Source organism: Magnolia sinica, chromosome 10 (genome assembly GCF_029962835.1).
Source record: "Magnolia sinica isolate HGM2019 chromosome 10, MsV1, whole genome shotgun sequence".
Classification (NCBI taxonomy): Eukaryota; Viridiplantae; Streptophyta; class Magnoliopsida; order Magnoliales; family Magnoliaceae; genus Magnolia; species Magnolia sinica.
In genome coordinates, this window is record NC_080582.1 from 63956606 (window position 1) to 64028694 (window position 72089).

General features: G+C 40.8%; 2 protein-coding genes and 1 non-coding gene across 3 annotated transcripts; all 3 read right to left on the minus strand.

Annotated features, from left to right (window-relative positions):
• Positions 1 to 4482: 4482 nt before the first annotated feature.
• LOC131217561 (wall-associated receptor kinase-like 1) lies at positions 4483 to 22626 on the minus strand. The gene is made up of 2 exons (XM_058212498.1): positions 22528 to 22626; positions 4483 to 5628 (listed from the first exon to the last, which is right to left on the minus strand). Exons 1-2 carry the CDS (start codon positions 22624 to 22626, stop codon positions 4489 to 4491), a joined length of 1239 nt encoding a protein of 412 aa, XP_058068481.1. The 3' UTR covers positions 4483 to 4488.
• Positions 22627 to 34944: 12318 nt separating this feature from the next.
• LOC131217868 (small nucleolar RNA R71) lies at positions 34945 to 35051 on the minus strand. Its single transcript, XR_009157455.1, has one exon. It is a non-coding gene; the product is annotated as a small nucleolar RNA R71 (small nucleolar RNA).
• A 16421-nt stretch (positions 35052 to 51472) lies between these two features.
• Positions 51473 to 53110, minus strand: LOC131217563 (wall-associated receptor kinase 1-like). Its single transcript, XM_058212500.1, has 2 exons — positions 52288 to 53110; positions 51473 to 51837 (listed from the first exon to the last, which is right to left on the minus strand). The coding sequence occupies exons 1-2, from the start codon at positions 53108 to 53110 to the stop codon at positions 51473 to 51475; spliced, it is 1188 nt and encodes a 395-aa protein (XP_058068483.1).
• Between the last annotated feature and the right edge of the window lie 18979 nt (positions 53111 to 72089).

Sequence of the window (72089 nt, forward strand, 5' to 3'; positions counted from 1 at the left end):
ACCATTGCAATCTTCTTGGAGCCATAGAAGTTTTCCCTTTGTCCGGTGTGAAACTCAAGTGGGCCCACTAAAAGAAACAGTGAGGATTGAATGAACATCATTGAAATCTTCTTGGGCGCACAGGACTTTTGGACCAGACTGGATTTTGTGTTTTCCCTTCATCCAGGCGCGAAAGACCTTATGAACTGGTCGGGTCGCATATAAACATCATGGTAACCAAAGAAGGTTTAAACGGTGGGGTTTCCATCTCCACTGTTCTTATGGTGTGCCCACTTGCGTTTTGGATCTAATAATGTCCTGAAATGAGCTGCAAAACGGATCGACAGTAGACCCCACAGAGCTTGTTGGCTTATAGGGAAGCGGATTGCGTCCTGCCCCTCCTCGATGGAATGGATCAAAGCAGGGGCTCTGTAGGGCCCATCGTTCATCCATTTTCCAGATCATTTTAAGATATGAGCCAAAAAATAACGCAGATCCAGGGCTCAAGTGGAGCACACCAAATGAAATAGCTGTGATAATGGCACTTACTGTTTAAATCTTCTTAGGTCCCACAGTGATGTTTATTTACCATCCAACTTATTTATAAGGTCGTATTAAGGTCACATAGACCTCAAAGAGGAGACAAGTGACAGCTTGATTAAAAAATTATGTGGCCCCGAAGAAGTTTTTAAAAGTAAGTGCTTAATACCATGTGTGTGGTCCACTTGAGCCTTAGATCTGTGTCGTTTTGGGGCTCATATGCTAAAATGATCTCAAAAAATAGATGAACAACGTGGATAAAACCCACACACCATGGTGGCCTCACAGTGCTCATATCTTATTCCATCTAGGTGGTATGGGACACAATCAACTTCTAGATCATAGCGATTCCTGTAACCCTGGGTAATGGGGGGTGCCATTTCAATGGATCCGGGGGATCCACCCATGTGGCTGGGATCTGGAACTGTAGGGCTCGCTTTGATGTGCATACCTTAGGGCCTATTTGGGAGCATGGATTTGAAACTTCCGCGGTTTGAAATCCTTCTATTGTGTTTGGCACCTGGATTTGAAATCCCATTTGGTCCAAAAGTAGCTATGCATGACATATTTACAGGGTTTGAACTTAATTATTAAATCAACTTTAATATTTTTAATTTCTGAATGTATATAATGTTTGACACAATGGTTGTAATAAGGCCGCTAAAATATATACTTGTCCAAAAATGATGAAATTCCAAGTCTCAAATGGGCCACAAGCACAGAATCATATCCGAGTGGCTAACCAATGATTTTTGCCCATTGATTTACATGAACAATGTTTCGACAACACTTATCATCATATTAAAGTAATTATGGTGATACAATTGATAATTTAATTGTTTTAGGATATCATCAATAGGCCATGTGCCCAATAAATTAATAGTTAGTGACATACATGTTACACATGTAAGTCTTGAAAGGATTTTAGATGTAATCCAAGCTTTCACCATGTATTTCAAATCCCACGTTTACACCATGGATTTGGGGCATTTGCCACCATGAATTTAGGTGGATTTAAGGGAATTTCAAATCCCTCAACATGTTTGGCACCATAAAGTAAGGGGGTATCAAATCGGTTTCAAATCCCAACAAAGAGAGGGTTTGAAATCCACGTGAAATCTGAGATTATATCAAAAATTCTTCCAAGAGTCACATGTGTAACATGTGTGTCATTACGCTACTAATATATTGTGCACATGGCCCACTAATGATATTCCAAAACAATCATATTATCAACCGCATCAGTAAAATTACTTTAATAGGATAATTTGCCCCAGCCAAACATTATCTACGTAAATCAATGGTTAAAAAACATTAGTTAGTCGATCGAATGTGATCTTGTTCTTGTGGCCCATCCGAGACTTCGAATTTTATTATTTTCGGCGACGGTATATATTTCAACGAGCTTATTACAACCATTGTGTTAAACATTATATATGTACATTAATTAGAAATATTAAAATTGATTTAATAATTAATTTAGACCCGTGTAAATATACTATGCATAAGTACTTGGGATTACCTGGATTCTGAATCCAAGGTGCCAAATACAATTAGAGGACTCCAAATCCAGGGTATTTTAAATTTAGAGGATTTCTAATCGGGTATTTCAAATTTATGGTGCCAAATAAAGCCTTATATATCAGGCCGTCAGCCTGTTTTAAAAACTCATTTAGGGCATGGAAAAAATTAAACAGATTGAAATCCCAGGTGGACCATAATTAAGGAAACAATAGTACTGTACTATTAAAAGCTTTTCGTGGGCCACAAAAGTTTTTATTTATTTTTTTTATATTTTACGAAGCTGATATTTGTGTGGTCTCTTCAGGTCTTTCTGACCTTATCAACAGGCTGGATGGAAATAACAATTCCGGTGGCCCCTGAAGTTTTTAATGGTGACGATTCAATAACAACTGTTTACAGTGGTATGGTCCACCTAGGATTTAGATCTGCTTCATTTTTGGGATTAAGCCTAAAATGAGCTGTCAAAATGGATGGACGGTGCGGATGTAAGTAAAATACGTCACAATGGGCCCCACAATTAGGGATCCACCAACGTCGGCGGATCAAACTGCGCCCGAGTAATGGCAAGATGCATGTATTTTATTTTTTGGGCCACGGCATGCTCACCCACCAGATCCATTCGATGAATAGCTATGATCTTTTAAACGTGTCGAGGGTGCCAGACGGGCATGTCTGCAAATGGCCTGTTCAATTTGAGCGCGAAACCCGTTTCATACCCGATGAGGCGTCTTCAACACGCTCCTACCTCGTCTAATCCAATCTCAGGTATGTTCTCGTTATCTTCGCATTCTTCTCTGTACCCAAATTCAATACTTTTTCATTTGCATTTCCTATCCTCACTATGCTTTTGATAAATCATTTTTTCTTTTAAATATTTGGTAATGATTTAGTACCAACCGTCTTCAATAAACCCTAATTTTGATTTGAATTCTGATACTAAAAATCCTGATTTTATCACTTTGTGGCTTGTTTTAAAGATGGTACCCAAGTAACTACATAGATTGGACCTTCGTCTCTTGAACCTTTCACGGGTATTGGAGATTTTCATATTTTAAGGGTGCGTTTGGAGAGCCCCTGAATTGCTATATACCTAATTACTATGTCGCCCAAGTATTTGAAATGTTTCATTGTTTGGATGGCGCAATACCATCGACTTGAAATACTATTTAACGCTTTCAGATCACTATTTGCTGGTTTCTATTCCAAGTAGAAACTAAAGTTGCATTTTAAAACGTGGGAGAGATTCTCATGTGGTTGACTGGTAAATCTCAATGTTTTCAAGAGCTTAGCTTGACGTGTTTCATCAGTTTTGGGGCTTTTGGCCTATTCAGATCTGTTTTTAACAACTGTATAAAGGCCAACACGACGTCCTGTGTTTGAGTCATGGAAGGGGCAACCTGTGGAAAGGAAAACCCAAACAACTACAGTGAAAGACACTATGATATGGAAAGGGCTACCTGGAGAACAAGAGTGCAGCCATCATGTCGTGTTAAGGTGGAAAAGGGCTATCTGAATAACCAAAGTTCAGCCACCATGCCCTCACCTCCATGCCCTCTCCAGGTGAAGGGCTACTTGGAGAAAAGGCCAAACTGAGTGCTGCAGCAGAGTGGGCTGCCGCTGATGTCTGCTGCAGAGCATGGTAAAATGTTAGGGTCCCAATGGTTTGAAGAGCCTAGCTTGACGGGTTCCATTAATCCTAGGGCATTTGGCGTATTGGTTAGATTCCTAACATTGACTTATTAGGGTCCGCAAATGAAAGTTATTTGAGTTGTAGGCAACCAAACAAAGGGTAACTTCTCTTTATGTCTGGAAGCAAATATTGGGGTGCGTTTGGACATTCAGAGGAATGGTGCCCGAACTTAAACCACATGAAGCAACTCTTTTAATCTTTGTTGTGCCTAGAAGGTCGCTTTCCATACACTTCCTTTCTATTCCTCAACCACCTTGTTTAGGATACGGTGGGTTCGGATTTGGAATAGAGACTTGTCTCGATTTTGTTCCATCCACCTCCTTATTCAGGTTCTGCTGTCTATTTCAACACCACTAAATGGTCAACAAGATCATCCAATTAGCGCAAATTTTGGTTTATGGCAAATTCACCATTGGGCTTGTTAAATGCATAGTTTCGATCTTGTCCACATGCCATTTGTACGGTAACTAATATGGGCATATCTTTTTTTTCTTTTTTTCTTAATTGTATCCTATAAAGATATTTGTATGAAAATACACACAAAAAAGATGAGGTGAATGAAAACATAAACAAATACAAATATATGTCCACAATGTGTAGCTTTGTCCAATGGGAAATAATAACTATAGTTGTTCTTTTGTTCAAATAGAAAATACAAGATGATGGTCACAATGAAAAAGTAAGGAAAGAGTCTCAGATCTTCAAGACTTCTCTTCTCCAAGATGATTTCCTTCTTTTGGTTTGCTCGATGCTCTTCACCATTCTTGCACCTCACACTCATGTCCTGTTTGCATATGCTCACTAGACAAAGCAATAAGCTCTTGCACCACCTCCTTCATCATGGGCCTCTCTTCACCTTTCACTCTTACACATCGTCTTGCGATGTCCGCTACAGCTTGTAATTCCTCCATTTTCCCCTCTCTTACTACTTTGTCATCCAAAATCTCTATGAAGTTGTCATTCCTAATATAAGATAAAAAGACCATTGGCAAATTATTATACTCCATTGACGAATCAGAGCAAATAGGCTTCCGCCCGGTTAAAAGCTCAAGTAAAACCACCCCAAAGCTGTAAACGTCGCTTTTTTCTGTTAATTTTCCTGTATTGAAGTATTCAGGGTCCAAATATCCGAACGTTCCAATCACCATAGTTGAGACCTTTGTCTTGTCAAGTGGAACTAATCTTGAAATTCCAAAATCGGCTACCTTTGGAGTATAGTTCTTGTCCAAAAGTATGTTGGAGGACTTAATGTCTCTATGGAATATGGGTGTGGAAGTAGAAGAATGAAGGTAAGACAGAGCACATGCAGTTTCGACTGCGATTCGAAAGCGTGATTGCCAAGAAACACACTCGGAAGGATCGTCATTTTCGTGGATTTTCTGGTATAGAGTTCCGTTTGAGATGAACTCGTAAACCAACATGGGAACTTGTGTCTCCAAACAACAGCCCAAGAGCTTCACTACATTCCTATGATTGATTTCAGTTAGAATGACAACCTCATTAATAAACTGATCGATGTGGCTTTTATCTACAACTAGAGACTTCTTAATGGCTACTATTGAGCCATCGTTGAGGATTCCTTTGTAGACAGAGCCATTCCCACCACTACCTAATATATTGCTGATTTGGTAGTTGTTTGTGGCCTTTTTGAGCTCTTGAGCCGAATATATTTTTGGGGATCTGGTTGATCCATGGAGAAAAAAGAATTGTTGTTGTAACAAGATGCCTCCATTCTTTCTGAAGTATTTTGCTCGAACATTTGCCAGATTTTTCTTCCTTTGAACCCAGAAACAACCAAAAAAACAAAGTGCTATAGATCCAGTGCATAAGAGGGTCCCTAAAAGAAAACAAAAAGGACTGTTAAATGGGGATATCTGACAGCTCTTGTAACTTTGCTGAAAAAACATGAAAAAAAGGCATTAAAAAGGAGGGTGCAAGTTTGGAAATTGTAAAAAATATTCAACTCTTTTAGTTGCAGTTGCCTATGGGTTTGTTGACTTTGTTTTTTACTATTTATTGATTATTTTCGAGTTCGAGAATGTGTGAGGAGCATTTTGGTCTGGGGATTGATATTTCCACTCATTTTTTGTTTCTTCACTTTTTAATAGTTGTCTTTTAATGAGCTTGCTAGTTGAAACTGTCAAGGTGACCATGGACACTAGAAAATTGGAAAATTGTGTTGTTTATTTAAGGCCTATAATGGGGATTATATACATATAAATATATCAGTTGTATGAGCTATATATATATATAGGAAAACACTTACCTGCGAACCAGTTCGTACCTATTACATACGTACTTTTTTGAGAACCCATCATACATGATGTGGATCCAAAATCTGAACCGTTCATGTGAAACAGCACCTCGTGAAACCCCCCAGGACCAAGTTTTAATTTGATCTAGAACTTTGATGGGCTATGAAAAATTAAAACAATTTCCTCCCTTGATTTGCGTTTCTCTTTGCTATGGCCCACCAAAATTTTATATCAGGGTGAAAATTTCTCACATGAGGTTTCATGGGATTCCGCATCACATGGACCGTTCAGATTAGACACCCATGACACGTGTGCAAAGGTGCGCACGTGCGTAGGTGCGCAGGGGAGCATGACTCTATATAGAGAGAGAGAGAGAGAGAGAGAGAGAGAGAATTAGAGATCCTAAATATATTACATATTTACACTATATTTACATAATCCAGGATCCTTATCTCTACTTTCTCCCTCAAACTAATTTATTACTTTTTCTCAAGGTTTGAAATGGGTGTGTTATGTAACGTATCATTCACCACCAATACCGCTATGTAACGTCCCATATTGGGCTGTTTCGGACGAATATGGGGACGATACACCCGTATCATCGATGCCTGATACTGAAAAATATCGGGTAGTACTTACTAGTTTTGAATGATACTTTAAACCTTAGTTTCTATAGTAAATAATTATGGCAATGATACTTTAAACCTTAGTTTCTATAGTAAATAATTATGGCAATGATACTTTAAACCTTAGTTTCTATAGTAAATAATTATGGCAATGATACTTTAACCTTAGTTTCTATAGTAAATAATTATGGCAAGCCCTATTCACATCTTTGGCAAATAGATCTGGAATTTGTTCTTCAAAGGCAAGGTGTTCCGTAGCGGTAACGGTGGGCGTAACGGTGCCCACCATTACGGATACACTGAATTGGTGTAACAAGTGATATGGGGGGGCATAACGGGCAATACGCCCCTGTATCACTAAAAAATAATTTGTTGCTCCAAAAAACCTGGAAAATTATTAAGAAAATCTAAAAAATTATAAATATTCCAAATATGCATTCATTTATAATTTTGAACATGTTTATGCTAGTGTAATGGTCCAATCTGCCTTTTATATTTAGTTTTCTAACTATATATATATATATATATATATATATATATATATATATATATATATATATATATATATATATATATATTTACTATAATGAATGTAATACCAAAACATCTTATATTTTCAAGTTCTACTTTTATTTATAGTGCTAGTGCATTGCATACTTTATGACTCGCATACATTTCATTTCAATATATAGAGTTTCGGAACTTTTATATCCTATTATGTAATTCATATACTTAACAATTCGATATTATTTTCCCCCATAGATTTGAAAAGAAAAAATAAATAAATTGGGGTAAATAGTGTTGTCGATTCGGGGACCATTTGATACCCTAAATTAGCCTCAAATTAATGCAATCTATTGACACTTATCCTACTAATGGATTGGTGGACATTTATTAGACAGTGAAAAATGAAAAATAACAAGTGTATGCAAACTAATTAATGCAGGGGCATTTTCACATTGGGCTCGAGTTGGGTTGCCTGTGGGATGCGGGGACACTCAGGGTGGGCGACCCTTGTGAGGTGGGCCCCACCTGTGTGAGGCAGGTGGCTCGTGTGAGGCGGTACCCATGTGATTTGGGGCTCACGAGGGGGGTTCGACCGAGGTCCTAACCCATAGATGTGGGGCCTGGGCTATGAGATAAAAGGATTAATTCGCCATACTCTAACAGTTCGAGCTTTTAGAGCAAATGGTTAATTGTCTTGCATCAAATTGGTATCAAAGCGGGAAGTCTCATGTTCGAGACTCTTCACCAGGGGTTATTAATGCAGGGGCATTTTCACACCAGGCTCGAGTGGGGTTGCCTGTATGATGCGGGGACACACTCGAGGTGGGCGGCCCGTGTGAGGCGGGTGGATCATGTGAGGCAGTACCCATGTGATTTGGGGCCCACAAGAGGGATTCAATCGAGGTCCTAATCCATGAGATGTAGGGCCTGGGCTATGAGATAAAGGGATTAATTCACCATACTCCAATAGTTCGAGCTTTTAGAGCAAATGGTTAATTGTCCTGCATCACTAATGGTGAAAATTGTTCAAACAATTTAATTTTGGGATTGTGACTAATGGTCTCAAAATTTAATTGGTTAATTTTGAGTTGATACATACCTCATGTACAAATTTTGAGGGCCATGTACGTGGGGTTCATTCGATTATGTATTATATATCCATGTCATCCATTAGTTTTGGCAACTCATTTAAGGGCATGGTAAAAAAATGAGGTAAATCCAGATCTCAGGTGGACAACTAGTGGGCCAGGAGGGCCACCTCGATATATTTGTATATCCATGCCATCAATCCGTTTTGCCAACTCATTTTAAGGCATGGTCCAAAAATTCAGGTAGATCTAAATCTTCGGTGGACCACTAATGAGTATCTCTTTAATGTGGGGCCCACCTCAATGCATTTGTTGTATATCCATGTGGTCCATCCTTTTTGCCAACTTATTTTAGGGCATTGTCCAAAAATTGAGGCTGATCCAATTCTTAAGTGGACTACAAAATAGGGATTTAATTCTCACCATTAAAAATTTCTTAGGACAATTTTTTTTTTGGGGATTTGACGCAGGGATGAACGTGATGAGGATAACTACTCCGAATCCACGGAGCTTCTCTGGACTCCTCACAGAGACTTCTCAAATCCACAAGGAAAGAAAGCAGAAAATAGAAATAAATTCTAATAAATTCGAAATTGATTAATTAATTCATAAAAACGAGTTCACAACCCTTTAAATAGGGGTACCAAGCAATGAGAAAGAAATCAGAATCAAACTACAACTAAAACTCCTAGAATCCACGACTTACTATAAATAGTAAACTTACTATTTATAGACGGTCGTGATGTCTACTAGTGCGCAAGGTTTTCGGCCAAAAATAGTAAGTGTCCTATTCGGCTTCACCAAACCGTTCTCCTAATTATTCTAAGCTCTTTTCACGTTGGACGCAACTCCTAAAGCCCGACGGATGAAGAGTTATAATCAAACTAAAACTTACTATTTATAGTAAAAATGAAATTAAAACAGGGAAACAACCGTCGATCCAGGGGTATTTCGCAAATCCGGGTTGTGCAACACGGCGTAGCTGGGTTGGTTGGCTAAAGTAGCTCGTTCTACCCCAAAATCATATATTTTACGCCTGATAACTCATTCCGGATTGTGAGATACGCCCGATCTAAGGTCCGACGGTCCGGATCACTTCTGTTGTCGACCGGGTCTTTTCTGATCCATCTTGGCCATGAAATTGTCCGCGACCCACTCTACATCAGTCCTCTCTACTTCAAAAGAACTCGTCTTCGAGTTCTCATCCTACTCTGGTTCATGATACTCGGTTAGGTCCGCGACGTTGAAAGTCCGTGAGATCGCCATGTCATCTGGAAGATCAACAACATAAGCGTTGTCATTGATCTTTCGAATGATTGGGACAGGTCCAATCTTCTTATTTTTCAACTTGTTGTACGTCCCGGTAGGAAATCTCTCTTTGCGCAGATGGACCATAACATGGTCGCCTACCTCGAACACTTTTTGTCGCTAGTGCTTGTCTACTTCTTCCTTGTACTTCTCGTTCGAGGCATGTAACTTGGTCTGCACTTCCGCATGGATGCCCATGATCTTGTCTGCCATATGTTTTGCTGCAATGCTCGTGCCTGGGTGCTTGGGCAGAGGGACCAAGTCAAGTGTGTGGCAAGACACTTATCCGTAGATAATCTGAAATGGTGATTTCCTTGTCGAGCGGTTCACCATATTGTTGAATGCAAATTCTGCTTGAGACAAGGCTAAATCCCACTGCTTCTGTTTTTCTCTTAAAATACAATGAAGGAGGTTTCCCAACGTGCGATTCACAACTTCGGTCTGCCCATTAGTCTGTGGGTGGTAAGCACTGCTGAATTGAAGTCGTGTATCGAATCGAGTCCACAAAGTTCGCCAAAAGTGGCTAATGAACTTCGTGTCACGATCAGAAGTAATAGTCTTGGGGACCCCGTGTAGCCGTACGACCTCCCTGAAGAATAGATTCGCCACGTGTGTTGCATCGAGGGTCTTCTTGCATAGAATAAAGTGCGCCATCTTGGAGAAACGATCTACCACCACGAACACCGAATCCATGCCGCGTTGTGTTCGTGGGAGACCAAGCACGAAGTCCATTGATAAATCCTCTCAAGGACCGTCAGGCACAGGTAATAGGGTGTAGAGGCCCGTATTTTGAGATTGCCCCTTGGAGGTCTGACAAACATGACAACGTTGTACGGCTTTTCCCACATCACGTACTAATTACGGCCAGTAATACCGCTCTTCCACAAGAGCTCGTGTCTTGTCTCGCCCAAGGTGTCCACCGAGGCCACCTCCATGTAGCTCTTGAATAATCTGATCCCTTAGAGAACTTTAGGGGAGGCACAATCGATTCCCTTTGAAGAGAAAATTGTCCTGTATATGAAGGTCACTGGGGAAACCTTCTTGGCACTTCATCTAAGAATCTTTGAAGTACTCATCCTCGGCATACAGCTCCTTGAGACAGTCGAAGCCGACCACCTCGTTGCTCATTGTAACAAGTAGTGATGCACGACGGCTAAGTGCATCAACTACCTTGTTCTGTTGCCCTGACTTGTGCTTCAGAACGAAAGTGGATTCTTGTAAAAACGCAACCCATCTAGCATGCACACGATTCACGTTGGTCTGACTATTAATAAACTTTAATGCTTGATGGTCAATGTATAGAACAAACTCTCTTTGAATCAGATAATGCTGCTAATGTCGCAGCGCCTGAACAACTGCGTACAACTCAAGCTCATAAGTCGACCACTTCTTTCAGGCTTCGCTGAGCTTCTCGTTGTAGAAGGCTACCGGCCTACATTCCTGTGATAATACTCCTCCAATTCCGACGTATGAAGCGTCACACTCAACCTCAAACAATTTGTCGAAATTAGAAAGCACCAAGACCGGTGTTGTAGACAAAGATGCTTAATCTCATGAAAGCTCTTGTCAGCTTTATCGGTCCACTGGAACGGTCCTTTTTTCATACAATATGTTATAGGCGCGACTATGGTGCTAAAATCTCGCACAAATCGACGATAGAAAGTCATTAACCCATGAAAACTCCTCACCTCATTAATGTTTGTCGGGATTAGCTATTCCCTAATAGCTCGCACCTTTTCATCGTCCACACGAATGCCTGTGGACGCTACAACAAATCTTAGAAACAACAGGCTGTCAGTTAAAAAGCTACACTTCTTGAAGTTGAGGTACAACTTGTTAATTTGTAGGACCTGCAGCACCTGCCTGAGATGTTTCCTGTGCTCCGCCTCATCCTGGCTATATATCAATATGTCATCAAAATATACTACCACAAATCGGCTAGTGAACGGTTTTAGAACTTGATTCATCAAACGCACAAAAGTACTTGGTGTGTTCGATAGGCCGAAGGGCATGACTAGCCACTCATACAACCCTTCCTTGGTCTAGAATGCCGTTTTCCACTCATTACTAGGTCGGATACGAATCTGCTAGTACCCGCTCCTCAGATCTAGTTTAGAAAACACCTTGGCCCCTTCTAGCATATCGAGCATGTCGTCCAACTGTGGTATTGTGAACCTATATTTGATGGTAATTTTGTTGATTGCCCGGTTGTCAACACACATGCGCCAGCTTTCATCTTTTTTTGGCGTTAATAATGCTGGTACGGCACATGGGTTCATGATCTCTCTCAAGAGACCCTTACTGATCAATTCCTCCACTTGCTCCTGAAGTTTCTCACTCCTTCGGACTCATCCAATAATGAGGGCGGTTGGGCAGGCTAGCCCTAGGGACGAGGTGTATGTGATTTTAGATGTCCCTCATGGGGGGCAATCCATCAGGTAAATTCTCAGGCCAGACTTCTTTGAATTCGTTTAGCAACAGTCTTAAACTTGGAGGGATGTTTGAGAGTTTCTCTTTCTCGCCCTTCACCACTACGGCGTATACCTCGCCGATTTCCTTGGATTCTTCCATGAAATCCCAAATGGTCAAGAGGGAACTCCCTTCCATTTTAGAGGCTTCATGGTGGTTCTCTGTTGCCATAGGGGCAAGGATTATTTTTCGACTATCCTTGACGAATATGTAAACATTATCTCATCCCCGATAGGTCGCATCACGATCCGACTGCCAGGGTTGACCGAGTAGCATATGACAAGCTTCCATGTCGACCACATCATGAAGTATTTGATTCTTATAATTTTTGTCAATTGAAAACGAGATAGTGTATTGTTCAGTTACCTTGGTCTCATTCACCTTTTTTATCCAGCCAATTGAGTACGGGGAAGGATGTTTCATCGTTGGTAGCCGCAACTTGTCCACCATCACTCTTGAGACGATGTTCCAGCTACTACCACTGTTTATGATCACATCATAGACCTTTCCGTTGACAGTGCACCAAGTACGAAATATATTGTGTCACTGTGAATGTAATTCCTTTTATGGGGCATACAGTAGTCGCCTAACAACTAAAAATTCGCCACGATTCTCGCTCGTCACTTCATTGCCACCTGCTATTTCTTCAGTGCTTTGCTCATTTCATCAAAGTCACGGTCTTCTTCTGTGGCCTCATCTTCAGTGCCCCCTTCGTTTATGGTCAAGTGTGTGCGGGACGTTGAGGACAAGTGTTTGATAAGTGGCTTAGTTGGCCACAACGGTAACAATTGTTCGACCTTGGTCGAGCATAAGGATTTGGAATCCTACTCGGGCCCGCTGTTGTGGGTGCTGCACATTGAGTCTGGATGAGCCGCTCCCCGTATCACGGTTTGCGATTGTAGGATGTTGAGGACGTTCTCCTACTGGATCTTTTCCTCGTGCCAGCACTGGATCCTGCATGGGGCCTGTCATGGGAGGTCGAGTTGAAGGATATGGACGAGCAGGAGCTCTTGCAAGTTGTGTTTCTGCCCTACCTGCCAATTGAACTGCTTCATCCACGGTCCCAATTGGGTACATCTGAACTCGGTCCTGAATTGTCGGTCGCAACCTACCTATAAATCGTGCTACCTTCTGTGACTCAGATTCTGACAGATCGTTTCGTGTAGCCAACCGCTGGAATTCTTTAATGTAATCTGTGACGGTTTGATTTCCTTGTCGGCGATTTTGATATTGCTAGAATAATATCTGCTCATAATCATTGGGGAGAAATCGTGATCGAAGAAGACATCTCATCCGTGGCCATGATGAGATAGGCACCTTGTTCTGACGGGCTTGTGAGAGTTGTAATTGTTCCCACCATGCAGAAGCACCAGATTTTAATTTAAATGCTACCAATTTTATCCTTTTATGATCTAACACGTCCATATAATCAAAATATCTCTCTACTTCGGCAACCAATCGAGAAAATCTTCTATACGTAATAAACCATTAAAATTAGGAAGTTCAACCTTACTTCGATAGTCTCTTTCAGCACGATCTAGATGATCGCCTCCATGGATTGGTCGTCGGGCAAAGCCCTCATTAAGGTCCTCGTCCCTAGAACTTGAATCATCTGGTGTAGCCCTACGGTTTGCCACTGGTAGTGCTCTACGAAAATCGAAGTTGCGTCGTACAGCAACCACGGGTGGTGGAGCACCGCCTAGGGCTCGGGGCGGAAGTAGCGCATCCGCAAGACGGCCGAGGGTTACCTACAGCCCTTGCATGGTCAACTGATTCTCCCAGTGGAAAGCTTTCATTCTTTCCGAAAGATAACGAATCCTTGGATCACCGTCCACAAGATTTTGATTCACACCTTCATTGTTTGCCAACGACCCGAGGGGAATTCTCGCTCTAATACCAATTGACGCGGGGATGAAAGTGATGAGGATAACTACTCCGAATCCACGGAGCTTCTCTGGACTCCTCACAGAGACTTCTCGAATCCACGAGGAAAGAAAACAGAAAATAGAAATAAATTCTAATAAGTTTGAAATTGATTAATTAATTCATAAAAACGAGTTCACAACCCTTTAAATAGGGGTACCAAGCAATGGGAAAGAAATCAGAATCAAACTACAACTAAAACTCCTAGAATCCTCGACTTACTATAAATAGTAAACTTACTATTTATAGACGGTCGTGATGTCTACTAGTGCGCAAGGTTTTTGGCCAAAAATAGTAAATGTCCTATTCGCTTCACCAAACCGTTCTCCTAATTATTTTAAGCTCTTTTCATGTTGGACGCAACTCCTAAAGCCCAACGGATGAAGAGTTATAATCAAACTAAAACTTACTATTTATAGTAAAAACGAAATTTAAACAGGGAAACGACCATCGATCTAGGGTTACTTCGCAAATCTGGGTTGGTTGGCTAAAGTAGCTCGTTCTACGCCAAAATCATATATTTTACGCCTGATAACTCATTCCGGATTGTGAGATACGCCCGATCTAAGGTCCGACGTTCCGGATCACTTCTGTCGTCGACCGGGCCTTTTCTGATCCATCTTGGCCATGAAACTGTCCGCGACCCACTCTACATCAGGATCAAACTGTTATTTGTGTTCTCCCTTCATCAAGGTCTATGTGACCTTATCAATAGGTTCAATGGAAAATAAACATTATAGTGGGCCCTAGGAAGATTTTAACGGTGGGCATTCAATCCCAATTGCGTGGTCCAATTGAGATTTGGATCCCTTCATTTCAAGGATCATTCCCTAAAATGAACCTGAAAAACTAATGGACGGCATGGATATACTACACATAAATCAAGGTGGGCCCCACGCAACAAAACAGTACAAGTGCATTGCAGAGCATTAAGAAAAAGCCACGCAGTCCATTCGTCTTTTCTAAGAGAGGGAAAATGAAAAGAAAAGAAGAGAGAGAGAGAGAGGGAGAGAGAGAGAGAGAGAAGAAATGAGGGAGAGAAGAGAGGGAACTGAAAAGAGGGAGGGAGAGAGAGGGACAGGAAGAAAGAAGAAGAAGAAGAGGAGGAGAAAAAAGGTGCGTTTGTTTTTTTTTTTTTTTTCAAATTTCCCATTTTCTTTAGGATTATTGTACGTAACAGTTGTTATGGTACCGTAACGGACGCTATGGCCTATGACGACCGCTACAAACCCAAAAAATAGAGGTGTCCCGTTTCGGGGCCATATCGCGTAACGATATCAACCGTTACCGTTACGTAATCGATTTTGAATACCTTGTTCAAAGGCCACATGAAGAAGAATAATTTCTTGAGACGAGTTCTCAAACAAAATGACAATTCATGTCTATATGTTTGGTGTTGCTCATGAAAAATGGGGTTGGATGCAATACAAATAGAACTTGTGTTATCTGCATATAAGGGCAGTGTGGATTCGAGAAATATTCATATCATATAGAAGATCCTCTAGTCTTGTAATTTCACCACGTGCCAACTACATGGCCTGGTATTCCGCCTTTGTAGAGGATTTGGAGACTTTCTTTTTACATTTCCAAGGGATGTGGGTGTTTAAAATTTATTTATTTATTTTTTAAAATAAAAAATAAAAATTTAAAAAAAAACATCATCAAATTGTCGAACGATGAGTATCAGGGTAGCTTACCCAATCAGCATTAGCATAGGCCTGTAAGAAGAGAAGAACAAGCTTATATCACGTTTGCCCCATAGACAAAAGAATACGATAAAATGTAGAAAGGTGAATGCAACAGGGATCAACGATAAGTTGGCTGACGATCTGTATTGCATATGATATATTAGGATGAGTCATGATGAGATATATGATAATGGTAACGAGTTGTCTATAGAGAGTGGGATCAGGATTTCTTCGCGTCTTTTTTATACTTAACATATGCCTCCAATGGGTTATCCACTCATTTATCATCCTCAAGTTGGTCAATTTGATCAAGTCAAGAGTGTACTTATTTTGATGGACCATATAACCGTCATCGTCATCACCTACGCCTTATCCCAACTACTTGGGTTTGGTTACATGATTCCTATTTTGCCTTTCCACTTTATTAAGGGCCATAGCTTGAGTTAGACTATAGGTCATTGAGTCTTTTTCTACTACCTCCACCCACGTCATTTTAGGCCCTCCCCTTACCCTTCTAGAGACTTCAACTTGTACCAACTCACTCCTATCTGGCGTAGTTCTTGGCCTTTGTTGCACATGATCAAAACCCATTTGTTCTTTTTCACTGATTTAGTCAACTGGGATCACATTGCTCCTATATGTTGATGATATTCTTGTCACATGGGATCACCAACTTATTTCTAGCCATTAAAACAGTTCCTCGGCCAATCCTTCTAGATGAAGGACGTCAATTATATTAGATGCCTTCCAATCCAAAGAAGCATTTTACAGGCCTTAGGTCCTTCATCTTAAAGGATTAATTGAGGAGCGGTTTTAATTTTTGGATATTAGGTTGGTCATCTTGCGTGACAAGAATATCATCAACGTATAGGACCAACAAAGTATTCCCAATTAAGCTATTATGAATGAATGAAGAATAGTTGTGGGAGCTTTGTGTTTAACCAATTACCAAAATGACCTATTGAAAGCGTTCAAACCTTGCTATTGAGCTTGCTTTAACCAATATAACAATTTCTTGAGGCGACAAATCATGGATTTGTCATGGTGATAGGTAGGTGGAGGTGCTTGTAGATAGTTTCTTTCAAATAGCCTTTGAAGCAAAGCATTCTTTAAGTCCTTAAAAATCGTCTATTGATGAATTGTTAAGTGCGTTGACCATTTGTACTATAGTCATTTTAGCTAATGGTACAAATGATTTTTCATAGTTGGTGCCATATTCCCGTTTGAAACCTTAGGAAACAAGATGAGCCTTATATAGCTCAATTCCTCTATTGTAGCGAAGCTTAATAGATAATACCATTTACTGCTAATGATAGTAGTATTTGTGGGACAAGGTACTAGACCCATGTATCATTTCCAATTAGGCATTTATCTTTGCATCCATGGTCTACTCCCTACAAGGTATAATGGGGGCTTGTTGGTAAGTAGAGGGAATTGTTAAGGAATCAAGAGTGCCAAATAACAAATATGATTGAGCAAAGCAAGCGAAATGACCAGGGGAATAGCCAAATCGACTGGGAGGATGAGAAACTTGACTGGAATGTCATAACTCATAATTGAGGGAAGAAAAAAAAATGACATATTTAAAAAACCAACATTTCAAGATTCTCGAATGTGTTTGGTCTCCAGATCATATCACTGAAACCCCTTTCGAGTGGTACTATAGCCCATAAAAGCACATTGTGCTGCTTGAGCCGAAAATATTGTCCTTTCATATGCTGGTAGATGGACGAAACACACACAAGTGAAGACATCTAAAAGAGAATAATTAGTTTTATAAAATAGTGAATTGTATGGCGAATTATTCTTTAATATGAATTGTATGGCGCAAATAGTGCGTAAATAGAAAAAAAAATGATCGTTTTTTTCTATTTACGCACTATTTTTGGCCCTTTTTTTAAAAATTCGAAAAATCATTTTTTATTAAATGTTTTGCTGTTTTAATGGTAGAATATGATGTGTTAATCATAGTAAAGTATGTTAATGTGCATTTTACAGATTGTTGTTGTTATTTTATAATTTTTTTCTATTTACGCACTATTTTCGGCCTTTTTTCTTTTAAATTCGAAAAATCATTTTTTATTCAGTGTTTTGCTGTTTTAATGGTAGAATATGATGTGTAGAAAATATTAATGTGCATTTTACAGATTGTCGTTGTCATTTTATATTTTTTTATAATTTTTTTCTATTTACGTACTATTTTTGGCCATTTTTTTAAAAATTCGAAAAATCATTTTTTATTAAATGTTTTGCTGTTTTAATAGTAGAATATGATGTGTTAATCATAGTAGAACATGTTAACGTCCATTTTACAGATTGTTATTGTCATTTTATATATTTTTATATTTTCGAATTAGTGACTTTATATTTATTGTTTCTTATATTAGACAGGTTTTGGAGCTTCTTAGGGTTTAGAATATAAAATCATTGTTATTGAGTAGATTTTGAAACTGTATATAAATTTAGAATAACAAGTAGACTCACAATCTCACATAGACATAGGTCATATCTAATCTATATCTAGTATCTACCTGAGCAGAAGGAAATGTCTAGGTCTGGCCAACAAGTGAGGATATTGGATGGCAACATTGTTAGAGGGTTGGTAGTACTAGGCGCCAAATGACGTGCAACTATTGTGATAGACTAGTAACTGGTGGAATTACTCATTTCAAATAACATTTCGCACATCGAAAGGGTCAAGTTGCGGGATGTACTAGAGTACCGAAAAAGATAATGCTTTTAATGCAAGCTAGTCTGGATGAGTCGAAGGGTAAACATGCTGTTGGACAAAAGAAGAAAGATGAGATTTTGGATGCAGCTCGACAGGAGGTGTTTGGTCCTAAATATACGAGCGTTCGTGATGAAGATATTATTGATTCTGACGAAGATTCAGATCGGGAATTAACGATAGCTAGGAGAGAGCTTGTGTCTAGCTCGTGAAGAGGAAGAACGTCGCTGCATGTTTGGCGCGAGTGGGTCAATACGTGATACCAGTGGGTGGGAGTGCAGCTGCTTCTGCAGGTGGGGGTGGGGGGGTAGGTTTGGTGGGTTACGACGTGTGTTTGGGAGCCGACGACAGACATCTTTACGTGATGTCCCTATACATTTGGATGAGGAAGTAAATGAGCTTAGGAGACCCTCTATTGATCTAATCCTGTTTAGGAAAGAATCAACTAAACAAAAGAAGATAAAACAAATGTGGAGTAGAACTTCCGTTGAAAAGCTAGGTAGGGCAGCAACAAAGTTATTTATACATGCCAACATACCTCCTAACGCGGCCAATTCTCCATATTGGCAAGTGGTAATTGATGCAACAACAGAAGCAGGTGAAGGAATAAAAGCTCCTACGGCTAATGAGATTAAGGGGAAATGGACAGATGCAGAGTATGCGGATGTGAAAGTATACGTGGCTACCTTTAAACCTGTATGGCAACCTAGAGGATGCACGATCATGTGTGATGGTTGAACTGGCCCAACCAGACGCAGCATGATCAACTTCATGGTGTACTGTCATTTAGGAACTATATACCAGAAGTCAATTGATGCCTCAGAGGTAACAAAAGATTCTAATTATATTACTAGACTAATGGATAAAGTTGTGGAAGAGATTGGAGAGGAGAATGTAGTGCAGATTGTGACAGATAATGAAGCATCATATAAGCTTGAAGGACATAAGTTGATGAAGAAGAGACCACATCTTTTTTGGTCACCATGTGCTGCCCATTGTATTGATCTTATATTGGAAGATATTGGGAAGAAGAATGTTAAGGAAATGGTCGAAAGGGCAAGAGAAGTGACGACGTTTATTTACAACCATAATCAAGTAGTCGCAATAATGAGGAAGTTCACAAAAGGACGAGAGTTGTTGAGGCCTGCCGCGACTAGATCGCAACAAACTTTATAGCATTAGAGAGTTTATTCTAGCATAGGGGAGAGTTAAGTGATATGTTTGCTTCCCGAGATTGGCTCAACACAAAACATGCACAGAAGACATCAGTGAAACCGGTTGAAGTTGCAAACACCATGTGAGACTAAATATTGGAAGAGGGTGAAGTCGATTCTAAAGGTGATGGAGCCACTAATGAGGGTACTCCGTCTTGTTGAAATCGACGAAGCACCTACCATGGGCTTCCTATACGATGCCATAGATAAGGCAAAGTTGGCAATTCAATGTGATTGTAGAAGTTGGGAGTCTTATTGGAAGATGATCGACAAGTGATGGACAAGACAACTCCATCATGATCTTCATGCAGCAGGTTACTACCTAAATCCTAGGTACAGATATGCCCAATCATTTGTTGAGGATGATGAAGTTCGTGTCGAGCTAAAGAATGTGATAAAGAGATTAGAGCCTGACTTAGATATGTAAATAAAGGCGTTGAATGAATTAAATACATTTGGAAATCGCCCGGGTAGCTTTGGAGATGCTCTTGCACAACATGCAGTATCTAGGTTGCAACTGGCCGAATGGTGGATTTATTTCGAAGAGAGTACGAAGGCTCTCCAAAAAATTGCAGTAAAAGTTTTGAGCCAAACAACATCTTCCTTTAGCTACGAAAGGAATTGGAGTTGTTTTGCGCTTATTCATTCAAAGAATAGGAATAGATTGCAAACTAGGACATTGGATAGACTTGTCTTCATGCACTACAATATAAAACTAAGAATGCGATGACATCTTAGGAGCATTACAGCCGCTGATGACACAGACTACTATCCAATAAACTTGGACAATTTTTATGACGAGGATGACCCGCTTCTACCTTTGTTGGAAGCAAGGGAAAAGCAAATTGAAAAGGATAGTGAAGAATTGGAAATTGATGACCCAGTAATACACACAGCGCAACAAGAGAGTCGTGCAGATGTGTTGGACCCAGTAAGAGGGGCGGCTTTTATGCCAAGTACAGCTCAAGATCAACAAAGGAGTACGAGCAGTGGTAGCGTGACCGTGTCAGATGATGGTGATGATGACCCCCTGCCCCTGGTGTTGACATTTCTGGTGTTGCTCAGCACACCATACAGCCGTCTACAGATCGCGATGCTGATGAACATCGACAAGGTAGTACATGAGGTCGGACTTATGAGTGTACCGAGTCACGATATAGCTAGCAGGAGGAGGGTAGGTCTAATAGTGCACCGGGTCCGGGAGGTCCGCAATATCAGCAGGCTTATGGTCAAGATTATTAGGATGAATATTCTTATGGCCAACAGGATTATGATTATAGTTATACTGAGCCTGTTCCATCACATTCATGTTCGAGTAGTCCTCCTGATACATATCCATATGATTATAGATATCCAGATCCAAATCCAAGTTACTCATCACAGAAGACGCACTCTCAATCTCAATATTCTCAATAGCCTAAGTACGGGCACCAGTATGACTATTCGACGGGCACTGGTGGATATCCTTACTCGGGGTCGGAGTCGTTGCCAAGTCAGGATCAGTCATCCTTTGGTTTCGTTGATCTAGTATTTCCTTCTGGCACTGGATATTATGGATATGCAGAACCTCCACCTATTGGACAGCCTCACCCTGATGATGATGATGACGATGACGATGATGTGGAGGTCGAGCAACCACAAAAAAGCAGATTTTTTTTTTTTGGTGGTGACTTGTGATTGTAAGTATATATTTGTATTAAGGTAAGTATTTGCAGTAGACAGCTCACGAGCCACAACAGTATTATTGCAAGCAGCCATCCGAGCACACACTTGACACTGTCGAATTTGTATTTAAAATAGTTCCCCTGATAACCAATCAAGTAATCCTTAATCAAGTTGCAGGGGAGTATATCAGACACTACTAATTATTATTTTATTTTTTTACAATATTCTTGACTTGAGGATGACAGGTCACAGGACAGGAATCACAGTCACAGCCACAGGTATTTTAAATTGTTAATAACTTAATATAGAATAATTTATAAAAAATAATTGCAAACACTTACACATGTAAGATATTTTCATATTACATTCATTCTAATATATCTATCATTGATAGTAGATAGTTAGAAAATTAAATATATGAGTTTTGCAGTCAAATCCAGGTTGTCTAGTTCATAAATTCATCAGACAGTCCGATACAACTTCTCACCAAAGAGTGGACCGTTATACCACCATAAACATGTTCCAATTTATAAATGAATGCATATTTGGAATGCTTAGAATATTCCGGATTTAATCCATTTTTAAAAATATTTTTTTGGCAAAAAAAATAAAAATTGCACCGTTACGGGCCGTTACGCCCCCCCGTATCACCGCTACACCCCGTATTCGTATCGGTATCGGAGGGAATTGTTACGCCAACCGATACCAATACGGGATACCTTGGGCATGTCCCATTCACTATCCCGGTTCATCGGTCTCGAATCACACAACCATTATGTTAAAAACAAATAATGCAATCATCATCAACTAATCGACCTACATATATAGGATTAGTAGTCAATTCAAGGACAATGAGAACATTAATTAGTAGTCAATTCAAGGACAAGGAGAGAACATTAAGTGAAAGGGTTGATCAAGGTGTGCCATTGTGGTAATGGTGGGCATAACGGTGCCTATCGTTACCAATACTATTACAGGCCGTATCGGCCGATATGGCCCCATAACGGTCAATAAGGTCCTTTTTTTAATGAAAAAAAATTGAAAAAATACATATTAAATTCAGAAAATTCTAAATATTCCAAACACGCATTTATTTATAATTTTGAACATGTTTATGGTAGTGTAACGGTCCACTCTTTGGTGACAAAGCTGTATCGGGCTGTCCGATGAATTTATGAACTTGACAACCTGTAATTAATTGCAAAACTCATAGATTTAATTTTCTAACTATCTAATACCAATGATAGATACATTAGAATGAATGTAATATCAAAATATCTCACATATGCTATTATTTTCCATAATTTACTTTATATCACATACCTGAGGACTTACATAAATTACAATGTTCATTCTATTTAAAGTCTTCAACATGTCAGAGAATTCTGCTATCCTGTGAATCTGTGATTCTTTTCCTGTCATCCTTTAGATTAAAAAAATAAATAGTAGTGTCTGATTTACTCCCCTGTAAGCAACTTGATTAAGGATTAGTTGATTGGTTGTTAAAGGAGTTATTTAAAAAAAAAGTTCGGCAGTGTCAGGTGTGTGCTTGCTTGGTGAATGTGTGGGTAATGGGTATAGAAATACTTACCTTAATTGTAATTAATGTTTTAAAAAATATACTTACCTTAATAAAACTCCCGATTCACCACCAAAATGAAAATCTGCTTTATTGTGGTTGCTCAATCTCCACGTCCTCATTATCATCAGGTTGCGGCTGTGGAATAGGTGCTGCATATCCATAATATCTAATGCCAGAGGGAAAGACCGGGTCAACGAAACCAGAGGATGACTGATTGTGACTAAGTAACAACTTCGACCCCGAGTAAGGATATCCACTCGTGCCCATCGAATAGCCATACTGGTGCCTGTACTCAGGCTGATGAGATTGAGAATGTGTCTGTGATGAATAACTCGGATTTGAATCTAGATATCTGTAATCATACGGTGGATCAAGAAGACTACTACTCCAACAAGAATGTGACGTTACAGGCTCCGTATAATTCCATTGGCCGTAAGAATACCTATAATGCCCAGGATCATAGCTGTAGGCTTGCCAATGTTTCAGACCTCCCAATGCACCACTGGTGCCATCCTCCTCCTACTGGCTGCATTCAGTACACTCATAAGTCCGACTTCATGTACCCCGTTGATGCTCATCGGCCTCACGATCTGTAGATGGCTATATAGTGGGTTGAGCAACACCAGAAGTGGGACCAAAATTAGGTGTGTCATCACCACCATCATCATGATCATCTGTGTCAGTCTCGCTGCTACTATTGCTCATACTATTCTGCTGAGCCGGACTTTGCGTGAAATCTGCCCCTTTCTGGGCCCAACACAGTTGCATGACTCTCTTGCTGCATCGTGCGTATTATTGGGTCAATAACTTCCAATTCTTCACTATCCTCCTCTATATGTTTTTGCTTTCTAGCCAAAGTAGAAGTGAGTCGTCTTCATTATAAATATCGTCCAAGTTTATTGGACAATAATCCATATTACCGCTGGCGCTAATGCTCTTATAATGTCGCCGCATTCTTAGCCTCATGTTGTAGTGCATGAAGACCAGTTTATCTAACGTCCTAGTTTGCAATATATCCCTATTCTTCGAATGAATAAGTACAAAACAACTCCAATTTCTTTCGCAACTAAAGGAAGATGTTGTTTGACTTAAAATCCTCACTGCAATTTTTTGGAGAACCTTCACACTCTCCGAAATTCATTCACCATTCGGGCAGTTGCAACCTAGATACTGCAAGTTGTGCGAGAGAATCTCCAAAGCTACCCTGGTGATTTCCAAAAGTATCTAATTTATTCAACGCCCTTATTTGCATATGAGCATATCTAAGTTGGGCCTAATCTCTTTATCACATTTTTTAGTCCGACGTGAACCTCATCATCCGCAGCAAATGATTAGGTGTATCTGTATCTATGAGTTGTGTTGTCTATCTCTTGTCGATCATCTTCTAGTAAGACTAGCTTGAACAGTCATGTTGAATTGCTAACTTCACCTTATCCATGACATCATAAAGGAAGCCCACGGTAGGTGCTTCGTCGGTTTCAATAAGATGGAGTACCCTCATTAGTGGCTCCATCACCTTTAGGATCTTTTGAGCCCTTTTTCCAGTATTTGTTGTCCCTTACGGTGTTCACAATATCAACCGGCATCCCTATTGTCTTCTTCCTATATTTTATGTTGAGCCAATCTCGGGAAGCGAACATCTCACTCAACTCTGCCCTATGCTGGTACAAAATCTCTAGGGATATAAAGTTAGTTGCAAATCTAATTGTCGTAGGCTTAAGCAACTCTTGTCCCTTTGTGAACTTCCTCATTATTGCGACTACTTGATTATGGTTGTAAATAAATGTCATTACTTCTCTTGCCCTTTCGACCATTTTCTTAACACTCTTCTTCTTCCCAATATCTGTCAATTAGGACAACATATATTTAGCAGGGACAGCTTACATTTAGCCATAATCAGGTCAGCAGCATATATGTAGCAGGGACAGCAAGGACAGCATAATCAGGATAACATATATTTAGCAGGGATCGTAGGGACAATATACATTTAGCCATAATCAGGACAGCAACATATATTTAGCAGGGACAACAAGGACAGCATAATTAGGACAGCATTAGCATATATTTAGCTATAATTAGGTCCTCCAATTATAGCATGATTGTGTCAATCTTGTATAGTTACTGATTGTATATATCTTGTATAGTTATTGTTTCCTTGTTTGTTAGCCTAGATTGATGTTAATGGCTGCAATCCAAAATGCTTACATGGTATTAGAGCCTTCTATTACCTATTCTGAGATTTCTGGGTTGGGTTGAGACTAATCTGTTGGTCTTCTTGGCTATCGATACCTTCAAAGGAAGGTGTAGATAATTCTAGTGGGTTATAAATTGCAGTTTGGCAATTTCTGTCAAGGGTAGGAAGTTTCTTTCTTGTTGGAAATTTTCATTTTGGGGTGATTAGTAGCTGTCGGCGTGTCCAGTTCTTGCTGAAAATTCTCATTTTGGTCTCCTTTTATTTTGGATTTGCTGGTTGTAGGCTTGTTTTTGGACTAGGGGTGAGGTAGATTTAGTATTATCAGTCTTTATTACTGTGTTCCGGGCACCATGTCTATTAGCAACTCGGATTCTTTTGGTGTGCGCTTCACGGGCAAGAATTATTCTGCCTGGGAATTTCAATTTCGCCTATTTGTCCTGGGGAAAGAGTTATGGGGTCACATAGATGGAAGTGATCCAGCTCCTACTGAACTATCTAAATTGGCTCAGTGGAAAGTGAAAGATGCTAGAGTCATGACATGGATTTTAGGATATGTTGATCCTTTGATTGTCCTAAATCTGAGGCCATACAAGACTGCACGAGATATGTGGGAGTATTTAAAGAAGGTTTACAATCAGGACCACACAGCTAGACGCTTTCAGTTAGAATATAAGATCACCAATTACACTCAGGGCGATCTCTCCATACAAGATTATTTTTCTGGGTTTCAGAACTTGTGGGGTGAATTTGCTGACATTATTTATGCTAAGATACCATCTGCATCTCTCGTTGCTGTTCAGGAGGTTCATGAACAGAGCAAGAGAGATCAGTTTCTAATGAAGTTACAGTTGGAATTTGAGGCAACTCACTCCAATTTGATGAATCGTGATCTTCCTCCCTCTTTGGATGTGTGCTTTGGGGAATTACTTCGTAAAGAGCAGCATCTTGCAACACAAGTTACTTTTCGGCAGAACCGCATGACCTCTAATGACGTCGCTTATGCAGCTCACGGGAAAGGCAAGGGTCGGGATATGCGGAAGGTCCAATGCTTCAATTGCAAGGAATATGGGCATATTGCTTCTTACTGTGCCAAGAAATCTTGCAATTATTGCAAGAAGCCGGGACATATTATCAAAGATTATCCGACTCGTCCCTAGAATCGCCAAACTAATGCCTATCAAGCTGCGGTGGGTACTTCTGCTTCCGCTAATTCCTCTACAGCTGGTGATCCCTTTGTTCTTACTCTTGAAACTATTCAGCAAATGATTATTTCAGCCTTAGGGCTTCAATGTAACAGTACACTACCATCTTTACCTTGGCTTGTTGATTCTGTTGCGTCTAATCATATTACTAGTTCCTCCAATACTCTTACCAATGTTCGGCATTATCATGGCTCATCGTACATTCAGATTGTTGATGGTACTCAGTTACCTATTCATGCTGTTGGGGATATTAATTCATTAGTTAAAGAAGTTTTTGTATCTCCTGAACTTTCTACTAGTCTCATTTTTGTCGGACAATTGGTTGATAATAGCTGTTATGTTGGGTTTTCTCGTGATGGTTGTGTTATGCAGGATCAGGTATCGGGGAAGATACTCGCGAAGGGGCCTAAAGTTGGATGATTGTATCCTCTACATTTTTCCATTCCTTCTTGCATTTCTTTGGCTTGTACTACTGTAAACAATAAGGGTGAAGTATGACACAAACTCTTGGGTCATCCTAACTCTATTGTTCTATCTCATTTAGTAAAATCTGGTTTGTTGGGTAATAAAGATCAATTTTCCTCTCATCTCTCCTTTGATTGCTCAACATGTAAATTAGGTAAGAGTAAATCTCTTTCCTTTCCTGCTCATGGTAGTCGTGCTAAAAGCTATTTTGATTTGATCCATAGTGATGTGTGGGGTATTACTCCTGTTATATCTCATGCAAATTATAAATATTTTGTCACGTTCATTGATGATTATAGTAGGTATACCTAGATTTATTTTCTTCATTCTAAATTTGAGGTTTTTTCTGTGTTTCAACAATTTGTGGGTTATATTGAAACTCAATTCTCTTCGGGCATTAAAGTGTTAAGGCCCAATTCGGGTGGTGAATATGTGTCTCATGAATTTCATGCATTTCTCAAGCTGAAAGGAATTGTTTCTGAGCGTTCTTGTCCTTATACACCTCAGCAGAATGGTGTTGCTGAATGTAAGAATCGCCACCTGTTGGAGGTTGTTCGAACATTATTGCTTGAATCTTCAGTTCCTTCTAAATTTTGGGTGGAAGCCTTAGCCATGACAGTTTATTTAATTAATAGATTGCCTTCAAGTGTCTTGCATTTTGAAACTCCCTATTATCGTCTTCATCATCAGCATCCCAACTATCTTAATATGCATACTTTTGGTTGTGTTTTTTTATTCATTTGCCATCACATGAACGACACAAACTTTCTGCCCAATATGTTAAGTGCTCTTTTATGGGTTATAGTAATTCACACAAAGGTTATGTGTGCTATGATCCATGCTCTAACAGATTTCGTATTTCTCGTCATGTTGTTTTCTTTGAAAATCAGTCTTTCTTTTCTACTCATGTTACATCCTTGCCTGAGATCAATGTTCTTCTTCATTTTGATGACTTGACTTCTATTCCTGAGCGATTCAAACCTGGATTTGTGTATGAACGCCGACGACCGACTTTGCCCCTTCCTGAGCCTGACCCGACATCTGAGCCTGTTCAGCTTGTTCCTTCTGCGGCTGATCCGGGTTCTGACATTGTTCCTCGCCGGTCTACTAGAGTCTCTCGTCCTCCTGATTGGTATGGCTTTTCTCATACATCTCTTCATGCCACTTTGTCCTCTATTTCAATTCCATCATGTTATTCCGAGGCTGTTAAGCATGAATGTTGGCGTGAGGTGATGGCCGAAGAACTTCGGGCGCTTCAGGACAATCACACATGGGATGTTATTCCTTGTCCGGCGAATGTTAAAGCCATTGGTTGTAAATGGGTTTACTCGATTAAGCTGCGTTCTGATGGTACTCTGGGTCGCTATAAGGCCCATTGGTTACACTTGGTAACAGACAGGAATATGGGGTGGACTATGAGGAGACCTTTGCCCCAGTCGCCAAGATGACTACGGTACAGATGGTTATTTCTATTGCAGCATCCCAAGGCTGGCCACTTCATCAAATGGACGTTAAAAACGCATTTCTTCGTGGTGATCTTAAAGAGGAAATTTACATGGCCTTGTCGCTTGGCTTGACCTCCTCTTCTTCTGATGTATGTAAATTGAAGCGATCTCTGTATGGGTTGAAACAGGCTCCCCAGGCATGGTTTGATAAGTTGTAGTCTACCTTACTTCAGTTTTCCTTTGAGCAGAGTCAATATGACTCCTCTTTGTTTCTTCGTAGGACCTCTACTGGTATTGTTCTTCTTCTTGTTTACATTGATGATATTGTTATCACCGGGACGGATTCAGACTTGATCACTTGTCTACAGTAGTATCTTCGGGCCTCGTTTCATATGAAGGATCTTGGTCCTCTTACATACTTCTTGGGGTTGGAAGTTCACACGGATCCTTCTAGTATCATTCTGAATCAACATAAGTACACACAGGATTTGATTGCTTTAGCTGGTCTTTAGGATACTTCTTCTGTGGATACTCCTCTAGAAGTAAACACGAAGTATCGTCGTGAGGAGGGTGATCTCCTGTCTGATCCTTCTCTATTTTGACAACTGGTAGGCAATTTGAACTATTTGACTATTACTCGGCCTGATATTTCCTTCGCCGTCCAGCAGGTTAGCCAGTTCATGCAGACTCCACACCATCTACATTTGGCTGCTGTTCGTCGTATCATCCGATACCTTCAAGGATCCCCTAGCCGTGGGTTGTTCTTTCCAACCGGCTCTCCTCTTCACCTCGTTGCATATAGTGATGCGGATTGGGCCGAATGTCCTGATACTCGACGATCTGTCACAGGTTGGTGCATGTTTCTTGGCGATTCCTTGATCTCTTAGAAGAGTAAGAAACAACCTCGTGTTTCTAAATCTTCTACTGAATTCGAATACCGTCCCATGTCTGCTGCTTGTTCTGAGATTGCCTGGCTTCGTGGGCTTCTGGTTGAGCTTGGTTTTTCCCAGTCTGATCCTACACCTCTCCATGCTGAAAATACTAGTGCCATTCAGATTGCTGCTAATGCCGTTTTCCATGAACGAACGAAACACATTGAGGTGGACTGTCACTCTATTCGGGAAGCATTAGACACTCGTATCATTTCTCTTCCTCATGTTTCCACTAACCTTCAGATAGCTGTCGTGTTTACCCAGTCCATGACATGACTGCGCCATCAGTTCCTTGTGGGCAAATTGATGCTTCTTGATCGACCATCATCAATTTGAGGGGGGATGTCAATCAGAACATCATATATTTAGCAGGGACAACATACATTTAGCCATAATCAGGCCAGCAACATATATTTAGCAGGGATAGGATACATTTAGCCATAATCAGGACAACAGCAGGGACAACATAATCAGGACAGCATTAGCATATATTTAGCTATAATTAGGTCCTCTAATTATAGCATGATTGTGTCAATCTTGTACAGTTACTAATTGTATATATCTTATACAGTTATTGTTTCCTTGTTTGTTAGCCTAGATTGATGTTAATGGCTGTAATCCAAAATACTTACTCTATCTTCCAATATAAGATCAATGCAATGGGCAACACATGGTGACCAAAATATTTGTGGTCTCTTTAACATCAACTTTTGTCTTGTAGCCTTATGTGTTATTTCATTATATGTCACAATCTGCACCATATTCTCCTCTCCAATCTCATCCACCACTTTATCCATTAGGGAAAAAAAATAAATAACATTTTTTGTTTCAGCCAAGGCATCAATTAACTTATGGTACACCGTTCCCAAGTAGCAGTACACCATGAAGTTGATCATGCTGTGTCTTGTTGGGCCAATCCAACTATTGCACACGATCATGCATCCTCTTGCTTGCCATATGGGTTTAAAGGTAGCCACATATACTTTCACATCCGCATACTTTGCATCTGTCCATTTCCCCCCAATCTCCCTAGTCGTGGGGCCTTCAATTACTTCACCTGCTTCTGCTGCTACATCAATTATTACCTGCCAATACGGTGAATTAGACGCATTAAGGGGTATGTTGGCATAAATAAATAACTTTGTTGCTGCCCTACCCAGCTTCTCAATAGAAGTTTTACTCCACATTTTTTTATCTTCTTTTGTTTAGTTAATTCTTTCCTAAATAGGATAGGATCAGATCAACAGAGGGTCTCCTAGGCTTATTTACTTCTTCCACATCTACATCCACATCTACAGGTGCATCACGTAAACATACGTTGTAATCCACCCAACCTACCCCCACTTGCAGATTCAGTCTCACTCTTCGCTGCAGTCCCACTTCCCCCCTTCCGCGTATCATGTATAGACCCCATCAAGCCAAACATGCGTCGGCATTCTTCCTCTTTACAAGCAAGGCACAAGCTCTCTCTCCTAACTATAGTTACTTCCCAATCTGAATCTTCGTCAAAATCAATAATATCTTTATTACGAAAGCCCATATATTCGGGACCAAACACCTCCTGTTGGGCTACTTCCAAGATCTCATCTTTCTTCTTTTGCACAACAGTTTGTTTCCCCTTCAACTTGTGAGAGTTTACTCGATTCTCTAAGTCTAAATACGGTTTTTATAGGAGAATGAATTAATTAAATCTCGAAACTTATAAGTTATAGATGTAAATACATTAATGAAATAAAGTTCTAACTTTTATACCTAATCAATAAAGAAAAATTAAGTATTAAATTATGAAGCTCGAAAACCTGTCCAAATACACACACACACACACACACACACACACACACAGAGATAAAGTCAAACTGGTGTAATACTAAGGTTCTAGTTCTTATGGGGATGAGACGGAGATGAGAGGCAGATTCCCCTCCAGATGGAGGATCAAGGATAAGGCTCCATCTCGTGGCTCCAGCCCTTTTCCCAACTCCTCTGTTCCTTCGAAGCAGCCGGACATCTCGACAGGGAAATCTCAACAACAAAAATACATTTTCGCCCTCTGTCTACAATTTGGGTTTTTCTGTTTTTGTCGGCAATCTTCCGTTTGATTGCTCCAGAGAGGATCTAACAGACATTTTCGGTAAGTATGGAAGGCTTCTTGATGTTTTCATCCCAACCTTCCCGAGGATTAACAAGCCTAGAGGCTACACATTTGTTCGCTTTAGATACGAACAGGATGCGAGGGCAGCCATGGAGATCCTCAATGATCGTCGTATTGATGGAAGGAAGGTGTCAGTCCATTCCCGCTGACGGAGCTCCGGGTCCGAACGGTTTTTCTAGAGTGTTTTTCTCCTCATGTTGGGATGTGGTTTGCCATGATCTGCACAAGGCCGTGATTATTTCTTTTTCTTCCAAGGAGGAAATCTCTCTAGGAAAGTCACAACCACACTAATCAGCCTCATTCCCAAGTCGGGTTCACCTAAGAAACTGTCCGATTTCCGCCCCATTAATCAGGGTCAAATATTGCATATCAGACCCCAGTAATTACCAAATTTTACGTATATGATAATGCTTAATGGAGTATTTTAATTGTATTTTTGTTACAGGATGAAGTCAGGAGCGTTAATTGAAAATTGATGTTAAAGGCATGGATTTCATGATCCAAAGTCTCCAGAGCACGGGATCGACTCCAGAGAATCAATAATGAAGATTTTACACGCCTGAGATCTGAGGAAAGCAAGCCAAAGGGGCCCGAAAAGGGTCCAGAATGCAAGATCACATGGTTCCCGCTATCCGATCAGTTCGAAACTTCATACATGGGATGAGGGCCGTAAATTAACCGTACATATTAAATTTCAGCCATTGAAGAGCTCGGGAAGTGGTCCAACGGATAGATCAGCCTATTAATCTCCAATTTGGGGCCCACCTGATATTTGGAACTGCCTCAACCTTGGTATTGACGGCTAAATTACCATGATAAAGAGGATGGATGGTGTAGATTTCTCGTAAACATCACGGTGGGCCCTGTGTATGAGGAGCGTGCACACTGCACGTTTCCACCGGCTGAGCACCGAGCAAGCCGGCGTCGGTAGCGCTGACCCGACGTCCTTTTCAAAAACGGAACTTTCCGTTTCAGCGCCGCGCGTAACGGAAGGAAGTCCGTTTTTACGGACCGCTGTGGGCCCCACCGGTAACACGTACGGCCGATCCGAGCCGTTCATCATGTAGAAGGGTTCATCAGCTACAAAACCATGTTTGCAGTTTGTGCTCATGCGTGCACACGTGCGTGATACAGAGGCCACAAACAGGCCGTCTTGTGACGTTCAAAACTGATTTTGTTCTGATTTCTTCTCTGGGCTGCGTCCACGCAAATTCAAAACCATCCATATTTGAACGAAATCTCGTCCTCTATCCAATGGACGGGGTGGATTTCCCCGAAAAAGCTTATGTGGGGCCCACCGAGCATCACAGCGCCGGACGTGCGAAGGCTTACGCACGTCCGCGAAGAACTGACTTCCGGGCGGTTGTGGCCCACCATCTTCGATCAGATGGAAGATCTGATCCGTCCATCGTGTAGAAGGCTTAAAGCTTCAAAACCATGTTGACATTCCTCGCCCATGCGTACACACGTGTGCGTACAGAGGCCAAAAGTAGATTGCCGGGACGTTCAAAACCGAGTTTTTTGAGATTTCTTCCGTGGGCCGCGCTAATGGACCTTCAAAACCACCTATTCTTGATCGAAATTTCGTCCCGAATCCAATGGACGGGGTAGATTTTCCAGAAAATGCCTCGTGGGGCCCACCGATCACGGCTGCAAAAATTGCACTTCGAGTCCTTCTACGACTCGCCCACCGATCCATCCAGCAGCTATAGAAGGAGAGTTTTGGACGTGGGAAAGGCATTTAGAACCAGGGGATCAGATCTGAAGCAAGGGAGAGAAGAAAGAGAAGAAAGAGAAGAAAGAAGAGAGAGAGAGATTGTTTGGTTTGACATTTCTTTTATGAATTTTATTTAATATTTTTTATGGATTTTATGGGTCACTAATCTCTCAGCTAGGGCTGAGATCTCAGCCCTAATTTGATTAGCTCTTGTATTGGTTGATTTACTTTGAATTTCAATTAATTTGTTTCTTTCTTTAAGTGGGCTTTATGGGTTTAAATTCTATACTTCTCCATCTATGAACTTGATTAAAGTATATATATGGATGTTGTTTGGATACTTATTATAGGTGCTTGTGTCTGATCAAGAACAAGTTTCCTATAGAGGAAGAAACAGGGTGCTTTAATGAATGTACATTCCATGTACCCGACCAAGGACATGGGATATGTCATTCATGGCATTGCTTAAAGGAATTAGACAGTCTGTATGCCCGATTAAGGACACAGATTGTGCTTTCTCTATACAAGTGGTATCAATCTAGATCAAGGTGAATCAACAGACAAAATAAGGGTTAGGATAATTAGGGGTGGATTCGAAAGTCCTAGTGCTCTCTCTCTGATTGAATTTTCTTCCCTGTTCTTAATTAATTGTTTTTTTTTTTTCATAAAATTGTGCTTAGTAATTCATTCCATTATTTGTTGGATTAGTTAAGGAGAATCGTAGATTTGAATTGTGACGACCAGTCCTCGTGGGAACGATCTCGTAATACGTACCGTATCTGCATCTGATTCGTATACTTGCGAGTTTAAATATCATTTAAATCGTGTTGGTTTAAATAAAACATCAAGTTTTTGGCGCCGTTGCCGGGGACTGTTTCGGTCCAATTGGATTTAAGATTCTCTCTTATCATAATTCATAGTCTTAGGTTTTTTACTAACTTTCAGTTAAATTTTTTTTAGAAACTAACCTATTGCCTGTTTTGTAGGGACCTGACATAAACTACTAATTTGGTAATCTCTTTCCAAATTTTCTATTTTTTTTTTCAATTTCTATTTTTAGAATTAAGGTTTTATTTTTTTATTTTATTTTATTTTATTTTATTTTATTTTTTAGAAAGTTTCTATTTCTAAGCTATTTTATTTTTTCCTATTTTCTAATTCTAGATTCTGATTCTTCTTTCAAGTAACTTTCTATTTTCTAGTTTAAGTTTTATTATTGTTAGAAGAGTCTTTAGGTTTTATTTTTTTTTAGTAAGTTTCTCTCTTATTTTCTAATTTCCTATTTTTTAGAATTTTTCCCTTGCTTAGGATTTTTTTTTTAGCATTATTTTAGTAAATTTAATTTATTTTTGTTTTGTTTACAGGAATTGAGGAAGGAAGCTGCTAAATAACATTGTCTTCAAAAGGAGGAGCTCCCTATTCTTCATACATCAATCATCTCCTTTTCCGGGTTCTTTCTTCCCATTCTTATTTACATAGTTTTAACTTGTTTTAGAATCTCTTAGTTTCTAGGTCTAGTTTTATTTCTCTTAGGTTGCTTCTTAGTTTAGTTTCTTTCTTACATTGCAATAACATAGTTTATGCTAGGACGTAGATCTCTGAATATAGAACTAGCACCGTTTGATCCTGAGATTGAAAGAACAATTCGTGAAAGATTGAGAAATAATCCTGTTGAAATGGCGAATGAGATTGAAGTTAAAGCTCTCAAAGATTATTCAGCTCCTGTCCAATTTAATGCGCCTTCATGCATAGTGTTGCCAACCACTACGGCAGCACACTTTGAACTTAAACCTGGAGTCATACAATTGTTGCCATCCTTTTATGGATTGGACAAGGAGGACCCATATCATCATGTGAAAGAATTCTTAAACATTTGCTCCACCTTTAAGTTCCAAAACTTCTCAGACGATTCGATCCGCCTACGCCTGTTTCCTTTTTCTTTGAAGGATAAGGCGAAAGCATGGTTGAATTCTCTAGAAGTTGGATCTATCACTACATGGGACCAACTGTCTAAGAAGTTCTTAAATAAGTTCTTCCCCGTTCACAAAACCAATGCCCTCCGTAGAGAAATTACTAACTTCACACAAAAAGAGGCCGAGCACTTTCATGAATGTTGGGAAAGATGGAAGGACTTGCTTCTTAAATGTCCTCACTATGGTTTTGAGAAGTGGCAACAAGTTCAATACTTCTATGACGGTCTGACACCACAGAACCGTCGCATGGTTGATGCCACCAGTGGAGGGTCATTCATGACTAAAAGTGATGTCGAAGCATGGAACTTCTTTGAAACCTTGTGCGAAAATTCCCAGCAATGGGATTATTCAAATAGAGGTGACAGAAGTCCCCAACCACAAAAGAGAGGTGGTATATATGAGATAGGAGTCATGCCAGAGCTGAGCGCCAAGCTTGATAACCTGACAAAGAAAGTTGATGCTCTGGTATTAAATAATGGACCACCACAAACAGCTCAAGTCGAGGCATATGCCACATGTTCTAGTCCTGCCCATCCTATGCAGTCTTGTCCATCTGGTGCAGCATTCCCAGAACTTCTCTCTGAACAAGTTCATGCTATGAACACTTTTCAAAAATCTGGGAATGATCCTTACTCAAACACCTATAATCCAGGGTGGGCTAGACATCCAAATTTCTCTTGGGCAAAAGGACCACAACAAGGAGGACCATCTGGAAATCCTCCTATGCAACCTTACTCCCAAGTTGGCAGTCAACAACCTCAACAGTTTCCACAATATCAACAACTGCCTACACAATCAAGGAAACCATCTCTTGAGGATACACTCCATCTTTTCATGCAGAGTTCTCTCCAATTCCAAAAAGACACCCAACAAACCTTACTGGCCAACCAGCAAAGCTTACATGCAAATGCACAATCCATTGCCAAGCTGGAAGTACAAATGGGTCAACTAGCTGCCACATTGAGTGAGAGAGAGAAGGGCAAGTTCCCTAGCCAACCTGAGGCTAATCCAAAGGGGCAGTATGAGATTGGCTCTAATTCCAACCAAGGGCAATATCATGAACAGGCCAAATCGATCACTACCCTTAAGTCCAGCAGATTGATAACAGAATAGAGATGCCTGGGGATGAATCAAATTCTAAAACAGAAGATCAAGATGAAGCAGAGAGCCATACCAATGCATCCAAAGTCCAAAAGCTCTCTGACTCTCCAAGAGTCACTAATGTGCCACCTTATGTGCCCAAAGCACCCTTTCCTCAACGTCTGACACCAATAAAGAAAAGAAATAACTTTGATGAAATCTTGGATGCGTTTCAAAAAGTGCAAGTCAACATCCCGTTGCTTGACGCTATCAAGCAAGTCCCTGCTTACGCTAAGTTTCTTAAAGATTTATGCACTCAAAAGCGTAAGCAGAATGTTCATAAGAAAGTCTTCCTTGCAGAGCAGCTCAGCTCCATGATTCAACATAACACCCCTCCTAAATTTAGGGATCCAGGAGCTCCCACCATTTCTTGCGGCATAAGAGATCATAAGATCGGGAAGGCATTACTTGATTTAGGGGCGAGTGTCAATTTGTTACCATATTCGGTTTATGAGCAGCTAGGACTTGGTGAGTTGAAACCGACTAAGGTAACATTACAACTAGCCGATAGATCTGTCAAGGTGCCCCGGGGTGTTATTGAAGATGTGTTAATCCAGGTTGATAAATTTTATTTTCCAGTGGATTTCATAGTTATAGATACTCAGCCTGTCCAGAATCTTCATAGTCAGATCCTAGTCATTTTGGGTCGTCCATTTTTGGCCACATCTAATGCTATTATCAATTGCAGGAATGGAGTTATGAAATTGTCCTTTGGTAACATGAATATTAAACTCAATGTTTTTAATGCAGGACAACAACCCTCAGATTTGGATGACATATTTGAAGTGGACATGATCGAGAGCCTTGTGCAGGACTCCTTCCGTACATCTTTTGAAGATCCTCTTGAGACCTGCTTAGCACAATCGGGCATGGATTTTGACATTGATAGTCCCATCCATGAAGTCAATGCATTGCTCGACTCTACTCCTATATTGGAGACTGAAAAATGGAGAGTGAAAGTGGAACCTCTTCATCCCTCTGAGACTCTTCCTGACAGCACAGTTTATAACTCTGAGAAGACAAAGGCGAGCAGGCTGCTTAATGTTCTTAGAGCATATAAGGCAGCAATTGAACAGAAGGTAGAAAAAATCCAGGGAGTATGCCCCACTGTATGGATGGATCATGCTGTGGTAATATCGCATAACATGCAAAGGAAGCGTGATCCTAACATAGAAGAAGTCGTTCGAGCAGAAGTCCTTAAATTATTTGACGACAGTGTCAGTTGCCTTATTTCAGATAGCACGGTTCATGGGAACTCACATCACTTGTCTGGGATCGGTTAATGAAAGTGTTAAGGTAATTTCTTTGGCGGACCCTGGTTATAAAGATTATTTCATTTATGGTCCGTTCTTGTCTGGCTGAAGACGTTAAACTTAGCGCTCATGGGAGGCAACCCAGCCTTGTGCTTTATTGTATTGTTTTTTATTTCATTCATTTTCATTTTTCTTAGTTAGTTACTTCAATGTTTGTGGGTAACATTACTGCAAACCCTCACGAGACTACAACTCGTCCACTAAGGGTAACCTAGGGGTTTAAAGGCTTGTTGCATGCGCTAAATGCAATCGAGAGCACCTGCGAAAGTGGTATAGGTAGGATCTTTTCTTTTTCTTTTTGTTATTTTTGCTTCTGTTAATTTCTCTCTTGCCCTAACTTGCTCTTACATTGATAATTTTGGGAAGCCTCTTGATTCTCCGTCCAGGTACTATCTTTCCCTCATTCCTCTTTTATTATTCGTTGTTCCATGTGCATCGCATGATTATTTCTTTTACATTGAGGACAATGTAGATTTTAGGTTGGGGGTGGGAGATTAGGTTACCTAATCTGTATTTTCTTGGTCTTGAGCAAAATTTGTGAAAATTTTAAAATTTTTTCTGGAATTTCTATTGAATTCAAAGTGATTTTGAAGGATAGTTGTGATTTTACCATTATAAGATACATGATGTTGGTAACTAATGACTCTTGGATTCAGCCATCTGCTTGATTTCACAGTCCATTTTGATTTGTTAATCCATGATTAGACGTTGTAAACATTGATTGAGTCATGATTTCACATATCACATCTCGCTTGCACATTAAGTTTTGGTTCGATAACTGAATGATTAACTTGGTAAAAAGAAGAATTAAAAGGCTAAGTCACATAATCTTCACCATAGGTTTGCTCCTTATAGGTATAGATTTGATTCTCCATAGTTGACTTATAAAAAATGAGGCGACGAGTTTTCGCCATAGGTTTGCTCCCTATAGGTAAGAATTTGATTCCCCTCATTTGCGTTACTGCTCATAAAGAAAATCAAAGGCTGGTAAAATTAAAAATTAATCTGTGAGATAAGTGTTGGTTTCAAGCTTGGTTGTCACGAATTACCAATGATATCATGAGATTGACAATTGGATCTCTTAATGTTTGTAAGTCGAGATTACACTTTACATTCATGGAGCTCGATGTTCAGAAATGTTCTAATTAATGGATTAATATGTTGAACTCGATTATGAAGTTTACTGTTATATTTATTTCAGGAGAAAATTCTAATTACCATTCATGAATCTTAGAATTTTCACATCTCAGTTGTCTGTTCACAAGTTACTTGAGTTACAGGAATCATCTTTTATTTCTAAAATTATTTTTCGCATACTTTGCTCGGGACTAGCAAAATGCTGGTTGGGGGTTGTGATCAGGGTCAAATATTGCATATCAGACCCCAGTAATTACCAGATTTTACGTATATGATAATGCTTAATGGAGTATTTTAATTGTATTTTTGTTACAGGATGAAGTCAGGAGCGTTAATTGAAAATTGATGTTAAAGGCATGGATTTCATGATCCAAAGTCTCCAGAGCACGGGATGGACTCCAGAGAATCAATAATGAAGATTTTACACGCCTGAGATCTGAGGAAAGCAAGCCAAAGGGGCCCGAAAAGGGTCCAGAATGCAAGATCACATGGTTCCCGCTATCCGATCAGTTCGAAACTTCATACATGGGATGAGGGCCGTAAATTAACCGTACATATTAAATTTCAGCCATTGAAGAGCTCGGGAAGTGGTCCAACGGATAGATCAGCCTATTAATCTCCAATTTGGGGCCCACCTGATATTTGGAACTGCCTCAACCTTGGTATTGACGGCTAAATTACCATGATAAAGAGGATGGATGGTGTAGATTTCTCGTAAACATCACGGTGGGCCCTGTGTATGAGGAGCGTGCACACTGCATGTTTCCACCGGCTGAGCACCGAGCAAGCCGGCGTCGGTCAGCAGCGCTGACCCGATTCCTTTAAAAAAACGGAACTTTCCGTTTCCAGCGCCGCAACGGGCGGAAAGACCGCTTTTTACGGACCGCTGTGGGCCCCACCGGTAACACGTACGGCCGATCCGAGCCGTTCATCATGTAGAAGGGTTCATCAGCTACAAAACCATGTTTGCAGTTTGTGCTCATGCGTGCACACGTGCGTGATACAGAGGTCACAAACAGGCCGCCTTGTGACGTTCAAAACTGATTTTGTTCTGATTTCTTCTCTGGGCTGCGTCCACGCAAATTCAAAACCATCCATATTTGAACGAAATCTCGTCCTCTTATCCAATGGACGGGGTGGATTTCCCCGAAAAAGCTTATGTGGGGCCCACCGAGCATCACAGCGCCGGACGTGCGAAGGCTTACGCACGTCCGTGAAGAACTGACTTCCGGGCGGTTGTGGCCCACCATCTTCGATCAGATGGAAGATCTGATCCGTCCATCGTGTAGAAGGCTTCGAAAGCTTCAAAACCATGTTGACATTCCTCGCCCATGCGTACACACGTGTGCGGTACAGAGGCCAAAAGTAGACTGCCCCGGGACGTTCAAAACTGAGTTTTTTTGAGATTTCTTCTGTGGGCCGCGCTAATGGACGTTCCAAACTATCCATCTTTGAACGAAATTTCGTCCTGAATCCAATGGACGGGGTAGATTTTCCAGAAAATGCCTCTGTGGGGCCCACCGATCACGGCTGCGAAAAATTGCACTTCGAGTCCTTCTACGACTCTGCCACCGACCCCAGCCATCCAGCAGCTATAGAAGGAGAGTTTTGGACGTGGGAAAGGCATTTAGAACCAGGGGATTCCAGATCTGGAGCAAGGGAGAGAAGAAAGAGAAGAAAGAGAAGAAAGAAGAGAGAGAGAGATTGTTTGGTTTGACGTTTCTTTTATGAATTTTATTTAATATTTTTTATGGATTTTATGGGTCACTAATCTCTCGGGCTGAGATGAAGCCCTAATTTGATTAGCTCTTGTATTGGTTGATTTACTTTGAATTTCAATTAATTTGTTTCTTTCTTTAAGTGGGCTTTATGGGTTTAAATTCTATACTTCTCCATCTATGAACTTGATTAAAGTATATATATGGATGTTGTTTGGATGCTTATTATAGGTACTTGTGTCTGATCAAGAACAAGTTTCCTATAGAGGAAGAAACAGGGTGCTTTAATGAATGTACATTCCATGTACCCGACCAAGGACATGGGATATGTCATTCATGGCATTGCTTAAAGGAATTAGACAGTCTGTATGCCCGATTAAGGACACAGATTGTGCTTTCTCTATACAAGTGGTATCAATCTAGATCAAGGTGAATCAACAGACAAAATAAGGGTTAGGATAATTAGGGGTGGATTCGAAAGTCCTAGTGCTCTCTCTCTGATTGAATTTTCTTCCCTGTTCTTAATTAATTGTTTTTTTTTTTTCATAAAATTGTGCTTAGTAATTCATTCCATTATTTGTTGGATTAGTTAAGGAGAATCGTAGATTTGAATTGTGACGACCAGTCCTCGTGGGAACGATCTCGTAATACGTACCGTATCTGCATCTGATTCGTATACTTGCGAGTTTAAATATCATTTAAATCGTGTTGGTTTAAATAAAACATCACCCATTAGCCTCTGTAACTGCTTCTACAAGATCATTTCCAAGATTATTGCTTCTAGACTGAGTCACGTCCTTCCTTTGCTGATCTCGCACAAGCAAGGGGCTTTCATCTAGGATTGTTCTATCGCAGAAAACATAGCACAGTCCAGGAATTGTTTCGAGAGCTTAACAGGAAGGTTGGTGGAGGTAATATTGTCCTTAAGCTGGATATGGAGAAGGCCTATGATAGGGTCGATTGGGATTTCCTAAAAAAGGTTTTGTTTTGATTCGGGTTCGCCCCTTCTTGGGTGAACCTGGTGGAGAAATGTTGGGTGAATTGGTGGTTTTCTATACTAGTTAACGACATTCCATCTGGTTTTTTCAAATTGACAAGAGGGCTTCGGCAAGGAGATCCACTCTCCCCCAATCTTTTTATTATCTCAACAAAAGTTTTAAGTAGAGGTCTCAGATCCTTGGTAGCCTAGGGCCGTTGTCTCCCTTTCAAGCTCGAGAGAGGGCGCCCATTTGTCACCCACCTATTGTATGCATATGATACACTTCTCTTCCTCAACGAGGGATCACCATCGCTGAAAACCAGAAAGGAGTTCGTGGACTCCTACCAAGCAACCTCGGGGCAGAGAATTAACCTCCACAAGAGCGCCTTCTTCTGCGCTGACAAGCTTCCTTCTCTTAGAGCTAGAACCATCGAGAGATTGCTTGGAATTGCGAAGTTGTCGGCCCCATCATATCGTGGGGTTCCTATGGCTACAGGTAGGCTGAAAGCCAGCGCATTTCTCCCTCTTATTGACAGAATTGACTCCCGCATCAGGGGCTGGCAGTCTAGGTGTCTCTCTCAGGTTGGGAGAGCTGTTCTGGTAAAACAAGTGCTAGGGAGCATCCCAGTCCACTCTTTAGCTGCAGCCCACCTGCCCTCCTAGGTTCTGAAGTCCCTGGATAACCGTATGGTTTTTTTTTTGGTCGGATGGAAAGAAGTTGCACTGGCGTAACTGGGATTCGATTGCACTTCCTACTAATGAAGGGGGTCTGGGTATCAGAAAACTGTCGGATGTTATGAAGGCCTTCCGTCTGAAGATGGCTTGGGCGATCAAATATAGGGAAAAGGGCAGTCTTTGGAGCGGTTTTGTGGCAACAAAACATGGCCCTGACCTGTCAGGTCCCTCCCGCACGTCCATCATCGCGTCCCCTTTATGGAAGAGAATCAGGAACTTATTCCCAATTGTCGAGATGCAGGTGCAGTGGAAACTTGGAACGGGCCAGTGCAGTCTATGGTGTGACAACTGGACCGGGTTGGGCCCTATTCAGCACCTAATTTCATCCCCAATACTTGAGGCATTGCTGCCCATGAGGGTTTCCCATTTTTTGGATGCCAACAGTCCTCGGCCCCCTTTGGCGGTCTTCAATTTGCTCCCTCAGGATGTGATTGACTTCATCTTCAAGGCTGATTTTTGCACATCTGAGGGTCCAGACTCCCCTCTCTGGCGCTTAACCTCATCCGGCATATTCTCTGTAAAATCAGCCTGGAACTTAGTTAGATCGCCCAGGCCGCGGAAAGTTTGGGCGAGGTGGATCTGGCATACCTCTTTAACTCTGAGAATCTCTCTGTGTGGAAGGTTTTGCAGGGGCTATTCCGGTGGACACTGCTGTTCAGTCCAAAGGGATTCACTTGGCCTCCAGGTGTGTTTGTTGTGGGGCTGATGCGAACCAGTCCCACTCGGCGGAATCCCTTCACCATCTTTTCATTGGCAGCAAGTTGGCACAAGACGTTTGGACCCAGTTCGGATACAGGTTCGGTATATCTGTTATGCCAGCTCTATCCATGGAATCCCGTCTTTCCCAGTGGAGCACCCCATCTCACAAGATGCGGCACTCCTCGGTTCAGAAGCTCGTTCCATGTCTGATCATTTGGGAATTGTGGAAGGCCAGAAATGCGGCTGTTTTTGACGGCAAGTCTACCTCTGCGCTCTCCTTGTCCAATCGTGTGTGTTGGTGGTTAGCTCATATCAGCAACCTCAAATCGGCTCCTTCCTCGGCTGTCTCACCCAGGGCTGAGTCGTAGCCTTCGCTGTTCTCTTCGACCTCGAATTTTGTTTTAGTTAGCTCGACTTCCAAGCATCTATCTCTGATTAAATGGTTGAAACCGAACCCGGATTGGGTGAAGATTAACGTAGATGGTTCGTCCAGAGGTTACCCAGGGAGCTCTGGTGGCGGTGGGGTCTGCAGAGGTGATAGAGGCCAGTTTATCTTCGCATTTGCAGTGGGATATGGGGTTGGCTCTAGTGCCATGGCGGAGCTTCGAGCTATCCACGATGGCCTCTCCCATTGTCTCTTTTCAAGTCTCTCTAAGGTGATAGTGGAATCAAACTCGCAACTGGCCATCGACGTTCTGAACGGTTTAGTGCATCCAAGTTGGAAATGGGCCTACTAGATCCATAGGATTAGTAGATTAAAGCTACCAGGGCAAGTGCGTTTCGTTCACATATTCAGGGCGAGTAACGCTCCGGCAGATGCCATGGCCTGTTTTACTCAGTTTTCGTTCACATTTTTCCTAATTTTTTAAAAATCGGTCGAAAATACTCCAAAAATAAATAAATAAAAATAGAAAATCAGTTGCATAATCTGTGAAATGTACATTGACATATTCTACTGTGATTAACACATCATATTCAACTATTAAAATAGAAAAAGATTGAAAAAAAAAAAGATTATTTATAATTTTTAAAAATAGGCTGAAAATAATCTAAAAATAAAAAAAAATACAAAAAAAAAAGAAGAAAATCAGTTGCATAGTGTATAAAATGCACACTGATATGTTCTAATTTGAATAACACACCATATTCAATCATAACAACATAGATTAAAAAAAGTATGAATACCTATTTTTGATTTTTTTCGAAAAATAGCCCACCGAGTTTCAATTCACGCTAATCCATGCAATAACTTGTTTTGATCCTCAAATTCAAGCTAAGAGTGGTCAAAATTTGTAGTAGAATACTTTAGGAACGAATTAGAAGACAAAAATGCCAAAAAAATGAAAAAATAAATTAAAAAAATCATAAGTTTTAAAGGCTAGAAAACTAGTCGTTTCTGACCGTTTCGCCCCCTGACTATTATGAGGCAGTAATGGCTGTTATGGCCTGTAACGGCCATTACGGCCGTATAACAGCCGATTCGAACCCCAAAAACAGGGGCCACTAATTTGACCCCATATCTCAAAATGGTACGGACCATTACCATTACGTTACGTATCGGCCGTTATAGCTGATACGTAACCAATTTAGTACTCCTTAGGGTTGATAGGAGGCAACGAGAGAGAGATTATCCTGGTGTTCCAATTTCTCCCCTTTTACGGTGAGAATATGTTTATTTCCTAGATAAGGTGTTCCATGGGATTGGTCTGTATGCATATTAGTCATGTGATTTGTTGCATTAGAGTTGATAAACCACAAAGGATTAGGAATATGGGAAAGTGGGAATCCTTACCAGATATGCCAATAACAGGGAATATACAAGAGATAGTTGTAGATATAGAGTTCTATACCGATTGTCAGATGTTGTCTAAGTAGATGATGTCTATGATCTAGTAGCTATGTCAAAGCTTGGGTAGAGATGACGAAGTATCACCTGGCATTAATCCTACAAGTGCTTTATAGATAGCCTGCTATGCCTTAATAGTCAGTTTGATGAAAGTCTATGGAGCAACTACCTTTTTAGGGCGTTTCACTCAATGATGATGTGTTGATAATGGGCCTTGTTCTTTTGATGGTACACAGTTCTTTTTCCCAAAACAAGAGGTGCCCAAAATTGATGCATTCAAAGCAATTTATTTGGATTCATCCTTTTGAGCCCCTTGGACCATTGGGCAACAAATATTAACACCATGTTATAATTCTTTTTGTCAAGTTTGACAGCCAATAAAATGTTAATACAAAGCCCCATTGTGCATGGTGACAAATGGGTAAGGTGGTAATAGATTTACTAGAATTGATCACGCTCAAACAAAGGTGCCCTTGTGTTCACTAAAGCACAATGCAATGAAAAGAGAGCACCAATAGTCGTCATGTGGTACACTAAGGCACAAGAAAATTTCCAAGAGAGCATTCTGCCTCTTTATTGGCACTTGGACGCTGCTGATGATGGCCCATCATCAAGGTGGGTTTGAGCAGCAAGAAACTGAAGGAAGAGGAGCAACAATGTTGCTAGATGATGATGTCATAAGTAATACAGATGTCTTCGGATCGGGGTCACTGGAGGGTTTAGCTTTGAGCGAATTTAACAATGGTGTCGTTGGAATGGGATGGGTTTGGGTTGGATCTGGCAATGGTAGTTCGACGGAGGTGGATGGCATCACCTATGGTTGTTTTTGCCAAATTTCAGAAGCGGCAGGTTCTGGGTCACGGAGGGGTTCAAATTTGGCCGAATTTAACAATGGTGCTGTCAGAATAGGATGGATTTGGGTTGGATCTGACCACAGTAGTTGGATGGTGGTGGATGGTGTCAACTATGGTTGTTTTTGCCAGATTTGAGTGGCGGCGGGTTCTAGGTTGCGCTGGATCATTAGTTGGGAATGAAATGGAGATGGTGGTGGTGATAATGCTAGAGATTAGTTGTGGTGATGGCTCTCAGAGATGGTGGCGGGTGACGGCTCTTGGACATGGAGGTTTTTGGTGTCGGAGATGGTGGTAAGAGATTGAAGAGCAAGATGGTTAAGTGGTAATGAGGTAACCGATTGTGTTGGATCTTAGTAGCAAGCCAGTGGATAGGGTCATTGGTAAAAAGTTGGAGCGATTGGTGTAGTAGGGCAGCATGGAGATTGCGAGCGTGAAGGGTTCGGGTTCAATAGCATGTTGGGTTGAGTAATTTGAGTTCAACAACTGAATGGGGTTGGGGTTGCGATGGATTTGATAGATTGGGTTCAATAGAGTGTAACGATAGTGGCGGTAGAGGCAACAAACATTTGCTAGAAATGAAAAAGGTTGTATGTTGCAAGTTTGGTGCTAGATGTGGTGGCATTGTGCGGTGTGTGAGAGAGTTAAGGTGTTGGATGACAAGGGTTATGGGTTCACTGCAACGGTGAGTATGAACGAGTTTTAGTTATGGTGCGTGTACAAAGCAGTGGTGATATCGTCTGAAAATTTTGAATAAATCTCAGTTGGTGGGTTGAGTCATTTGCATCTAAGATGGTTGTCAATGATGATGTCATCAGGGAACATGAAGACATAGCTTGGAACCAGACTCGAAAATCTGGTTATTGCAGCAACAAGTGCCATCAGTTTTAGAACTGGGGCATTGTTGAGAATAGTGCTACTTTTGCCAAAGGACAAGGGAAAGTCGTCCGATTGACCTACTACTCTAATACCATATCATGGCGACCATGATTGTGTTTTTAATTCAAGGACCATGATGGGGATTATATACACAGAAATACCAGTGTATATCTCTAAAGATAGAGATCCTAAGTATTTTACATATGTACAGATTTGATATATGATGCTACGATCCTTCTCTCTACATAAATCCCGTCAAGGAGTGTCGTTAGCATATGACAGAATGGATGGAATAAACGGTGTCTCGTTCTTGAGGGGATGAATTATTTCATCAGCGACCTAAAGCTTTGTCTATTTTACTCGGGTTCTGGTTCTTATCAGTGGGACCTACTGTTCAGTAATTTAGACCATTTCTTTGTTGTGTCCAACCACAAGTGGATGTTATTTTTTTGGAATCTAATTGATGGTCATGATTCCATAGCTAGAATTGTGAAATGCATGCATACATAATGATATCAACTAGAAAACCACGAAGCAGAAGTGGGATTGACTGCATAACTTGAGCCATGCTGATCCATCCAATGGTGCACAACATTCCTCTATGTGGTTGGTCTTAAAGATGAATGGCTTCAATCGTTGCTCCTCGCATCCCTACACAGTAAATGCCTTTGGCTCACCTTCTCCCCAATTCTCCCTCAAGTGTGTGGCCGAAGATGGGTAGCCTCACATTTTTTAGCTTGTATGGAGAGGTCCAAGGGTCTCTCTTATTTATAAACTTGGATCCCCTATCCATCATAGAAACCAAGTCCCGCATAAATTCTCTTTCTTTACACATGTTAGCTTGCGCTAATATGAAGTTTCCTTTATAATTAGGCCTTGAAGCTTAAAGCCCAAGTTTTTCAAAAAAAAAAAAAAAAAAACCAAACGACCCTATATGGCAGTACACATGTGCATGTGGGCCACCATACTGAAGGTACGGTGACATTCTTCTACTTGGTCCACTTGCTAAGCACCTTTTAGAAAAAAAAAAAAAAACTTGTTTTAGGTTGGTTTTTTTTTTTTTTTTTACCTTTAATTTTGAAAATGACTCTCATGGGTTCAATAATCAAATAAACCTTTATACATTCACAATTTGAAAAACATCCCAACAATAACTTCACTTTGCTAACAGCTCATAAATCCTTATCAAATGAAACTACGTGTGTGAATTATGATATTTATACTCCCCTCTATGTATTATGACACTAGCAACCCTATCTAACATGGTAGGAAGGATCACAAGCTAATCATGCCCATTCACACATAATCCTTGTTATAATGCCTTTATGAGAGGTTATTTCTATTATCTTTTATCCATACAAATCCATGTGCACATATATTGGGGACTTAAATGCCCGTCGACCGTGCCATTGAGAACTTACATGCGCATTAATTGTGGCTAACTAGGTGCACCCCACCATGTGTATGTGATATCGACCCTGACCATTAAGTGGGTTATGCCATATTAGGCTCAGGCCCAAAAATTAGGACAATCCATGATTTAGGTTAGCCACACCAAAGGAAACAGTTGGGAGGGAATGCCCAACCTTGATTCCATCGGCGTTCACCTAAATTGCAAAATGATTGGATTTTGGGCCATGAGCCTAACATGGGGTGACTCATCTAATGGTAGGAGTGGATGCCACATATACGGTACGATGGGGCTCTTATACAAAATCAAGGGTGGTGTTCCCCTTCCAGCTGTTTTGCTTTTTATGGCCCACCCAAATCAAGTATTGGCCTGCTTTTTAAGCCATGGCCCTAACATGGGTGATGCACCTAATGGTCATAGTGGATTTCACATAAACAACATAGTGGGCCTTGCACCAAACCAAGGGTGGGTGTCTCCTTCCCAACTATTTCCCTTGTTGTAGCCCACCCGAATCACTAATCCATATGATTTTTGGGCAATAGGCCTAACATGGGGTGATGCAAGCTGATGGTTGGAATGGATTTCACCACACATCATGGTGGAGCACCACTGTGGGCCATGCTAGTTTGCTCACTCAAAACTCTACTATTTATGTGTATGTAATTATCAAGTGCAAATGTTTTCACCACAATGTGGTGCAAACGGTTGTGGGCCCCACTAGATTTGTTGATCACATCCACTATGATCATCATCCATGCCTTCCCTCATTTGGCCATGGGCCAAAAAATCAAGCCAATCCATGACTCGAGTGAGCCAAGGGTAGGAATATTTGAAACTGGACGCACACCCTTCAATCTTATTGGGCCGTGTTAGTGCACTGATTTGTGCACCTTGTTTGTCAATCACGTGAGTCTATGTGCCATGTTGCTGGTTGAGCCATTTAAAGCTAAAGACTGAAGACACAAGTGTACATGAGCATCAAGGTGCAAAGAACAGGTATATGAGGTGTCTTGGTGACCTTAGCCCTTAACCCAAAACAACCCTTGAACCTTTAGATGATCCTAACTCTATAGGTATACCTTGTTGATCATCCCTTATCCTTAGAAGCTTAATTAGAAAATGATAAGTAAGGCAAGTAGAGGTGTGAAACAGCTGTGCAAAATATGCCCAAAACAATAATTTTCATGTAATGTTCAATCCCATCGAGCAATCTTCGATCGGTCTCGATTGATTGGGCTTGATCAATCGAAGGTGCCCATAAATGTCCAGCAATAAATTGACAATTTTCTGGAATCTATCGATGCCATTGAACCAACCTTCGATCCCATTGAAGGGGAGTTCGATCGATCGAACTGCCCGTTTTCGATCCGCTTTTTTACCATTATAACTTGGTTCCTATATATGGGGCATTCGGACCTTGGGCATTTTGGATGAGTTTTTGGTGCAATAGAAGCCTAGGTGATTCTATGTTCATATCCCTCATCCTTAGCCTCTAAACCAATGAGTTTTAAGTTATATTCTTGAAATTAACACTGTAATGAGGATTCTAACCTCCACCTTGAAGATGTGCTTGAACTCCACAATTTTCTAGAGATTAGACCCAATATCTATTGGTGTATCCTTTGTCTAAATCCTCTAGAAGACCCATCTAAGTGAATCCCTTTGAAATTCAACATTCCATTAGCTGTAGGAGATTCACACAAACTTCCCATCATCTTAGTCACCGCAATAGAGCATCGCATGCAAGGTGTTTGATCTTAGAGCTGAAGCATTGGCAGCACATCAGCATCAATGATGGGGAAAACAAAAGGGGAGTTGACTGAAGCACAGGAGAGCATTGATTAAGAAACCCAAGACAGTGCATCAAAGTGACTTAATTCGACAAGTGTCATTCAGGAGTTTGTGACCAAAACTCAATAAGTTCTTGTGTGGGACCTAGGCTCTCGTGTAGGTCCGAATTTACTGGACACAGGTGTCTACGTGTTAGTCTCCGTGGGAGCCTCCACGGGAGTAAACATAGGTCCTTGGAGTAAGCCCGAGGTTATTGGTTAGCCAATGGAAAACCAACTCAAGTCTCTTGTGGAAGCCTCCGGCAGGAGTGTACGTTAGGTCCTTGGAGTAGGCCTAAGGTTGTTGATTAGCCAATGGAAAACCAACTCAAGTCTCTTACGGAAGCCTCCGGCGGGAGTGTACGTTAGGTCCTTGTGTAGGGCTGTAAATGTTAGAGGTGGACCTGATTTAAAACCTTTGATAGTGAAATCCAGTACAGTCATGGGTTGAGTTCGTCCATCGGGAATGAAGTAAGGATACCGAACCACTATACATGCTTGTGTTTGGGATTGTCTTTTGAGCATTTGTTTAATTATGCTTATGTGATTGATTAATGAATTATATGTATGCGTGATTATATGAATGTTAAGAGTTAATAGTTAGCATATCCCACATACACACGTACACTATCATTTATAGACTAGTTGCTTAGCATGTTAGTTTAAGCAATTATATGTTTAATTGGCAAAAAAATTATTTGGTCCTAATAACCACCCCCCCCCCCCCCCAAAAAAAAAGACATAGCCACTATTCTATAGCTCCGCCAAGCTTCCGCGCGTAACCCACCACCACATGCAATTTCGGCACCACCTAAGTCTCAGAATTGCCTGATTTTTTGGGTAGCCATCATTTGAGGTAGATGTTTTATATTAATGGATTGTATAGCATACACAACATTGTTGGTCCTCTATGAGAATCAAGGGTCCGTGGCCATCCACTTTAAACTGTTCATGTTGACATGGCCCACTTGAGTTAATGGATGGCCTGATTTTTGGGCTCATGGTCAATAGGTAATAAGATGAGGGAAAGTAGACATAGATGGCTTGGTAATGTGCAACCGAGACTGAGAACTACACCGATTAAGAGTGAGTTGGTACAAGTTGAGGCTCTAAAAGGGCAAGGGGAATGCAAAAAAAGATGTGAATGGAGGTAGTAAAAAAGGAATTGATGACCCATAATGTAATTGAAGGTCTTGCTCTTGATAGAGTGGAATAGCAAAACATGATTCATGTAGCCAACCCCAATTAATTGGGATAAGGGCCATAAGGTGTAGATCATGGTGATGATGATGGTCAAATGATGGATAGTGTGCATGATGGTTGGAGTGGTGTGTGTTATTACATACACAATGACCATCATGCACGACCACTTGGGTTATGGATTAGCATAACTTTTGGACCCATGGCCAAACATGGACATGGACGTTGTGCATGATGGTCAAAGAGGATGTCATGAACACATCACAGTGAGACCTACACAACTGGATTGCACCTCTCTCTCTCTCTCTCTCTCCCCGCAACACCAGCGCGTGCGCACAACATATATGCATATACATATACGTACGTATAACTGAAGTTAGGGCCCTTGATAGACTGGATTGGTGGAAAAGGATTCATGTAGCCAATCCCAATTAGTTGGGATAACACTTAGATGAGGTGATATGTATTACGTATGTGCATTTGCACAGACGCGCACGCGCAAAGACAGGAATCATCCTCTTTTCTTTAGTTTGTCATGACTTAATTCTATAGATTCACCATAATACACTTTATATTTTGCTGAGATTTTAGATCCTTAGAATAACCTCATCATAATTCCTTACTCGTCCTAGGTGATACAAGTATTACTTCATTATCCAAATCAATTTAGTTTTTAGGTATCATTTTGAAACAAAGGGAAACAATCCATCGTGAAACACCCATAGCAGAATTTTGTTATGAGTGAATCTTACCAGAGTCTGATGGAGAGGGCAGAAACCTTTTGTTATGAGTCCTACTCAGCATTACATTGCCCAAAACATGGGGAATTCAGCAATTATGTAAAGGCAAAAAGTCACTACATACGAATAATGTCAAGAAAAAGCAGAATGAATGGTGACGATAGTCTGACCTATGAGGACTGTGGGGATTGGATTTAGCACTTGGGTGCTTTCATGTTCTCTACGGCAGCCGATTCCACTTTTTCTTCCCTCTCCCACAGTCCCAGCTGGACATTCACATACAAAACCAGGGACAGTGTTCCTGCATTTTGCTCCTTCCATGCAAGGACTACCACTGAAAGGCTCGTCACATTCATCAATATCTGTATTTTCAGCCATAGCAAACACGGTAAAATCAAAAGACTGTCTTGGAGATAATAATAAGTAATACAAGAAAATCCATAAGCTTATATCTTCTCTAAGGGCTGGTTCAAGCTCCTCAGCCTGATGCTTGCTACCTACCATCCAATTGAGTTATGAGCTAATAGTCACAAATTTGGGTGACCTCCCATTAGCTACCCAGTGCAGGACACACAAACCACCCTCTCGAATTTCAAAACTCTTTGGAAAGTGGAAAAGGAAAAGGAAAGAAAGTGGATGACTAGTCCCATGATGGGACACTTTACCGTGTTCATAAACCAATATTGGTTTCAGGAAGCAATCATGACCAAACACCATGGTTATATTCTCACACACAAGATACAGGGTGACTAATGTGAGAGCTTTATCAGATTTCCACTTCTATCCTAGCAAGGCCCACAAAATGGAATCCATGTCTCAAGAAATCTTGGGAAATCACCACTGGGTAATCATTACTGTTTTGATTTCTTTTCTTCTTCTTTTTCTATTATTTGAAAGCAAGAAAAAAAAATGTTATGTTGTCACTAAACAAGGATTGCACAACTCACCTTGGCATCCTTGAGAACCATTGAGGTAAGGGTTCCCTCTGTACCCATCTGAGCAATTGCACTGATACCTATTACTTGTCTCAGCACATGAGCTGTTACCACCGCATGTGTGGGCCGGTGCCCCCCTGGGAGAGAAACAACGACCTTCCATTGACCATTCAAGCCTCATACTAATGTTTGCTTTTTTATCAAAATCAAGGAGATCTGACTCTGTGAAAATATAGCTCCCATCTTCAACAAAGAACCCATAGCTGCATGCACTGATACCTGAGTTAGTCTGATAGACAGAAATCTGTAGCATCTTTCTCATGTATGGAAGCAATATTTCACAACAGCCTTGACCCTTGCAAGAACCACTAACAACACTATTATGGGTAGGACATTTCGAGGTGCACCAGTACTCATAGTCACCTAGGGTCATTCCCTTTCCTATTGTTGTACAACCTATGACTATTAAATCGTTTGAAGCAGCCGAGATGGTGAAAGGACTTGCTTCAGACAATTGAATCTGTGTACTTTTCTCATCTTGTGATGATGGACAAGACTTGGCAATGAACTCTGTCGAATTGATGCGCACTTCTGCTTGCAGGATCTCAAGGAGTTGAAGGTTCGAATCTGATACGTAGGGAATGTCTTGGCTGCAATTAACTTCAAAGCCTTTGACGAAACAATGGGAGTATCCCATTCCGAATGGGTAGCTGATATTGATGTTGCCACATTTCTTGGGGCAGTCGGCGATCGATATGGAGTCGATGGCTCTTGCATTAGTGGATGAGAGATGGGTCAATGGCAAGAAGATGAAGAAGCAGAAGAGTGCTACCATTGATGACATGGTTTGGGTTGAATTTTCCTTGCTTTTGTAGAAGGTATTTTGCTTCATCTTCAAACCTTTCCAAGTTGATCAAGAGGAAAATCATAGCATCCTAGTCGATGTGATGTCCTTGAGTGTTTAGTTTATACAACCAAGGACCATGCTTTGGAGATCATGGCGGTTGATCTAGTGGTCCCTATATAGGATGGATGATGAGCCAAAAATCCACACCATAATATCCAAGCAAATCAATTACTTGGTGGCCTGAGTTTGTACGGTTGAGTTAAATGCTGCAATATCTGTATTCAACTGAATAAAGGAGAAATATTGGATGGCTAGGATCTCTGAGTTGGCTTTTTCATTTTATTTTATTTTTTTCTCTGTGGGCATTGTTCATCCATGATGTCCCATGATACCTAGGGTTCAGATCACCGAGAAAGAGGCCCTCTTTATACAACTGAAAACCGAAGGATAATGTACATATTTCAGTTGAGGATCATTTAATTCGTTCCTGATGAAATGGGCCCCAAGCCTGGAACCTGAATCGTTAGTTACTAGACGTTGGTGCGATGATATTCATAATCCAAAGTCCACATGTCACCTAGTAATTAGTGGCAAGCTTTGTTTTTTGTGCTTCGAATGCCATATTGGTGTGTTCTTTACATTTCTCTCGTTTTGTTGTTACCCTGGGTTACAAATGGATATAGCGTATGCGAATCTGAACCGTTCATCAGTTGGGTTTTCTGTCGACTAAAAACCACAGTTAGGGATCCCCATCTTCGGATAAGTACGGCTTTGAATGAATCTGGGCAGTTGCTTTCCATTTTCATTCTCATTTGAAGGCCACGGATCAGATAGCTAGGTTGCATGTTGATCTGGATTACCCGTTGATTTTCGTTATGACAGACCGTCCACAGTAGTACGCACCGGACAGACGATTTGGGGACAATTTCCTGCGACTGTTATTGGGAGCCTGTGAATCAAAAAGCTCTATTGGGCCCACCATGATGTGTCTGCGTGTGTGACATCGACTCTGTCCCTCATTAGGTTACCTCGTGCTAGGACATGAGAACAAAATCAGGCCTTTCCAAAACTCAAGTGGTCAAGACCACTGGAATAGTGGTATTGGGATGTCCACCGTTGAAACCTTTCTGGTTCCCACCGTGATGTTTATTCCCATCCAACCTGTTCATAAGGTGAGTCCCACGAGGATGAAGGGAAAATCCAAACATTAGCCTTATCCAAAACTTTGATGCCCCAAGAAGGTTTCGATGGTATTGATACCCACCCAAACTTTTTCCCCTGTTGTTTTTTTTTTTTTTTTTAAATTATTATTTTCAAGCAATGCTTGGATATACGCTCTACATTTTGCTGAGTTCTTGGATTCAAATGTATCAGAAACCAACGGTCACTTTATCTTTTTTTTGTTTCACTTTAATAATCCCTCCAGCCATGGTTGATGCAAGCAGTTGTCTTCACAATCATAGTTAAGGTGGAATCGCATTAGTTCTTCTTCTTATTCTTCTTTTTTGAACATCTCAAATCATCATCAAGGTCAAGACATTGTGATCTTCTAGATGGGGACTTGAGCGGAACAATAGTTCTATGATTGGCTTCAGATCTTGTCAGCAACTGATTAGCTAATTAGACAATATGAAACTTCAAAATTTCCAAAATATCTTAAAATCCCACAAATTAGAGAATGTATGTGTGGCGAAGAAGGGTGCCTAACCCCTTCTTTCTCCATCACTAATGTCGTTACTTAAAATTCCTAGACGCGTACCATCCAAATGAGTCATTCTAGCTGGGAAGTCTTCAATTCTCCAACTGAAAGTGATTCTACAATGTTTAGCAGGTTGTAGATTCTAAGCTTATTTGGCTAGTAGAAACTCCAAATCAAACATATCATCTCATTGAGTCAATATTACACCCTTTAACCAAGCACCCACACAGGAAGCATTCCCCACGGGAGTGGGGGCAACCTTGCTTGCGAGAAAGCGTTCACAGATCTGGCAACTTCATCACTAGCGGGTGTTGATAGCTACTAGCTAAGACCTCCACTTAAAACATGGGATCTTAGGAATTTTGATGATTTTGGAGGTTCTAGTCATTTACATTTCCAGTCCTTTACATTCCAGTTATCTACTTTGTCACACTTAACATTATAGTTATTTATTTTCTCGTACTTTACCTTCCAACTATTTACCTTCGTGTACTCTAATTTGTAAAATTTACATTTACACAATCTTATTTTCCTTTACATTTTTTTCTTTTGTAAGTTTTCTTTTTAAGCTGGGAGCCATTGCATCACTTGCATCTCACAACACAAGTGCGGACATTACATAGGATACACATCGGGCTCGTAAGGAATTTCTCTTCAATCTTGATATTGAGAAGGCCTCTCGGAAAGCCCACACTAGCATGTATCAAAGATTGGTCTATTTGAACCAAGAGGCATATCGCTTAGGGAATCTTTGAAAGTTGGGAACCTAGTTACATGCATTCACTGGCAAGCTTAGTTTTAAAAAATATATAATATTAAAATACAAAATAAATAAATAAATCTTAAAATGAGTAAATAAAAAATGAGAGCAAAAGAGCAAGGCCCAAAAACTGTCAGCTCCACTGTTGCCCCCGAAAGTAATCAGTGTGTTTGGCGCACAAGGAAAAGTCTAGTGATCAATCCCTGCAGTCTGATCCATACCCAGTCACGTGCGATAATGGATACCCAATAGGACATGCTCGTGGCCCTTCTGGCCTTGGGAACAATTAGAAGTCGCAGTCGAGATTATCCCCACAGCCTCCCCAATGAGGAAGATGGCCAAAAGTCTTAAGAGGTTGGAAGACCTTATGGCTGGGTTTCTTTGGGCGAAGTCGATCCTTAAACCCCAAATGTGACATCACAACCGCCCAATCCCCCAGTCAGTCAATTCCATCCACCTACTCCCATCTTCAGCTTCCCTCCTACTGTTCAGTCAATCTAGAAAACTCCCCCAATGGGAGCCTTTTCAAGTCAACACAGGCACCTGCGAAACTGGGAGCTCTTTCTAACAAACTACCCCCAATGGGAGCCTTTTCAAGTCAACATAGGCACCTGCGAAACTGGGAGCTCTTTCTAACAAACTACCCCTAATGGGAGCCTTTTCCAATTAGCAAAGTTAGAGCAGAACACAAGTTGAACCAAGTCGAGTTTGTCATATCTCGGCTCGGTTCGGCCAGCAGGCAACCCCAGCTCGAAGTCAGCTTGGCTCTATCCTTGAGCCTGACTGGCCAACTCGGCTATTTTCACTCAGCGGCTTGGGCTAGCTCAGGTCGAGTTCAAGTTGTTTTCGAGCTTGAGCTTTCGAGTCAAGTCACTGGGCTGCCATGGACAACATCCTTTCTTGCAACGAGAGCCAAGAGACGTCTGTAATGTCTTCGACACATGTCCCTACCCATTAAAAGTTTCACCAGCCATAACCTCTGCTACATTAGTTTCTCCATTGTGGTAGGAACTCGGGTCCCAGCTCTGCTTTGACCAGAACAAGTGTCCTCTTATAAAGCCCTTGTTGCGTTTAGCATAGGAGAGGGGCATCCACCACTATCGGCAGTCACATCTTTTGCATGCAGGATAGATCTTCGTCCATCTATCACAGGAGAAAACGTCGATTTTGGTTCGACGTCTCCTCCTCTCGAATCTTTCCTTGGGCAAGTGACAACGCTTGTCTCTTTCCTTCGTCTGTGGTCCGCATGAGCATGAAAGCCATTCTCCGTAACTTCCCTCTCTAGCTATAAAATTTTTGAGCTCATTCTTTCTAATTTTCTCCTCTCGATTCGTGATCAATTACTCCTTTGTAACCACGGCCAGAACTCTGATGTCACCGACGACCATTGTGACCACCTCAGGAATTGGCTGCAACTAACTTCTCCAAATTTTGATTCGAGCATTTCTAAGCTCAGTGTAGTACTCTGTCATGGCATCAATCTCCATAACCTCACCCAGACAAGCTCCCAGTCACGTCTTTTACATGCAGGATAGATCTTCGTCCATCTATCACAGGAGAAAACGCCGATTTTGGTTCGATGTCTCCTCCTCTCGAAACTTTCCTTGGGCAAGTGACAACGCTTGTCTCTTTCCTTCGTCTGTGGTCCGCATGAGCATGAAAGCCATTCTCCGTAACTTCCCTCTCTAGCTGTAAAATTTTTGAGCTCATTCTTTCTAATTTCCTCCTCTCGATTCATGATCAATTACTCCTTTGTAACCATGGCCAAAACTCTGATGTCACTGACGACCATTGTGACCACCTCAGGAATTGGCTGCAACTAACTTCTCCAAATTTTGATTCGAGCATTTCTAAGTTCAGTGTAGTACTTTGTCATGGCATCAATCTCCATAACCTCACCCAGACAAGCTCCCGATTCCAGGAAGAGCTTCTTGACCTACTACTCCAACGACAAACTAGAGGAGAACCACTCTTCCTCCTTCCCCAAAACAAATCGTTGCTCCCACCTCCACATGCCTTGCACTATGGCTTAATTCGAGTCAAGTTCAAGTCGAGGTCCGAGCTGAGTCGAGTCAAGCTTAGACTCAGATCAAAAAATTTTCGAGCTCCAAAAACCAGCTCAACTTGACCCAAACCCAGTTTCGAGCCGAGTTGAGTCGAGTCGAGCTAGCTGACCGAGCTAACTCAGTTCATGTCCAGCTCTAAGTACAACCACCCCCAACTGAGGGCTCATTCTATTAAACTCCTCCTACAGGAGCTTTTTCTTGTCAAGCTAGCATCCCATAGTCGGGAATCCTTTTTATTGAACTCCCCATAATGAGAGTCAAATCCAATCAACCCCCCTCTAACGGGAATAAAATTCAATTCCATTCAAATTCTCATGGCTGGGAGTTAATTTTAATCAAATCCTCTACCTAACAGGAGTAAAATTCAGTTCTGGTATCCTCTCGCAACCAAGAGTAAATTCCAGTCACAACAATCGCCCACTAACACTTTTCAATTCCAACATCTTCTCATAATCCAGAATCACTTTCAGTTACATCTTCCCCCTAATGGGATTATAGTCCAACAAACTCCCCCTAAAAGGAGTAACGGTGAAATCCAACATCCCCTAAAAAGAGCTATAGGGGTATTAACGAGACCGACCATTATGATGAAGAAGTGATCCAAGTATCACAATGGGCAAAACCCCTCCAAACCAAATCCTTATAAGATTGGGCAACTCCATGAGCACTTTTAAGAGCAGTTATGTGCCATGGAGAACAAGCTCCAAAGACAATAAGGTGTGGATCTCCCATCCATGAAATTCAAGGGCTTATCTCCCTTTCCATATGTACGGGTACCTCAATATTTTGAGGTGCCCAAGTTCAAGAGATATGATGGCATTGGGTGCCCTACAACACATATCAAGGCTTTCTATGGAGAGATCGATGCTGTGATAGGCAATGATAGAACACTAATCCACTTATTCCAGAAGTCCCTTGAGGGTGATGCATTGGACTAATACACATCACTTGATTACCACCGGATCAAGACTTCGAAATAACTTTCCCAATGCTTTGTCGATCATTTTGCGTACAATCTCAACACAACACCTAGGAGGGTGGATCTTGATATCCTAAAGAAAAGAAACGACAAGTTCCTACTAGCTTATGTTGGACGTTAGCGAGCCATGGCCGCTAGAAGGAAAACCCCAATTGTCAATGAGGAATGGATCTCTATGATCGTTGACTAGGCAAACTTGAGTATCTTTGGAAGTGAATATTATGTGTTCCACCAGTTTAGGGTTCACACAACAAACTGATTTTATACCCTAAAACGTGGTGTGGGGTCAGATTTGTTAACAAAACAAATCCGCATAGACTTCACTTATCAGGTCAAGGGGAGATTCAAAACTGTCCCAAAACATCAGAGGAGGTACGAATTTTATTCCAACTCTTATAAACTCCAACAAGAAGCCTTCCGCCCCCTCCCCTACACTGAATACAACTAACCACAAGATATATCATAACATACCCATTCTAATCAACAAAGATTCTGAAATTGAGAGGGTGAAGAGAATTAGTAGCGAAGAGGAAGATGGGAATGAAGCTAGACTAAGAAGACTGGAAAAAGAGTAATTACAAATAGCCTTGAAATTAAGGTAGAGGCATATGCATCTAGATATCAATGATATGCTCCTCAACAATATGACACAGAAGCAGGACTGAACTCGATAAACAAGAAGCCATCAAAGTTTATTTCCAAACTCGCCTCATTTTACAAGATCTTGGGTATTCTGTATAAATCTGTTCATAAAAAAAGTTTGAAAAAATTAGCAAAATCTATACAAAAGCATAGTGGAAAAGTCTCCCCACCTTCTGATTCAGGGGAGGTTAATGAGCATATTAGAGAGGATACCACTAGCTTGATCTTGGACAACGAAAATTATGAATTTGGTCTAGAATAAGGAGAATATTAAAACTAAACTTTTATTTATTAAATTTTTAGTTGTAGACTTGTAGTTGTATGGAGTAAATACATTGACTTAGCTTTTCTACTATAATACACTAACTTAACTTACCTACCATAAATGCATTATCTTCTTATTTATTTTTAATTTTTTTTTACTTGTAGACTTGTAGTTGTATGGAGAAACTTTTTCTTATATTTTTCAATAGTTGTTCTTTAAATATTGATGCTTATGATTATTTGTCATCTAATGTTGTTAATTAGTATTTAGGCCATCTAGTGGTTTAACAATATACCCCTCATTTAGGAATTTATATTGAACAAGTACAATCATTCAACTAAAAATACTTGTTCTTTATGGATTCCTGAATTGTCTCATTTTGGACAGTTTGGTACCATATCAGGTACTTAGATTGTCCTTATTCAATTTACACGTAGTTGGAATTTCAGTAGTGTTTTTCTATATTTTCTCAAAATATGTGGTTCTTTACTAGTTGGTTTCTATTACATGTGTAATGAATTACATGTGGGTGTAGCAACTAATTAATATTGAATTTTACATATATCTGGAGAATATAGGGAGGTGCTGTCGAAATTTCGACTCACATGTAAATTGTAAGGGGACGGTATATGGTATGTTACCGAATGAAATAGAGACAATTAACACCTCTAAATAGACAAGTAGGAATATATGAGATATTTAGAGACAATTAATAAACAAAATTTGAAATAATTATGGATAATTTATAGTTTATATATATATATATATCTCGGTTGATTTATTTATTAGGGGACTATTTGAGACACTTGTGTCTTGCAGTTTATGGGGGGGCCCGATATTATTTGTATTATATATTTATATATACGTATAAATGTAATTGACTGATTACTTCAACTTATAAAAGCCCTAATCTTATCCTACCCTCGTTATCTTTTGATTTTTAGAAGACTAGTGAAAAAAACTCAAGTACCCCTGGCCCTGGTGCGTCAATCACATCTCTTTTTATCATGGAGGGAGAAAAATTAGAAAACAAGATTGAAACAACTTCAAGTTCGGTGAAAGGAAAAAAAAAGATCAGCGATATGAGAATCTTTTGATGAAATCACGAAATCAGATGGTTTAGTCAAGATTAGATGTAAGTAGTATAAAACTCTTTACAACAAGCATTCTGGTTCTTCTACAACTCACTATCAAAGGTATCTTGATAAATGTGTGAAGAGACAAAGAACATTGAAGGGTGGAGTCCAACAACTTATTTCATTTACCATTTTTGAAAATGACGACTCTCAAGCTGCACTCTCCACGTATAAGTATGATCAGGAAAAGTTGAAAGAGTGGTATGTGATATTGATGATAGTTAATGAGAAGTTATTTAGATGGTACAAAGCAAAATTTTCATGGGATTTTACAAACTTCTAAATCCCAAATGTGAGAATGCCTCTCATATTACCGTGAAAAGAGAGTGAATGAAGATGTATGTGATTGAGAAATCAAACTTGAAAGCTCTTCTAATAATCATATCAAGAATAAGTTTAACTTTAGATATGTGGATTGCATCGAACAAAGAAAAGGATATATGTCATTGACCGCACACTTCTTTGATGCAGTTGGAAACTACAAAAGATGATTATAAACTTCCTCTACGTTCCTCCTCCTCATACTGGCATGGTACTGTCCAACTGCATTTACAATTGTCTTGTTGAATGAGGCATCGAAAAGAAAATCTTTTCAATTACTTTAGATAATGCCTCTTCCAACGATACTTTGGTTTCTTTCGTACGTACTCAATTCAAGGCCGCCAGAAATTTATTCTTTGAGGGTAAAATATTCAAAGTCAGATGTTGTGCTCACATATTTAACTTGATTATGCAAGAAGGGCTAAAAGCAATTGATTTAACAATTGTCAACATATGAGATAGTGTTAAATATACAAGGGGGGTCACCTTCAAGATTGAGTACGTGGAATGATATAATTCAACGTTTGGATTTGAAATCTAAACAATAGTTGAAGTTGAATGTCTGCATGTGCTGGAATCAACTTATGAAATGTTGGATACGGCTTTAGAATTTAAAGTTGTATTCCCTAAACTTGCGACATGCGATAAAATGTACACATACGTGCCTAGTGATGAAGATTGGAAGAAAGCCGAACATGTTCATCAGTTTCTCAAAGTTTTTTATGACTGCACGAAGATTTTTTTAGGAAATAAGTATTTTACGGCAAATCAATTTCTTCTAGAAATTATTTTCATTATGGACGCGTTAAAAAAGTGTGTTATTGAGGCTCTGAATGTTTTTACAAGCGATAGATATAGGAATGCAGATGAAGTATTGGGCTGAATTCCACTTGTTAATGGCTATTACGATTGTTATGGATCCACGATACAAGATGACAATGGTTAGATTTTTTTCAAATCACTTTATTCCAGTTCTGAAAGAGTTTCAGTAGAGACTGCCATTATTAATGCTACAGTTGAAGAGTTGTTCACTTCATATGTTGGTAATTCGACTGAAACATCAAGTATAATAGATACTTCTCAAACTATGGGTAGTACTTTTACTGCAGGCAAGCGACTTCGTGACTTTATGTCTTTTTTATATGAAAAAGAAACGAAGACACATAAAACTGAATTCGAAGTGGAGAAGTATCTAAAGGAGCCGGTCATAAGGCTACAAGAAGATGATTTCGATATTTTGCAGTGATGAAAGTGAAGAGCTCATGAATACCCTAGAGTTTCGGTGATGACACGATACATATTATCAATTCCAATTTCGACTGTGGCATCAGAATCAACTTTTAGCATTGGGAGTAGGGTAGTTAGCAAGTATGAAAGCTCACTTGCCTCGAATACAGTTGAGGCACTGATATATACGTAAGATTGGTTGCATCTTGTAACGCCCTGAAATTCGGGGGTCGAGCATAACTCAGCTCCCGAGTTCCAAAACATCACTTATGCAACATAATTAATGAATGATGTATGTTGACTGTATTAGCACATAAACATGGGATAGATTAAGCCAAAACGCAGATATGATTCAGGGGTAAGTGAATAAAGCAAGCGGAAGACTTATAGTAAAATATGTGTACAAGTGTAAGTCCCTGAATTACATATACAACCAGATCGTGTAAAAGTGTTATTTATCAAAATTATAAGTACAAGTTACATCATTTCAGTTCCCAAAATAATCATCCCATAGATCCCGCGCAACAGACCGAGGCTCGCTGAACCCGTCTGAAAACCGCATATAGGAGAAGGCGGCCTCGTCGTCATCCAGCTCTCGCTCTGCCTCGACGTCGCATCCACATCTGCAACATCGGGGCCTAAGACAGAGTCCGGTGGGTGTGTAACACCGCCTGAAAAGTGGGAGTGAGTGATCAACTCGGTGGAACAATAAGGCACCGGTTAACATGTTATAAGTCAATCAACAATAATGATAAAGCAAGACAATTAAATAAATCCTAAGTACTCTTATTAATGCAAGTATGAATGCGGTATGATGCGTGCCCTCACGCGTACACCCTCAGCGTCTTCCTCTTACGTTACGCATGACATCGCCTCAAAGTGCGCCACATCTACAAAGCACATGCAAATGCGGTGCATGGATATGATTACCAAGTTGTTATTAGTCCAATTCATACAGCAGGATTGGGAAGCTAAGATACCTTCCTCATATCACCATCCAACAGTGATCCATACTAGGGTCGTCATTCCTAGATATCTCATACGATCATATAGTTGAGGTCGTAGCAAAGGGCTCGCCACCAATCAATGCACGCCTTTCATGCCCTTACTACCACAGATCGGATCGTCACCTCCTTGCGGTATCCAGGTATGCTCGAGGTCACTACATAGGGCTCTTCACCATTCTATGTAGGCCGACAGGGCGATTATAGTGTCCCATTCCACCATTCTCGGCTCACGAGTTTAGTTGCTCACTGGTCACTACGGGGAGGCTGGTGACCCCAGTAGTGTCACCTCGACCACGGTGTCCCATACCACCATGCCCGGCTCATGAGTCTTAGCGGATCGTGTACCATGGTTATTAGGATTTCACCGGTAAGTTCGGTACCCTAAGATTCAAGCAATAGCGCCCATACATGGTTAACATACACCGGACAATCGGGTTAGTTGACGAACTCGACTAGACGAGCGCACGTTGAATTGAACGACATAGAGTGCGCAAACACTCGCGTGGCCAAACCACCGCCGCCAACTCTAATACGACTGGTTCGTCTAATGCGTCTCACGTGGCGAAAGCAATCTCAACCACGACCAAAGGGTCAATTACCGATTTCTGGACTAAGGCATAGTCCCAAACATCCTACACTACGACATATATTCATATGGAATGTAAAACAGTAATGGAACAACCACTCAAATCATGGTGCATACACATCTGAAGAATATCAACTTAACATAAATGTAAGCATAGGAATGCTTGAATTTAAATAACTTGGAATGTAAATGCATAAGGGAAATCATGCGCATCCATAGAAGTATTGAGAATCACTTCTCAACGCCCGCATTTAGTGTAATTTACACGTAGATCATTCATGCATTTCTACAAACACTTAGCATTCATGGAACAACATACATGACGCATGTTGAAATACGTGCACTTAGACAATTCCTTCTTCCAAGGAGTTGTCATACATGCATCTAGCATACATACATGACCAAAAATCATGGCAAACATAAGTGCGTATTTTATACGTATACGGTACTTTATAAATACACTTAGAATACACAAATCTCAATATAGCACATGCATATCATGAAAGCAATGTAAACATAACATTTGACATGTGAAATCTCATCCATAACAAGAATAAATCACTAACTGGGATTGAAAGCCTTGAAAACCATAACCTATACACTTAAAGTCCGCACCTTAAGCAAAGAAAGAACCGCCGAACTGATTTAGACGAGTTGTCTTCGTCAACGGCGCAAGAATACCCTAAAATAAGGATAGAAATGAGATACAACAACACCAAGTCTAGTCTAAGCTCTAACACAGGTTAGGGTTAGGTTAACTTACCCCAAAGGAACTCAGAATCGTCAGAGGAACGATTCAAAGTGAAGATTCAAAGGTGAAGAAGAACAAGGAAGAATCAAGGTGATTCACCAACCAATCTCTCTCACTTCCTCTCTCTTTTCCACTCTCTTTCCAAGCTAGGGTTAGAGAAAATTCGTATGGAAATGAGAGCTAGGGTTTAAGGACTATATATAGGCCTTAAAATGATGGAAATAACCCTAGGGTCAAGGTATACTTAGGTTATAACCAAAGTACGCCTTTCTCGATCCAACGAAGCACTTGGTGGGCCTATAACCACGAAAGGTCGGACTTAAGCTCACCGACCATGGATCTAGGTCGCAGAGTTTTCGTGCACCGACCGGCCTCAGATCACCGTGGCGGACCACACTCAATTCAACGGTCACGAAACTCGATCAGTGTCCACAAGCACTAGGATATGCCCGGGCCAACCATCCTATTCGAGGGTGAAATTGGGTCGAATCCAACGGTTAGAATGCTTAAAATCGTCGCACAAGCGATACACGACTCAGATTTCATAAAAGCTTATTAAATTCCAACCGTTCTCACACTCTTCACTCCGAACTCAACCAAATCGACCCAGAACATCAGATCGACTTGATTTTCGAGGTGAAGACCAAGCCCAACTCAGTGACCGCAACAGCCTAAGATCATCGCCATCGGACTTTCGACGCGCGGTCTAGGTCTGATCCAGATCTTCCAAAAATTCCCCAGAACAACTGGATTTAGCGATGGATCCCAGATTTCAGAGTAACGTAGCGCTCACTAATCTACACGTTTAGAGCCATGCAGATACAATTTAAAGTGATTGATGCGAATTTCACAAGCAATCAAGTAGAGCGCTAATTACCCCAAAAACAACTACTTAAGGAAAGATTAGCACAAAAATTCCAAGGTCGTTACACATCTAGTTTGGGGCGGTAGCAGTTTCGATGTTGAAGAGTATAAGCAGGAGAATGGAAGTGAAGACGAGGTCCAGAATCCATCTAAAACTACTTGAAGGAATGTAAACTTTAAAATTTCTATTTAACGTTTTATATTTTGTAATATATTTTTACTCTTTGGATTTGATGTTGAGGACTAACATGTGGTATGATAGTATTTAAATGTATATGTGACACTCTTTTTTTGTCCTAGTAATGTGGCATATGAGACATTTTAGACTTAATATTGTTGACATTTAATTTGTATTTTTTAAGCTAAAAATATAATAAATTGACATATGAACAAGCTCGACTCAACTCGACTCGAGGTAAACTCGACTCAACCTGACCCGAACTACTAGCTCGACTCGAAAGCTTTGGCAAACAAGCCAAGCTTCAATGTTGAGCTCGAGGGCGATCTCGAACTCGAGTATAGCATGGATGAGTTGAGCCGAGCTTGGCCCACCTCGACTCTACTCGGCTCGATGTACAGCCCTATTTGTGAGCCAAAGAGGACATCAATCAGACTAAATTCAATACTTTCTGTGGTTTCAGAACTGACCAAATAGAATGAGCGAATCAGATCTTTTGTGTATTGGACCCTTTCGTGGTTTAGTGGGGCCCACCTCATAATTTTAAAAAGGTAATTTTTGCCTTCTAAAGTACGAAACTGTTAGAGGTGTACATGAGTCGAACCAAGGCGAGCTTGGCACAACTCAACTTGGCTCAGCCACTAGCTGACCCCAGCTCGAACTCGGCTCGGCTCGGTCCTTAAGCCCGACTAGCCAGCTCGGCTCAGTTCAGTCAGCGGCTCGAGCTGAGTTCGAGCCAAGATTGAGCCGAGTTCACCTGTGCAACATTTTCACAAATACATGAACTGCACATGCAAAATCTCATTGTATGTAAAATAGCAGTAACAGTTTTATAGGTATTTCATCAAACACCTTGTAGGCAACATTAAAATTAAGAAAAAAAGGGTATTTATTTCATATGCATACCTTCCTTGCCGCTATTCGACACTTTATTGAGTCATTTCGTCAAACACTTGGTGAGCACACATCAATATCAAAGTAATTGAGTCACTGAACTAGTTGGATCCGAGTTCAATTCAAGTTGGGTTCGATCTGAGTCAAGTCGAGCTTGGGCAAGCTCGAACTTGGTTCGAAATTTTTTTGAGCTAAAAAAATCAGCTCGACTCGGCTCGAACTCAGCTTCGAACCGAGTCAAATCGAGCCTTTTCGAGTCAAGTCGAGTGAGCTAACTCGGTTCGTGTACATCCCTAACAATTTTCATATCGGAATGACAAGTGAAAATATTTTCTAGTACTAGTCAAACCATTGGCTCATTTTGATAAAAGTCTCCAAGAAAGGGACGTACGGACTTACCCGGTGAAATAGAAATCCCCTCCAACCCACCAAGCTCTTTGGCGCTCACCTTACCATAATGTTTTTTGCTACATGCATTCCGTTCATCTATTTCCTAGCTCATTTTAAGATATTATGTCAACGATGAGGTAGGTTCAAAACTCAAGTGAGCCGCACCATAAGAACAGTGGAAATGAAAATCCCACCGTCTAAACCTTTTTTTTTTTTATTTAGCTGGTTAGTACACCCCGCTGTCAGTTCACACTCACTGTTAACCACCCCCACCACCGTCTAAACCTTCCAGCGCCACCATGATGTTTATATGCAACCCAAGGTGTTGATAAGGTGATTCATACCAGAATGAAGGAAAACACAAATATCAACCTGCTCCAAACTTCCGTGGCCATCAAGAAGATTTCAGTGGTGCTCGTTGAATCCTTACTGTTTCTTCTAGTGTGGCCTATTTGAGTTTCGAATTTACCTCATTTTGGGGTTTATATCCAAAACGACTTGATGAAAGGGATGGACGGAGTGGATATACCAGAAACTCCACGATGGCCCTCCGTAGCTTGGGGTTACTGGGATTCGTATTGCATTGTGCAGAACAAAGCATGGAGGTCGGTACTGCTTTTACGTAGCAAAGCCATGTGGGCCCCACCATGATGTATGTGTTGTATCCACACAGTCCATACTTTTTTCCAAATTCTTTTAAGTAATGAGCTGAAAAATGAGGCAGATCCAAAGCTCAAGTGCACCACACCATAGGAAACCGTGGGGATTAAATGCTTGCCATAGAAAATTTCTTGGGGCTATATAAGTTTTGGATCAAGTTGATATTTTTGTTTTCGCTTCATCTAGGTCTACCAACTTATGAACACGTTGATAGCAAATAAACATTATGGTAGACCCTAAGAAGGCTCCAATGGTGGTGGGCATCATTGTCCCACTACTTTCTAGGGTATGGTCCACTTGAGCTTTGGATTTGCCTCATTTTTGGGCTCATGCCCTAAAATGTTTTAAAAAATTGGATGGAAGGTGGATATAACACATATATTATAGTAGGCGAACGTAGCTTTGCCACGTCAACACAGTGCCAATCTCGGTGGTCTGATCTATGCTACGCAATCCGAGTCCGGGTTCGAAATCCGATTGCACACTGAGTTACTCAGTAGGCTCTTATCTTTCTGAGTAAACTCTGTTGGCCCCACCGTGAATGCATGTGCTTTATCCATGCCGCTATCCATTTTTTCATATTATTTTAACAGTTGAGCCCGAAATTAAAGCAGATCCAAAACTCAAGTAGACACTGCAGTAAACAGTGGAAATATTAATTTCCACCATTGAAACCTTTCTAAGGGCTCCGGTTATGTTTATTTGTCATCCAACTTGTTCATAAGATGATACAGACAGGGACGGAGAGAAAATACAAAGATCAGCTTCATCAAAAACTTCTATGGCCCCAAGAGCTTTTCAATGGTAGACGTTCAATTCACACGGTTCCAGTGGTGTGGTCCACTTGAGCTTTGGATATGCTTCATTTTTGGGCCAAAGTCCAATAAATTATCTAGTAAAATGGATGGACATAGCAGATAAAATGCAAGAATGATGGTGTGGCCCACGGGATTTCGAGTCAAGTCGCCTCAAAAAAACCAGGCCCATCCACTTAAAAGCAAACAAAACGTGTATGGCGCATGGGAAAATGTACAGGGTGGGAAACGACGGACGCGGATTAGCTATGAACTCGACAGTAGCGAGTGTGGCCACTGAAGTGACGTCACCATGTTATATGGGCCTCACCATGATGTATGTGTTGTATCCACACCGTCCATCCATTTGGAGAGATCATTTTAGCAGATGAACCAAAGAATGAGGCAGATCCGAAGTTCAAGTGGTCCCCACCACAGAAAACAGTGGGGATTAAACGCCTACCATTAAAATTTTCTTTGGGCGACGGATGTTTTTCGATCAAGCTAATATTTGTTTTTTACCCTTATTCCATGTCTTTGTTAACTTATAAACAGGTTGGATCTCAAAGAAACATCATGTTGGGCCCTAGGAAGTTTCAATGGTGGGCATCACTGTCCCAATATTTTCTGTGGTGGGATCCACTTGAGCTTTGGATCTGCCTCATTTTTTGGTTTGTGACCTAAAATTATCTCTTCAAGAGGATGGATGGTGTGGATACAACACATACATCATGGTGGGGCCCAAACAATGTGGTGAAGTCACTTCATTAGGTTTAGTAGTGAATCCACGTCCAGAAACAACGGCGGGAGATCGTCGGTATCCAATATCCAAAATGCTTTTTGGCCCGCCTGATGAACTATTGATGAGTAGAGGTAGAGGTGTACACAAGTCGAACCGAGTCGAGCTTGGCATAGCTCGACTCGGCTTGACCACTAGTTAATCCAGCTTGAACTCAGCTCGGCTCGGCTCGGTCCTCAAGCCTGACTGGCCAGCTCGGCTCGGTTCAATCAGTAGCTCGGGCCAATTCGAGCCGAGTTCGAGCCAAAATCAAGCAGAGTTCGCCTAGGCAGTATTTTTACAAACACATGAATTGCACCTTCAAATTCTCACTATATGTAAAACAACAACAGCAGTTTAATAGGTATTTCATCAAATACCTTGTAGGCAACATCAAAATCAAGAAAAATGAGTATTTGTTTCATATACATACCTTCCTTGCCACCAACCGACACTTCGTTGAGTCATTTCATCAAACACTTGGTGAGCAACATCAATATCAAAGTAATCGAGTACCAAACTAGTTCAATTCGAGTTAGGGTTCAATCCGAGTTGAGTCAAGCTCGGGCAAGCTCGAACTAGGTTCGAAATTTTTTCAAGCTAAAAAAATCAGCTCGACTCAGCTCGAACTCAGTTTCGAACTGAGTTGAATCGAGCTTTTTAGAGTCGAGTTGAGTCGAATCGAGCTTTTTTGAGTCGAGTCGAGCCAGCTAACCAAGCTAACTCGGTTCATGTACAACCCTAAGTAGAGGCTCGGCTTCCATGGATCCCCAAATCCATCGAGGTGAGTGAATATAGCTAGGCATTGGACCGAGTCGAACCGGATTGGGTCCAACTCGATTTAGTCCGAAATGTACGTGGCCTTATCCGAACTCGATCCGATTCGGGACCGAGTCCAGGACATCTGACTCGAACCGATCCAATATATGGTTGGACTGACTCGAACCGAGTCCGACTCGGTCAGGGAAACCGAGTCAGATTGGGTTGGGTATAGTTTGGATCGGGTTGGATTTGTAGGTCATTTTTTTTTTCAAATGCTCTAAAATGATCACGAAAAATGGATAAACGGTATGGATAGAATAAATACATTATTGTGGGGCCCATGTAATCTTGATGTCATTTGAGCCGTTCGTACAACTCGAAGCTCGAGGCGCGTCTCCGCTCCTCTTTGCATGACACTTATCTACGGCTGTAACTATTGTTGTGTTGAGTCTGTTGACATGCTGTGCACGGCACGTCCCTACACGACTACAGTTGCATTGTCACGATGAATGTAGATACACACTTATCTTATCATATTGAGTAAACTCAGTTGGGCCCATCGTGAATATATGTGGTCTATCCACGCCGTCCATCTATTTTAAAACCTCATTTAAGGGGTTGGGCCCAAAATTGAAGCACATAAAAGGCTCAAGTGTATCACACCACAAGAAACAGTGGGAATAATGATTTTCACCGTCGAAACCCTGCTAGGCCCCACAGTGATGTTTATTTGTCATCTAACCTATTCATAAGATCATAGCGACATGGATGAAGGAAAAATAAAAATATAAGCTTGATCCAAAACTTTTGTGGCCCCTAAGAATTTTTCAATGGTGGACTTTCAATTCACACTATTACCCACGGCTTCATTTTTGGGCTTAAGCCCTAAAATTATCTTATAAAATGGAAGGAAGGAGTGGATAAAGTATATAAATCACGATGGACCCCACGGAGTTTACTCAGTACACTCAGCATAGTGAGTTACTCAGTACGCAATCCTCTTCCCAATTGCGGGATATCTTATCGAGTTATCGTACTGAGCAAACTCTGTTATGGCCCACCGTGAGTGCATGTGGTTTATCCATGCCGTCCATTCGTTTTTCCATATCATTTTAGCGGTTGAACCCAAAATTGATGGATATCCAAAGCTCAAGTGGACCATATCACAGGAAAAGGTATAAGATAAATATGTGTTAAATATGCATAAGAATCATCCCGGATCGGTCCAAATCAACCACAACCCGAACTTGATCTGAAAAACCATCAGATCTGAATGACCCTACTCGATTCGCACCGATCCAGGCCGTCGGATCGGTTCCGATCGGGCCGGATCGGGTTAGACATGCCCAGCTCTATGGGTGAATCACTGACTGTGGGGCCCACTGCGATGCATGTTCCTTACAACCATACCGTCCATCCATTTTAACAGTTTTAGGATATGGTCCCAAAAATAAAACAAATCCAAATCTTATGCAGATCGCACCACAAGAATCAGTGGTGATTGACTACCAACCATTAAAAACTTATCCCGGCCAACGTTTACTTGCCGTCCAACTTTTTGATCAGGTGAAAAAGGCCTGGATGCACGGATCAAACACATATCAGCTTGATCGGATTAACCACTGTTTCCTGTGGTGTTATTGTCTGCTCGACACCTGGTTCTTGTTGATTTTTGGACGACTTAAAATGATCTGTCAAAATAGATCGACAGCGTGGATTTAAGACGCATACATCACGGTGGCCCCGTAGTCAGGGATCTACCCACCTGTGGATCCGGGGAAGGCAAGAAGCGGATTGCTATATATATATATATATATATATATATATATACACCTGTGCCGGTCAGGGATCTACCCACCTGTGGATCCGGGGAAGGCAAGAAGCGGATTGCTATATATATATATATATATATATATATATATATATATATATATATATATATATATATATATATATATATATATATATATATATATATATATACACACACACACACACTGCCTGACTTAATAAGTATGCTAGTCAGCATATACTTGGCTATGCCACTATATTCTGACTAGCATACCTAAGCCGTCTAAAAATCAGGTAGATCCAAATCTCAGGTGGGCCACAGGAATGAATCAGTGGAAACAAAAAGTACAAGGTTGAAACCCTTTTTGGAGCTGACCATGATGTTTATATGCCATTCACACCGTTGATAAGGTTATT

Coding starts and splice junctions, on each gene's coding strand:
- LOC131217563 (XM_058212500.1), bottom strand. CDS start 53,110: ATGGTAGCACTCTTCTGCTTCTTCATCTTCTTGCCATTGACCCATCTC. Junction 51,838..52,287: donor TGGTTCTCAAGGATGCCAAG/GTGAGTTGTGCA, acceptor ATTGGATGGTAG/GTAGCAAGCATCAGGCTGAG.
- LOC131217561 (XM_058212498.1), bottom strand. CDS start 22,626: ATGACAGGAAAAGAATCACAGATTCACAGGATAGCAGAATTCTCTGAC. Junction 5,629..22,527: donor TAATTTATGTAAGTCCTCAG/GTATGTGATATA, acceptor ATGTTTTTTCAG/CAAAGTTACAAGAGCTGTCA.